Here is a 72089-nt window from a genome sequence, read left to right on the forward strand (position 1 = left end):
TTCCTTTCAGCACGGCTCTGCTGGGTTCAACTGGTTACTAACATTATCCCTAAGTCATAGGTCTCGGGTTCAATTCCCGCTAAGGTTGTTTTCGTTTTCTAATTATTTTTGCTACTTCCGCTACTCGGAAAATTCCGGAAAAATATCTAAAAATTCCAGAAAATCACAGAATAATTCTAATGCAAGTTTGAGAATTTTCGGGCGTTACAAAAAGAGACTGAATACATATAATTTTAGTTGAAACAATGATCACTCAAGTTATTTTTAAAATTAGCCGGTAGGAACCAAAATTAAACTAAGAAATTTATGCACCATGGACAAATAAAACATTCATTATTATTGGCAATCCTTAAATGTTCTCTTGTTTAGAATGTGATGATACATGTTAATTTGCACAAACAAAGAGTTTATCTAATATGAATATGACTCAAATAAAAAACTAATGTGGCAATTAACACTAAAAACTCATGAAAACTAGTTTTTACCAAACTTTGCTTTTATTTTGTAAAATAAATTCAAACCAAACTAAGTGTAGATTTAAATCATAAAACATCTTCAGTTAAACATGATCAATAATTAATTATATATTTTAAAAATAATTAATTATCTAACAATCTTTAAAAGTAGTTTTATGTATAATTTTTCTTATTTAAAAGACTTAAGCAAATTTATTTGGGAAAAAAAATCAAAAGAGCATTTCAAATTGTACAAATCATTAAAAGGGCGTCCTATCAGTTGTTATAATAGTCACCAAGTGATTGTCACAATATATAAAATTTATTATGTAATTGTTATAATGTGTAAAAGTTAATGTGCAGCTATTAGGAATTAGCATTTAAATTTTAAGGTTTAATTTGATTAAAGTGAAATAGTTGATTGCTTACATTGTAGTAGCTATCAAATAGTTCTGCATATTGTAGTATTTACCCGTAGCTACTATACAATTGTAACTAAATTTTAAATTTTAAAATAATGGATCTTAAATTTTAAATTCTAAACACTATTATATCAAAATATTTTTTACCAACTTAGTAAAAAATATTTTAATTTTATTAAAATCAATTTAAATTAATTAAAATCATTTTAAAATTAGTGGTAGATGTTACAACACTAGTTGTATTTGGTGTTATACATTAGAATAGTTATTAGGAAAAAAATATTTATATATCTATATAATGATATGATATTGTCCACTTTGGACTTAAATCTTTATGATTTTATTTTTAGTTTATACCTAAAAGGTCTCATTCTAATAGAAATATCTTTCTCTTATAAATCTATGATTTTTTCCATGTGTTTTCAATGTGCGACTTTATTTGTAAACTTGCAACCTCAACAATCCCCCCCAAACGAAGGATCACAGGGCTCCATCAAGTTGAAAGCCTTTAACGTTTGATTCTTGACTCAACAGGTCTTCCTCCTCCTTGGTCAACCAACCTATTAGGTCTTCCTCCCTCTCAGTCCACTCGACATACTAGAACTTTCTTGTCCCTCATTCTGACTGACTTACTAGGTCTTCCTTGTTGGTGCAATCGACCTAGGTTTGATCGGTACGATCATGGTTTTGATGTGTGTGTCAAAGAGTTTAAGTTAGGTTCACCCTTGTATTTGATATATGTATTTGAGTTGTGCAGGTCTGCAGGATACACATGCGACTCAAGTTGATGGCTTTGGGTCCGGTGAAGGATGGAGCATCCGAGGGACCGTGGACAAGGCAGCGAGGACAAGGGCCGAGGGAACCGACTTCGAGGCATACGCGAAGGATGACATTGGGGACAAGCCGTGGGCTTGAATGCATCCGAGGGACGAGAGCCAAAGGAAGTAAGCTTGAAGGCAAGAAGTTAAAGCTGCAAAGGAAGTGTCAAATGAGTCGTAAGGGTGAGGGTACGAGTGCATGAGAAATTGTACTCGGAGTAAAAACTAAATTTTAGGGTTTTACTGTAGCAGCATTGTAGCGTTACTGTAGCAATATTGTACTGTTACTGTAGCAGTACTGTAGCAGTCGACTGCATGTTTTATCAGTCGATTGGGCGCGAACAGAATGGTTCTGTTCGTTCGGTCAGTATGGATCAGTCAACTGCATGTTTTAGCAGTCGACTGTACCAGTCGACTGTATGTTTTAGCAGTCGACTGGTAATTGACCGTTGGCCAACCGTTGGTGCTACAAAGTAGTCGTTGGCTACCTCTAATGGTAACACCAGTCGACTGATGATTTTGTCAGTCGACTGGTGCCGAGATGAGTTGATATGATGATCAACTCTCTCCTCTTATTTATAGGAGGCTTTGGGGCTTGAAGGAGATTACTGATTATTGTTGAATCACTCCTTGTCATTGCCCAAAGCTTCCAAGCCTACTCTCTTCCTCCTAAACCTAAGTTCATCTTATAAGAGGAAGAGAACCTTGTGAGAGGTTGTACTCCACCGAGAAGGAGTAAGAGCTAGCCGGAGATTGCCGGGGATTGATCCACCGAAGGATCAAGGGCTCGTCCACCTCAAGGACACGCCGTGGAGTAGGAGCAAGCAATCTCCGGACCACGTAAATGATTTGTGTTAGCATTTGTGCTTTCTTGCTTGTTCTTATTGTTTTTGTTTAGTATATTCCGCTACGCACTAACACCTTGTAGAGAAGAAAGTAAATTGGGGGTGACCTAACTATCCAATCCCCCTTCTAGCCGGCCACCGGTCCCTTACAAGTGGTATCAGAGCAAGGACGCCCTTCAACGGACTAATCGCCGAGAAGAGCACTTCATCAAAATGGCCGGCTCAAACATTTATCCATCCAAATTCGAAGGGGACTTCTCTTGGTGGAAGAAGAGAATGGAGGTATTTTTCGAAACCGATTTTGACATAATGCTAATCATGGAAAATGGTTTTGAAGTGCCTAGGGATCAAGACAATAAGATACTTGAGAAAACAAGGTGGAGCAAGAAACAAAGGGAAGAACATTTAGCGAATTCTAAGGCCATACATCATCTACACAATGTTCTTCCCCAACAAGAAATAACAAGGGTTGGTACCTACTCAAGCGCCAAGGAGTTATGGGAAAAGCTAGTGGAGCTTTATGAAGGGACATCGGAAGCGAAATTGGCAAGAAGAGACCTCCTTCGAACTCAACTCAATAATATCAAGCTTGAGAAAGGAGAAAAGGTATCAATTTTATATTCTAGAATTAAGAAAATTATTAATGGACTAACAAGTGTAGGTGAGATACTTTCAAATTAAGACATGATGATGAAAGCCCTAAATGCCTTCCCAAGAACCACAACTTGGAGCTCCATTGTAGATTCATACTACATATCAAAGGACCTAGAGAAATCCTCTCTAGATGAACTCTTCTCAACAATGGAGCTTCACGAAACAAGAGTTGAAGGGTTAGATGGAGAAGCTCATAGATCAAGAGGAGTAGCCCTTGTGGCAAACAAGGGAAAGGGAAAGAAGAAGAAATCTTCATCTCCACCATCCTCCGACTCCGAAGAATCAAGCGCCTCAATGGATAGTGATCAAGAGGCGTATATGGTAAGAAAAATGAGAAGGGCATTTAAAAAGTTTTCTACTAACAAATCTCATGCTAGAAAAAGCTCAAGAAGCAAAAGTAGAACAAGGAGGGTAATTTGCTACAATTGCCAAGGAGAGGGACACATAAGAGATGATTGTCTTCTCTTGAAAAAGAAGGAAGGGAAGAAGAGGGAGGAGAAGAAGACAAAAGAAAAGGGGAAGAAGGCTCAAAACCTAAAAGCAACATGGGATGATCCTTCATCATCATCGGAGGAAGAAGAGCACCATGTAGTCAATTTTGCGCTAATGGGAATTGATGATATAGCCTCCACCTCATCAGAAAATGAAGAGGGAAAGAGCTCAAGTGAAGATGAAGAGGGGAGGTCAAACTTCGGATTCGGACTTCTCGGTAAGTGAGATACATAATCTTCCTCCCCATATTTTAATCAAAATTATTTCAAGTACAAATGATGATTTGTTTAAAACTAAAAGGAAAAATAAATCCTTGAAAAATGATATTTGCATGCTTGAAGAAAGATTAGAATCCATGTGCTTTAAGGACAACAATATGCATGATTCTTCTAATTCTTCAAATGATTCATGTTTAGAAGAAAAAAATAAGAAATTAAGGGAAAAGGTAGAATATCTTACCAATTCCCTTAGAAAATTTGAAATTGGCTCTAAAATCCTAAACACGATCATTGGGAGCCAAAGGGCAAGTTTTAAGAAAATGGGTTAGGATACAATGAACCCAACAATGAAAAGACCTACCATTGTCTACTTGCTAGGGGGCAATCAAAAACCAAGACCATAGATAGAAAATGGATCCCCAAGGAATATTTGGTTAACCCAATTAGAAAGAATTTCTATTGAGTGCCAAAAATCAATCCTCAAGGGTTAGAGGATTTTAGGTCAAGTCAACCATAAGAAATAATTATTCAAATATTTGAAAGATGGTTGATTTGAGACCTTAAGGGGGAGCACTTAGCCTTGATAGAAAGTCATGATTAAGGAGGGCTAAGTAGAGGTTACCATTATACCTTATTTCACAATGACTTGTATGATTTTCCAATCATAAATGTGAGATAATGAGGTGATACTAATAATTCACTTATGTTTATGGCATTTTGATGAGTTTTGTGATGTATCAATTTTTAGTGATCATAGGCCAACTATGGGGAAAGCAAATGTTTAATTAATTGATGAGTTATGTGATGTATTAATGGACATCTTGCCCATAGATCATAGTTGGACATTTCAAATATTTTGAAAATAATTCTATATTTTATTTACAGTGGATAGTTATTTTGAAACATATAAATTCAAAACTAGGATTTAAGTTGATACAAACTTGAGTATTTTTCAAGGTGTTTGAGTTTTTATTAAAACTTCAAAAATATGATAAATTTTCATGGAAACATATTTTTCCTTGTTAAAGAACATTATAAGAAATATGTGTTCAAAATTTCATGATTTTTTGAATTTTCTAGAATTTTCTATGCATTTTTTAAGTTGGCTGTAAAATGCTGAAATTCGGGTTGGTTTGTGCTAGTCGACTGGTAGCTGTTTTCCAGCACCTTCAAGAGCTGGTTTTGGGTATTTTTAAGTCCACATTGATACCATAGTATGTGTACATGTTTGGTACAATTTTTTATGGTATCAAAGGGGGAGAAATGTGAAGGTTTACGTTAGAAACCTAACTATGTGCAAAAACCTAACTATGTGCAAAACTTGAAAATTATGGTTGAGAGCATATGTTAAGGGGGAGTTTGGGTATTATGCTTCATGTTTACATATTGCTTCTAATTTTCATGTTGATATTTATGCCTAACTTAAACATATTGCCACACATCAAAAAGGGGGAGATTGTTGGTGCAATCGACCTAGGTTTGATCGGTACGATCATGGTTTTGATGCGTGTGTCAAAGAGTTTAAGTTAGGTTCACCCTTGTATTTGATATATGTATTTGAGTTGTGCAGGTTTGCAGGATACACATGCGACTCAAGTTGATGGCTTTGAGTCCGGTGAAGGATAGAGCATCCGAGGGACCGTGGACAAGGCAGCGAGGACAAGGGCCGAGGGAAGCGACTTCGAGGTATACGCGAAGGATGACATTGGGGATGAGCCGCGGCCTTGAATGCATCCGAGGGACGAGAGCCAAAGGAAGTAGGCTTGAAGGCAAGAAGATAAAGCTGCAAAGGAAGGGGGGTCAAATAAGTCGTAAGGGTGAGGGTACGAGTGCATGAGAAATTGTACTTGGAGTAAAAACTGAATTTTAGGGTTTTACTGTAGCAGTACTGTAGCAGTCGACTGCATGTTTTAGCAATCGACTGGTGCAGTCGACCGTGCAGTCGACTGGGCGTGAACAGAATGGTTCTGTTCATTCGGTCAGTATGGATCAGTCGACTGCATGTTTTAGCAGTAGACTGCACCAGTCGACTATATGTTTTAGCAGTCGACTGGTAATTGACCGTTGGCCAACCGTTGGTGCTGCAAAGTAGTCGTTGGCTACCTCTAACGGTAACACCAGTCGACTAATGGTTTTGTCAGTCGACTGGTGCCGAAATGAGTTGATATGATGATCAACTCTCTCCTCTTATTTATAGGAGGCTTTGGGGCTTGAAGGAGATTACTGATTATTGTTGAATCACTCTTTATCATTGCCCAAAGCTTCCAAGCCTACTCTCTTACTCCTAAACCTAAGTTCATCTTGTAAGAGGAAGAGAACCTTGTGAGAGGTTGTACTCCACCGAGAAGGAATAAGAGCTAGCCGGAGATTGCCGGGGATTGATCCACCGAAGGATCAAGGGCTCGTCCACCTCAAGGACACGCCGTGGAGTAGGAGCAAGCAATCTCCGAACCACGTAAAGGATTTGTGTTAGCGTTTGTGCTTTCTTGCTTGTTCTTATTGTTTTTGTTTAGTATATTCCCCTACGCACTAACACCTTGTAAAGAAGAAAGTAAATTGGGGGTGACCTAGCTATCCAACCCCCTTCTAGCCGGCCACCGGTCCCTTACATTCCTTACCTAGCTGCAACTAGAACTTCTCTGTCTGGTCGTCTATCAGAATTTCCTGCCTGGTATCTGGTCCTCTTGATCCGGACACAAGAGCTTCACTTCCTATGTTTGAGGTCAATATTCTACTCACATGACTCGATTAGACCATAACTATTGTGCACAGTTAGTGGCTAGACCTTCTGGTAATCCGAGCTCTGATACTAATTGTATGGTCCAAAAGAATTCACATATTGTCCACTTTAGACCTAAGCTCTTATAGTTTTATTTTTGGACTTTATCCAAAAGACCTCGTTCCAATGGAGTTATCTTTCCCTTACAAGCTCATGATATTTTTCATGTGTTTTCAATGTGAAGACTTTGTTTACAACCTTGCAACTCCAATATATAGAATAACTTCTACACATTATAACAACTAGCCATAACTGATACGATAGTATCGAAAATCTGATTGGTACTTGCATGAGTAAATGTTTCAATTCTCATGTGTTTTCAATGAGGAGACTTTGTTTATATCCTTACAACTCCAATAATAATTATAGAATAACTTCTACACATTATAACAACTAGCCATAACTGATACATAGTAATGAAAACTTAATTGGTACTTGCATGAGTAATTATTTCAATTCCCAATAAGTGTATAATATTTTATTGGATGTTTAATCTTCCTATGTAAAGGATTGCTACACTGGGATAAATTTTTCATGATTTACTTCCTTTTTTTAACAAGTAGAGGCCGGTTTAGAGGAGACAGTAAGGTGATAACTCCACCTTATGCTTCAATACAATAGCTAACGATGAAAATATGAAACAACATTATAGCAATTATTCCATAGTTTGTATACACTGTGAAAGTATTTAATAAGTATTACACAGGGTACTAGTTACTGATAATTGTTACACTAATACTGAAATGAGATATTATAAGAATAAATATTCTTTTGATTTTTTTATTTTTATTTTTAAAGAACGCTATTTAATATATTTTTAAAATGTGGAGCTGTTTAGGATTTGACATATCCATATTAATAATAATATTAATACTATATTATATATTATTTACACGGAGAGAGACTGATCTATCTGACTCTCTGCGCCGGGCGTGACTTCCCAATCGCCGGCATGCAAGGGCCATTGGAGTGCCGCCGCCGCAACCTCCCTCCGATCTACATTTTACTCTCTACCTCGATCTCAAGCTTACGCTGCTCCCAATGTCAATTTGCCCTCATCTCAGTAAAATGTAGCTAGCCTCGCTCATCGGATCTACCAAATCTCCTTGGATCCACCAAAGCACCACAACTATTGACGCGCATCCATCTGATCTCTCCGCCACCGAGCCCCAGCCGACCGCGCCCTATAAATGGCATGTAGCCATTCCAGGGAGCCAATGCATTGCAGCAGAGCTACTTCGAATCTGATCACCCCTTTTGGAATTGCAGTTAAGTATATATATGCGGTGCTACTGGTTGGCGGCCGCGGTGGCCGGGCTCAGCCTCTGGGCGAGCTGCTGCGTCGATGAAGCACGAGGCCAGCCCACCAGACAAGACGTCAATGGCCTCGCCCTCAACTACTACGCCAAGAACACCAACTGCACCAGGGCGGAGACGAACATCCGAAATTTGGTCCGGGCGGCGTGGGAGCTCGATCCGTCCATCACCGCCGCCCTCCTCCGCCTCGTCTACTCCGACTGCTTCGTGACGGTACAGCTAAACGAGCTTACGCACCTTAATTAATTGACTAGACCGATAGACCAATCGTGATCGTGAGGGTGAGCGCAGGGTTGTGACGGTTCGATTCTGCTGGACGGGGAGCGATCGGAGAAGATGGCCGATCAGAACCAAGGGCTCCGGGGATTCGAGCTCATCGACAATATCAAGCAGGAGATGGAGTCGAAGTGCCCTGGAATCGTCTCTTGCTCTGACATACTCCATCTGGCCGCCCGGGACGCGGTCTTCATGGCCGGAGGGTGGAATTATCCGGTTTTCACCGGGAGGAGAGACGGTACCACCTCCAACGTCTCCGACGTCGATCTGCCGCCGCCGACCATTTCGTGGGACGACGCCGTCGCATACTTCAGCTCTCGCAACCTCGACGTGCTCGACCTCGGCACTCTTCTCGGTACACGCATCCATACTCTGTACGTACACGATTGGTCACTGTAATTAAGCATTAAACGGCGGCGATCCATGGACAGGAGCTCACACGATGGGTGTGGCGCACTGCCATTACGTCCACTACAGAATCTACAACTACAACAACACCGGGCTGCCCGACGCCACGATGGACTGCCGGTTCGCTCGGCAGTTGGCGGCGACGTGCCCGTACAAGCTGAGGCGCAACCGGCCTGAGCCGACCGTGTTCCTCAACCCGACCACCGGTGCCAGCTACAACTTCTCCAACTCTTACTACGCGAATGTGTTGAGCAACGAGGGCGTGCTCGGGATAGACCAGCAGCTCACCACGTCGAGGGACGGCGTTCGCATCGCCGAAGAGTACGACCGCAGCTTCAAAGACTTCCGGCGCTTCTTCGCCAACTCGATGAACCGGATGGGGAGAATCGGCGTGCTGACGGGTAAGCTTGGCGAGATCAGGCCCAACTGCAGGTTCACCCGAGCCAATTTCCCACATTAGTTTGATTCAAGATCGACTGATCATGAGAATCAGCAGACTGATTAGTCGGCTTTAAGTTGGTAGAATTTGGCAGCGTAGGTCTGTGTTGCATCACTCCCAGCTGCCAAAACTTTCCTCTTTTGGTTTAGTTCCTCGACCACTCCGATTCAATAAATCCTCTGCAACATTCAAATGGGCATGCTAGCTATTTCATATTGCAAGTAGAGGAAAACAACATTGAGAATAAGCTTACATGTTCGTCGATCGATCGCTAAATACATATGCAAAAAAAAGTGTCATGCTTGGTTCTCACTTGGCTGAACCAGTGACTCTTTTGGTAGTCCCAGCGGTTCATCGGTATCGGATGGTTGTGATTCGTGTTTAGCGGCCGCTTGCACTACCCGGTCACGGACGGCAGTTGACGAAGGGGACAACGGTAGGCCAATTTTCTTTGGCTCTAACATTGAAGCAGTCCGAGAGAATGCTTGAGCTCCCAATTGCAAAGGGGATAGCAACAATCTGAAATGAAATGGATTGAAGCATTAATCTGACGAAGTCATTCGTAGGTTGATAATAATCAACTCTGAGAAACAGGCAGTCCACACTATTGTTTGATGATAGCCATGAACCCGTGATTATCGACATAAATATCAGGAGAGAGAAAGTATCGAGTTCACCTAACATCTTTCTTCAAGTCCTCTGAATTCTCATATGAAGCCACCCTCCGATAGAGACTCTACCAAATATGTAGAACAGGTTAGCAGATAATCAAAGTCAACAATTATCATTTTGTCCCAGATAATGCACAGTTAAGAAGGTTGTTAAGTTATAAAATGAAGAACTAGAAGAATACTTCTCCCAATTACATTAGTTGGATAATAAGAACGTTTGCCTCCATCATGCCTTAAAGAAGAAGTATACATAGAACAACCTTCAAGGTTTATTGCTCTGGTGGAGCATGGTTTGGCAACAAAAACTTCAGAAGTCCTTGTAAGGTTTGAAGCACTACCTAGAGCACGGTTTCGTAAACACATAATCTTGCTCTCCTTTAGTTCAGGAAGATCTAAAAGCAGTCAGTGTTTTATCTTACCTCTTTATCTAGAAATTGAATTCTTATTATTATCAGTATGGAATACATAACCAGTAATAATTTCCTAGGAAGCATTTCAGTCCATCTAAAGACTAGATATATTTTTTTAACATAGCGGCGATCTTTTAAGTCTTAAGTCTTAAGTTTGAATTTCACTATATAGTTGTTTTAACTTATTTTTTTCATCTTCATTTCCTTCTTTCCGCCTCCAATTCGTCATCAATATCATACATCAAAACGTCAACATGATATCAAAATAATATTGTTCCAGTCAAAGACCGAAATTCTAGCAAGAGTCGAGAGTGAATATACACGGACCTATAAATAAAAATTTCATGTTGCTCTTGCAAATGCAAGGCTTATATAATATGTCAGCACAAAATATAACATTAATTTTTGTTAGTGCACAACAAAAATAAGATAAATTTAAAAAGGCTATGATATGGTTTGCACTCTAAGTTCTACTCTATGGCCTACTAACTCATTAGGTGAATCAATCCTTAAAAATCCCCTATAAAGAAAAATGTTTCCTTACAAGAGGTAAAGAAATCTTGTACAGAAATATTTTTCTCTTTTACAAATGAATAGGAATTAAAGCACAAGAGAAAAATATAACAATAGTAAGTAAAAGAATAATCTTTCAAGAGTACAAAGGCCTTTCATGTCATCGAGAGCACCTTTGAGCATGAAAAAACTAAAGAATGAAGAATTAGAGTATAACTGCGTGTCCTTCAAGGTTGCTTTGCTCCCTTATTTATACTCCCAATCTGAATAATTTCAGTCAATTTAAATCTGTCATAGTTGACAAAAAAAAATAATGTTGAAATTTTATCCACAATACTTGTGTGTTTGTTCTTCACTTGACTCAATCCTTCTAGTCAACTCAATCGGATAACCTCGTAGCCTTTTCTAACAATTACTTTGTCTTTAGTCAACTAAACACATTTTCAATCGACTCAAATCCTCAACAATCAATTCAAATACTCAATAATTGACACAAATCCTCAACAATGGATTCAAACCTATCTCAGTCAACTCATCTGGATAACCTTGTAACCTTTTCATCTGATGATTATCTTCTGTCAACTCAATACCTTCTTAGTCAAAATGATAAGTACGTGACTTTTTAAATGATGACTTGGCTTAAGCCCACTCCATCCATTGCAGTCAACTCAAATCTTATTGCTATAAACCTTATCCTGTGAAAAACAATTCGAATCAACTCAAGACCATTTTGGTTGACTCAACTAAACCAGTCAACTAAAATATGAAGTTAGACAACTCCAGTCGATTGAATTTTAGTTTTTAAGCTGGGACAGACTTATTTTATTAGTGAGCAGAATGTTTCCAATCGACTATTAACTTGACTCAGCTATTTAGTTAACTGAACCAGCCTCTAACAAAACTGAATTTACTTCGCTTTGAGCTTATTATTTATCAACTTCGACCAAAACACCAATTTTTGGGTTGAGTACACATAAGTAAAATATCTACCCCAAAATAGAAGATTGCATTCACTCATAATCTCGCATTTCACATATGTCGTCAAATCTTCATGTCAACGATACTCCTCGCCCTTGAGTCCTTCTTAATAAGCCTCCGTTGAAGTGTTCAAGTTTCTAAGGGTGACCTGATATTTGGATCATAGTTTAAAAATTGTCATGTAACAGGTGAAATTTACCATTTTGCCCGCCACTTGGCACAGTTGCCGGAACCGACACCGGGAGATGCCACGGGGTCGCAGATGAACCGTGATCCTATGGCGAACTCCACGGGTTTGCAAAGGCCGCCATAAGCTTGCGATGACCTCTGCGGGTCACAGCGAACACGCCCGCCCACGACCCGCAGCGAACACGCCCGCCCACCCGTGGGCGGGCAAATGGCGATGCAGAAATTACTTAGGTTAAAACTTAAAACTTAGATTAATTATGTCAATCAAGTCTTAGTTATAAATAGGATAACCTAGCTTAATTAAACACTATAAAACTATTATTTATTTATCATATAGAAACGTCACGATTTCGATTTTTTTTTTCTTTTATAAAGTTATTTTTTGTTTTTAGTTTTTTTAATATTTAGATTAAATTTGTATTTTTTAATTAATATATTTTATATTTAAAATATCCGAGAGAGTATAGATATTTAAGTAAATTTGTAAACACTGATATAAAAAATTAGATACAACAGAAGGGGAATGATATTTATGCTATGTTTACTCCGAAGCATGGACGTAGAAAGGAAAAGAATTACCCATGGAAAATTATCCTCGAGAGAAGGGAAGAGAAAGGCGAAGGAAAGTAGATAAAAGAAAGGAAACAGAAAGAGGGAGGGAATGGAATCTACGGCCTGTGACCTCTCACTTCGAGTTCAAGCTTATGGACGCCAATAGTGTTGCCTCAGATCTGCTCCTTTTCACCGCACACATTGGTGAGCACACCAAGGCCCTCTCACTCTTCACTAGCCTGCACGCCGGTGAAAATACTATGGCCACAAAATACTCCCTCTCGTTTCCTTATCTTATCCGTGCATTTCACCTTTGCTCGACCTCAAGCTCGGCCTCGCTGTGGCTGCAACAGCAAGCAGAGAGCGAGAGAGGGGAACCGCTCTCTTCGGCTGCAACTCCGTTCGGGACCGTGCAAGAACCACTCTCTTTGGTTGCAACTTCGAGCGACAAGCTCCATGGATCTTTCCTGTCCGACGCTAGTTTCGCCCGTGGGCAGCAGCCGTAGGAGGTCTGTTAGGTGGCATCTTCAAGGGGGTTGACATTAGTGAGTGGTTAGCCAATTCCATTGTTGCAATCAACCAGTTGGATATTGGTTGTTGGCAGGATGAGAAGTACAAGGAAGATAATGAAATTGGAGAAATTCAACATCTCTGTTTTGAATCTTGTTGTAGAATTGAAGGTTCCACGTCGGTTGATCTCAATTCGCCTAGAATGTTGAGAAGTTCGGCGAGGATCAGAAAAGAGGCACAAACTCGATGTCACCAACTCTTCAAGCGAGGAGGAAGATGCAAACCATGGTAATGGATTTGAGAAAAGAAGACGAGTTACTTTCGTGATTCTCATAGTACTTGAAGGAGGTATCGTGCCTCTCTGACTCGGAGCTGAGGGAAAGGATGGCTGTCTTGAAGGAGCAAGAGGTGGCGATGACCGGATTAACTCTGGAATGGGGAAGCTTGCTCTATGCTGCAGGCGGATTGCTCTAGCAAAGAGTCCCGGAGAAGGCAAAGGGGATTTTGAGATGGCTCGCTCGCTCATTTCCATCCGCTTGCTTCTACCCATATTTGAGAGGATGAAAAATAGAGATAAAAACAATCAGTTGATAATTTTAAAATCCATCCGTCCTTTATTTTTGTACATGCAAACACGGGAAAGTATCTCAATTTTTGTGTCGTCCATGCTTTTCCTCATCCGCGCTTTGGAGAAAACATAGCATTAGGCTTTGTTTGGTAGGTAGGATAGGATTAATGGTGTTAGGGATTAATGGAGTGATAGGGAGTGTTTGGTAGGTGGGATAGGATTAATGGTGTAGGGTTTAATAGTGTGATAAATAATCATTGGCTCTCCCTTGTGATTATTTATCACACCATTAATCTATACACATTAATCCTATCCCACCTACCATACATAGCCTTACAGAATAACTAAAGCAAAAAAGAACACAAGAGCTCTTATCCAAATAAGATATATTAAAAATAAATAGAATAAGGTACTAACAAATGATGAGGAAATAAAAGAGTAATGGAAGAAGTATTTTCATCAACTTCTTAATGAAGGTTTCGATGACTAACTTAATTTAGGTAATTTAAGTAGGTCAAATGAGTATAGAAATATTTTTATCATAGAATTCAAACTTCAGAAGTAGAGCAAACTTTAAATGGGATACAAAATAGAAAAACAGTTGGACCAGATGATATTCCGATATATGTAAGGAAATGCCTTGGAAAATAATGTATTAAATGGCTCACAAAGTTATTCAACCTAATATTGAAAATAAAAAAAAAATCCGATCAATGGAGGATAAATAACAAAGGAGTAATATAAAATTATGCAAACTATATAAGTATTAAAGTAATGAATCATAGTATGAAACTTTAAGAAAAAAGTAATAGAAAAAAGATTAAGTAAGGAGACTACGGTGACTGAAAATCAATTTAGCTTTATACCTGGAAAGTCGACGATATAAGTTATATATCTTTTCAAGTAACTAATTTAAAAGTATCGAAAATAAAAGCAAGACTTGCACATGGAATTCGTCAACTTAGAAAAAGCTTATGATAGAGTCCCAAGGAAAATTATATGGAGAACTTTTTTTTAAAAAAAAAAGAGGTATTAGTATATAGCGTATATTGAACTAATTAAGGATATATACGAGGATGTAATGACAAGAGTGAAGATTTCAAGCAGCCAAAACATTTTCCATAAAGATAGGGTTACATCAAGGATCAGCTTTAAGTCCCTATCTTTTTACATTAATCATGGATAAACTATACATTCAAGATATAATATCGCGAATCATGTTGTTTGCAGATGATATTATTTGGGTAGATAAGACATACTCGAATCTTGCAAGATATACTAGAAGTGAAAGGTTTTACACTTAGTAAACTAAATACAAAATATATGAAGTTTAAGTTTAGCAATATTAGACAATGAGACAATTATTAAAATAAGATATGACGAGTTGTCTGTAGCTGAGAGTTTTAAATATTTAGGATCATTTTTGTAAAGAATGAAAGGATTGAGAGAGATGTCTTACATAAAATACAAGAGGGATGATTGAAATAAAGGAGAGCGTCAGGTGTTCTTTGTGATTGTAAAGCACCTCTAAGACTTAAAAGAAAGTTTTACAAAATAGCAGTTAGACCTGCTATGTTATATGAAACTGAACATTGGGTTATGATGCGAAGATATTGTTAGTGCAGTTAGCACCAATGGTTAAACTCAGGTTTTGATAAATGACAAATGAATTAAAATTTGATATTGTATTTTCTAACCTGCTTACCAAGTATGCATGACTGAAAGACTTGATGGAACCTGACACCATGCTGAAGTCCAGTTAGATCTGGAGGGCTTGATAACTCGCACGAAAGACCAGATAAATTGATATCTAGCAGGAAGTCTAGTTGGATCTGTGAGACCTAACAACTGGCTGAAATCCAGATGGGGCATCTAGCATGAAGTCCTGGTGGGTCGAGTCTCAAGTAAGTTTGCAATGGTAAGTAAGGTAAGCACTAGCGGAAAGTGATCCAATGAGGACGAGTCCTAGTGGGACTATAGGTGTTAGTCTAGCTTAGATCCATTTTTGAAGTCTGCTGAGACATGACTAAATCCTAGTCTTTGCAAGCCAGGATCTAATTAATAATGTTGTCTTATTTCTATTATGCTAACTCTGTTTTGTATGGTACATTTGTTATTTGGACTAACGGATTTTGCAGAAGTTAAAATGCATAACTCAACCTCGGATGATCAGTGCTAAAGGCGCCTTGGAGCTGCGGAGAGACGACTGTGTCGCTGTTTTCGATTTTTCGTTTCCACTTTTCTTTCTTAATCTATTTTATTCCACTACGCACTTGTACTTAGTTTTAAAAAGTCAAAGAGAAGCAGGTTTTAAAATACACGTGATTCACCCCCTCTTACATGCCTACGATCCTAACACATGAGCAGAAGATAAGTGTTGTAGAGATATGGATGTTAAGATTGATGTGGGATACACAAGAATGGGTAGGATAAAAAATGAATATATTAAAGAGTAAGTTGGAGTTGCACCTTAGACGACCAATAAATGATCTGATTAAGCGATATAAAATTATGACAAATGTTCATATCAAACGAGAAAGAGGAAGACAAAAAAAAAAAGACTTGATTACCAACAATAAAACAAGATAAAATTTATTTAAATATAAATGATAATATAGTATGCGATAGATCCCAATGACGTAGAAAGATCCATATAGCCAACCCCACCTACTGGGATAGGGCTTGGTTATCGATATCAAAACTATATTGGCACGACACGATACGGTATCAAAACCGTATCGCTCTGATTTGGGACCGAAATCTCGGCACAGATCAAAATTTTAAACCATGATTTGGATCTTTGAGCTATCAAAACAACATCTTCTTAAACATATACATCATAAGTTATCTGCTCCATAATCATCTATCAAGAGATTTTACTTTCGAGTCTTCTTCAACGACACCAAGCTCTATTTAACCATGACCATTTGAGCATCATGTCAGCATTAATTATTCTTATGCAACTACCAAGCACCTCTTGGACTTTTGCTAACATTTGCTATACATTTTTGGACTTCTACCAAGAACCTCTTCAACTTTCTCTTCTACCAAGTACATCTTGGACTTTTCCCTCTACAAAATATCTAGTAAACCTTGACCTAATTAAATTTTTCCATTTGTCAAGTATCTAATCAACCTTACCCTACTTGGACCTCTCCAACCTACACAGGTAATTTAGGATAAATTTTACCATTTGCACACTTGACGAACACATTAGAGTAACATAAATTGCCTACCTTATTGTGTCAATCACATCAAAACACCTAACAACTTGGTCAAACTCGATCATTTGGGCCATGATTGCACCAACAAAGTTTCTACACAAGGATCAAGGTTACCTTTTGATTGTGGGTAGGCATGCTTTATCACTAATAGAAGAGAAATTGTAGTAAAAGGTGATTACGCTGACCCTAGGCACCCCTTGCAGCCCGTCTCCAAGTTATGTAAAAGAGGTAAATCACGAGGTCAACTTCGACCACTAAGTGGCTAGGGGGTGGGAGGAGTTTATCACTAATATAAGAGCAAGATAGGTTGTGTCCTTGGAGCTAATTTAATTTCTTGAAAAAACAAAATGCAAATTGTTAGATAGAACAAAAGAAAAGGAGTGCATATAAGATAAGTTAATCTGAGTTGATAACAAATTTGAGACATGCTCCTATAAAACCTAGATATTGTCATAATAAAAAATGTGCATACAGCCTCAAGTATATTTTTGCATCTTTTGCGAAAAGAAAAAATAATAAAAATTGATCCACTTCTTCAAAATGAGTGCAATACAATAAATTCTCACATTTTTTATTACCTTTCAATAATCAATCAACAAATTTGCTAACCAAATCCATAAAAGCTCCTAATATACTAACAAGCTAGTTTTTTCATAATTATTTTTAGTGATCTTAAGGGGAGTTTTAGGAACCTAAATGTAAATATTAGATGCTTAATCATAAATACCTATTTACAAAATCAAATCATAATATGGCAATGATGTATGATGCATAAGTAGTGGGGACTACCTAGTTAACTAAATTCCTAATTAATTTACCTCTTAACATAACATAAAAGTTTCCTTATCAAGGCCTATATGCCTTTTCACCTTGTTCAATTATGTTTCAGAAGCGTGATTGGATCTCGAAATAAGTCACCCATGGAAATTTGATTCCATGAACCTATAATGGTCCAGATGGTATAGACTGTAGATATTATATAATTATTGTGCCTCTTTTAGTTAGCTTCAATTCTGTAATTCCACGCCAAAAATACCTTAAAACTAAATGGACAGCAATAATTGGCAACATATCCAGAAAAGATAGATTGGGGTCCGGGGGAAATTTAATCCATCAAAAAAAGTATCAACTAGATTCCATAAACAATTAGAACATGGGGTTGCATGTCAACCATTTGAAAACATTGGTACCTGGCCAAGGCCGATGATACCAATTATCTGTAGTGTCTTTTCCCACTCTGCAAAGTATATACTTAGCTGTAAGCATGAAACTGAGTCAACATGTATTGATGCCATAATGATCAGTGGATATTTCTTTTCAGATGGGGAGTATCAATCATGCAAGAATCATCACCTTACTAGACTAGATTTTTCAAAATGAATAATAGTTCAATCATGATTGTATGCATTGCCAGGACAAGGGCCTCAAAATTGCTTGTCAACCAACAAAACCTTTCTTTGTATGTTTGTTCATAGAGTATGATAACACTAACTCCAACAACTCTCATAACAGCAATATGATGTGTGCACTGTATTAAAATGGAAAAGGCTTGCTTAACAAAATGAGATAAACATAGTCACCAGACTTGAACTCATAACGCCTATTCCAGCTTGAGTCTATTTTTCAGTAATGCTGAAAGTATCTTGATGAATAACAAGAGAAGAACATGATCACCAGAAAGTATTCTCATTTCTTTCAAACAGCTTACCTGAGAAGGCATAGATGGCTGCAGAAACTCCCTGTTCAAAAACATATAAATTAGTTATCTGCCTGCTTGGATGAACAATAAAGCATTTGAAATATACCAAAAGCAACATATGAGTGGAATTGTCAATGATAATTTGCTTATATTAAGTATGCTGGGTCATTGAGCATGCAAACTATAATAATGCCAAAATTCTAAGCTTAGATAATAAGATACAAGGAATACTGAAATGAAGGCTTTATACCAAGAGATATCCTATTACAAGTGTTGGGGTAGGCTTGATATCCTCGATGATTGCCTCAGCATCCTGCACATATTTCACATGAAATATGTGAATACTTGCACATTTAATGGGGCTACCGCCAAGTTCATGAGTGATATCTCATTAATACTAATTTTGGGATTAAAGTATATGCCTGTAGAAGCTGTTGAAATTCAGAATTAAGGATGTTCAAAAATATTAGAGACAAGCATTGTTATTAACTTAGGAACCATTTATAAATAACAAAACCCATGGTTTAGTCAGTGACAAAACAAAAGCAAACATACGAGTAGGTCCTAGAGAATTTGTCATACCTCATTCAGTAGAGTTAATGCGGTCTGAGGCTTTAGCTCTTTAGTACGAAGACCATTCTTGACCCAAGATTCGAATCCACCTTGAACCATATAAGGATTCTATTTGGCAAATGGGTCAATTACAAAAGTTGATAACAACAGAAAGCCACAATTGTAGTTAAAGCATTGCTTAAGGCTTACCTTTACACCAAGTTTCTTCAATGATCTAGCAATGGCTTTAGAATGACCCCCATTAGCATCCATAACAATGACCTTTGACTCTTTCTACATTTGAATGAACTAAGATCACTAAAAATGCTTGATAGAAACAAAAGAATTACTTACTGTTAATGGTTATCACTAAAAGTCATGTACTTTAACATTCTTCAAGTTGCGGATGACAACAGCAGTTAAAGAATAATCAACATCTCTCCCACCCTTCAGCAGTTTCCTAACTGAGCCATCAATCTGAGGGTAAAATGGAAGCATACTATGGTAATGAGTAAGATTTACTCTCACCCATCGAAGAAAAGAAGTGGAAGAAGTTTCAACATACCTCAGGGCGAATTACACTAGTATATTTAGACCTAGCCCCTCTCCGTAAATCAGGAACACCATCTTTCTCCCTGAGTTCCTACATAAACCACATTAACCAGAAATATTTACTCCGTCCATGACTAAGATTATTTCTCTTATATATTCCATAAAATCAAATCAAAACTGTGCCCCTTTATCATTGCATGAGAAAATGACTTTAATCAAAAAACAAATGATCCATAAAGAAAAATACCACCCTGAAATGGACTCCATACAAAATAACCAGCATTGTAACACTACAACAGGAGCTAAATCCTATCTGAAATAACAGAACAAAGAAAAAGGCTCTTGAAATTTACAGTCGCTTGCCTCAGGCCGGACATCAATAAGCACAGCATCCTTCCCATCTCGTAAAAGCTCAAAAGTTGTTTCAGGTGTTAAGTCACCAGAGTATCCACCATATGTGAAAAACCAATAAGATGTGCTGCAAAAGGAATTTGCATGAATAAAAAATGATCAAGAATTTCTGAGAAGAAAAGGTTGAAATTACCCTATGGCAACTGAGCTGCCTAGGAGAACTAAAAACTGGACAATTGGATCATTAGGATCTAAACCAAAATTTCTCTCTAATCCTTCAATAACCACAAAAGCCTGCATCATACAACCAGTGGTTACACTGGTTAGAGTTATACATGAGCCCTCATGAAAACAAATAATGAGAGGTGGTTCAATCACTATCTAGCAACGCACCTTCTGAAAAGCAGCTCCAACAGGCTCTACAATTTGCTTAGCTTTCTCCTCTGACAAGCTTAGTACCTCCTTAATGTATGGAGGAAGCAACGACTTTGCGGTTCCATAAGAATATACAACAAACGATCCTGCATTTGCTAAAGAATCCTCCAGCACAATAACTGCTCGCCTCAAGATGTCAATAGCTACACTACCTGCTCCATTCACATTTTCCTTCAAATTATTACTAGCTTGATCTTTGGTGATGGACACAGAAGAAAGAAAGTTACTCAATGTGCTATCAATTGATTTTGTAAAGCTTCCAACTGTATCAGAAGCAGATATCTTAAGTGTGCTGATAGTGCTCTGGACAGCATCTTCTGCTCTTTTTAATGATGAGTCGACAGATTGATTGATTCCAATTATAATATCCTCAACGTTTTCTTTAATATCTGAGAATCCCTTATTAGCCACTTCTATCTCCAAAACTGGCAATGAATTACTTGCCCTAGCATCCGAATAAATGGAGCTCGAAGAAGCAACATCCATTAATCCACCTGAGCTTTGAGTAAGAGATTCAGGAAGATTTGGAAATTCACCATTACTAAGGGGTGTAATAGATGGTACCTCTGAGTACGGTGTATTCGTTGGTAAGGCAGTGATACTAGTACTGCTTAAATTATTGGCAAGAGCTCCTTCATGTTTGTTTGGGAAAACTTCAGGCTCAAGTAAGTTTCCACCAACTGGATACAAACCGTAACTCTCAGAGTAATTACTGCTGTCTGGCAAATTGTCAAAGTACTCATTCTGGAACCCACTCACTATATCATCAGATGCTTCAGGGTATGGAGAGAGAATGGAGGTATCCAAGGATCCCTGAGGTCTTTCCACAACTAAAGAATCCATAGATTTAGGATGCACTCTGAATGTCCTATCACTTCCATAAATACAATCTTGGAAATATAAAGATGGCCTATTGTTGTTGATGATGCACCTATCATCTATAACCTTCTGAAGAGGATAAAAAACCTTTGCACTAGCATGGAGAGATACCTGCATAAATGTGCTCTCAGCTCCCAAACAAAATTGTTGGTCTTTGGAAATTAGTTAGCAAGTACAATATCAATAAAATATACAAGCTCATAAAGAAATCTTAAATGAAAATTAATAATCATAGACTAAGACCAGCATCTGTGATGAGAAACTCATTATTGCCACAACTTATTCTTTCATTTGGTTTGGTTTCTACAAAGATTCATAAAACATTATGGAACCAAATTGCCATGTAATCAAGCTACACTTGCAATTTGATTGGATCATGACAATGTGAAATGAGACAATATTGTTGTTTTAAGGAGAGCACTAACAGTAGTAAAATTATACCAAAACAGCTAACTAACAGTAGTAAAATTATACCAAAACAGCTAAATAAAAGAGAGGTCGACTGTCTTGACAAGGAAACTAGAGCACTAGAGAGGGAAGAGGAGAGAGCAGATTGCTTGAGAGCCTTTGTATTTATACACTTTGAAGCAGTGCATGAAGCAAAGACTGGAACCAGGTCGCTTGCAAACGTGAGGCCCACGAGCGGGGGATTTGCACCCCTCCTGCGCGCGATGTTCGCATGCGTCGCGCCCGGTTTATGGATTTCCGACTCGAACCCCCCGAAACCACCTGATTTGGGCTCGGCCCGCGCATGCGTGTAGGTCCCCTTAACTTTGCTAAGCAAGGATGGAAGGGCTCCATATATAAGGCCTTCCAACCTTTCTTTGCTTAGCAATGTGGGACTAAATGCATACATCTATGCATTACAATAAGCAAAGAAATAGTTTGAATTAAACTCAAAACTCAACAAATATAACAAGTGCTACGGAATCATTGGAAGAATGAAGTTTCATTGAAACATGAGACAAATTAAGCATTGTGTTTTTTAAGGCAAAAATTGAAAGGTGAAACAAAATGCCTCTCAGGAATATTCTTATGTTGAGAAAATCAACTCTTTAATGAAGTACTTTAAACGAACAAATTTAGCACTTACATTTCCTCTGGTAATAAATGTATCCAACAACAGATTGATCAAACAAATGTCAGAAAGAAATGTCAATGATCCCACTTTATGTGAACAAAAGTAGCATTTACTGAAACCACATTGTGAGGAAAGAATGATGACACAGGAAGAACAACAGAGATTAAAGATGGTTCTCAATTAACCAAAACAGAAACAAAAGCGTCCCAATCAGACTCCGAAGAAACACAGGGATGCACGAAACTATATTATTTTAGGGGCCTCCAATTAATTGAGCCATGCAATGCAAACAACATGATGATTTGTGGCGACTAGAATTGAACCAATTGTGAAGGACAGGTGAAACTGACGAACGCATGGTAAACTAATTTAAAAAAAAAATGGTTTTTTTACGAGGCTATCGATCAGGTGGAATACCTGCGAATAAGATGAACAAGTAGCGGCAGCAGAGCAGATGGACAGCATGACAATTGTGTTTTCGGTTGCCCTTTCTTTCCTTTGCTAGAAGTTGTGGAAGTGCAGAATACAATAGACGCTGCAGGTTGATTTGGGTAGCGAGGGAGAGGAGTGACAGTGACGCGGGCGATCTGTGGCTTGGAGCAAGCGGCGGAGGATTAGAAGGAAGCGCATTCTGTGACGGTGCGTCGTTGCGGGATTATCCGATCGATCGAGTGGACTGATGGAGGCTCTGCTTGCTGTTCACTCTTCACTGACCCCTTGGCAATCAGGGTCCCGACTAAAGGTGCAATCTAATCGAGTCTATTCACTAGATTTGAACTTGGTTCAAAAGATCTTCGGCAATTTACCAAAAGGTGCACTTAAAAATCTGAATTTACCAAAAGGCGTACACTACTTTAGTATTTACCAAAGAGCGCACTTTTTTAAAAGCATTTCCTATTTTACCCTCCTGATAATTTGACTTTTCCTATTATTTTTCTTTTCTTAATTATATTTCTCTCACTTCTCTCTCTCCTCTGTCGGCAGAATATAGAAATAGTATTAGTCAATCTTTAATCACATTTTAATACATTTGAAGAAGCCAAACAAAATAATGGACATCATATTTGAACTCCTTGCAATTTTAGAAATCCACAGAAACTGAAATGGGTGCAATCGGAGCTTTCTAGGTCGATCAGTGGGTTTCTGTCGAAACCCACTGATCGACCTAGAAAGCTCCGATTGTACCCATTTCAGTTCCTGTGGATTTCTAAAATTGCAAGGAGTCCAAATATGGTGTCCATTATTTTTTTTGGCTTTTTATAGATGTTAACAAGTAAAATCAAAGAATCGGCATAAAAGCCCACGTTGGGCCTGATATGGAATCATATCAGGCCCAATGTGGGTTTTTTTGCCGATTCTTTGATTTTACTTGTTAACATCTATAAAAAGCCAAAATAAATAATGGACACCATATTTGAACTCCTTGCAATTTTAGAAATCCATAGAAATTGAAATGGGTGCAATCGGAGATCTCTAGGTCCATCAGTGGGTTTTGACCGAAACCCACTAATCGATATAGAAAGCTCCGATTGCACCCATTTTAGTTTCTATGAATTTCTAAAATTACAAGGAGTGAAAATATGGTGTCCATTATTATTTTGAAAAACCCTAAATCTCTCTTTCTTTTTTTTTTCCTTTTTTTTTGTTTAGGCTTGATATGAAGAGATATCATGCCCACGTTGGGCCTGATATCTCTTCATATCAGGCCCAATGTGGGCCTGATATCTCCCCATATCAGGCCCAATGTGGGCCTGATATTGGGAGATATCAGGCCTAGATACAACAAAAAATAAAAAAAAAATAATAATAATAAAGAGAAATTTAGGATTTTCAAAACCTCTGGTCCACCACTAAGAGTGCCAAAAATAATAATGGATATCATATTTTCACTCCTTGTAATTTTAGAAATTCATAGAAACTGAAATGGGTGCAATCGGAGCTCTCTAGGTCCATCAGTGGGTTTTGATCAAAACCCACTAATGGACCTAGAGAGCTCCGATTGCACCCATTTCAGTTCCTATGGATTTATGATGTTGCAAGGAGTCAAAATATGGTGTTTATTATTTATTTTGGCTTTTTATATATGTTTATACATAAAATCAAAGAATCGACAAAAACAACCCATGTTGGGCCTGATATGGTCATATCAGGCCCACGTTGGGCCTGATATGGTCATATCAGGCCCACGTTGGGCCTGATATGGAATCATATCAGGCCTAACGTGGGCCTGATATGGAATGATATCAGGACCACGTTGGGTCTGATATGACTCCATATCAGGCCCAACATGGGTTGTTTTTGCCGATTCTTTGATTTTATGTATAAACATCTATAAAAAGCCAAAATAAATAATGAACACCATATTTGAACTCCTTGCAACATCAGAAATCCAAAGGAACTGAAATGGGTGCAATCGGAGCTCTCTAGGTCCATCAGTGGGTTTTGACCAAAACTCACTGATGGACCTAGAGAGCTCCGATTGCACCCATTTCAGTTCCTTTAGATTTCTGATGTTGCAAGGAGTTCAAATATGGTGTTCATTATTTATTTTGGCTTTTTATAGATGTTTGTACATAAAATCAAAGAATCATCAAAAAAACTCATGTTGAACCTGATATGGAATTATTTTAATACATATGTTGCATTTCTTTGATTTGTATGTATCCTTGAATCAGTAATAGTTACATTCATAATACTGAATACATAAACTTATAGTAACTCCATTTGAGATAGTGATAATGAATGTTGTGCTGGACTGAAGGGAGATCAATTGGGATAGGGACACAGCTCCAACCCTGACCAATTGAACAAGTTATTCACAACCTCAGAGTCCAACCGAGCTTGATTTAGTCATGCAAAATTCCATTCATCATGCAGTTTTCACTACGAAGGAGCATTCCCATTCATCACCTACTGATCCATTTGTTGCAACTCAACATTCCGAATTAATACTTTTTGCAAGGAAACACACGAGAAATGGAATTGTGCAACCGAAATAGAGAGGAATAATTTATTGATCTAGGCATAGATTCAGGCAAAGAATGTATTAGAGAATCACTGAGAGTCCTGTTGGACCTGATATGCTTTCATATCAGGTCCAAGTTGGGCCTGATATGGAATCATATCAGGCCCAACATGGGCTATTTTTGCCGATTCTTTGATTTTATGTATAAACATCTATAAAAAGCAAAATAAATAATAAACACCATATTTGAACTCCTTGCAACATCAGAAATCCATAGCAACTGAAATGGTGTAATCGGAGCTCTCAGTCCATCGGTGGGTTTGGTGACTCATCGATGGACTGAAAGCTCGATCGCACCCATTCATTCTGATTCGATGTTCTGAAAGTTCAAATATGGTGTTCATTATTTATAGATGTATATAAAATCAAAGAATCGGCAAAAACAACCCATGTTGGGCCTGATATGGAGTCATATCAGGCCCAACGTGGGCCTGATATCATTCCATATCAGGCCCAACATGGGTTGTTTTTGCCGATTCTTTGATTTTATGTATAAACATCTATAAAAAGCTAAAATAAATAATAAACACCATATTTTCACTCCTTGCAACATCATAAATCCATAGGAACTGAAATGGGTGCAATCGGAGCTCTCTAGGTCCATCAGTGGGTTTTGATCAAAACCCACTGATGGACCTAGAGAGCTCCGATTGCACCCATTTCAGTTTCTATGAATTTCTAAAATTACAAGGAGTGAAAATATGATGTCCATTATTATTTTTGGCACTCTTAGTGGTGGACCAGAGGTTTTGAAAATCCTAAATCTCTCTTTATTTCTTTTTTTTTATTTTTTTATTTTTTGTTGTATCTAGGCCTGATATCTCCCATATCAGGCCCACATTGGGCCTGATATGGGGAGATATCAGGCCCACATTGGGCCTGATATGAAGAGATATCAGGCCCAACGTGGGCATGATATCTCTTCATATCAAGCCTAAACAAAAAAAAAAGGAAAAAAAAAAGAAAGAGAGATTTAGGGTTTTTCAAAACCTCTGGTCCACCACTAGAGTGCCAAAAATAATAATGGACACCATATTTTCACTCCTTGTAATTTTAGAAATTCATAGAAACTAAAATGGGTGCAATCGGAGCTCTCTATATCGATCAGTGGGTTTCGGTCAAAACCCACTTATGGACCTAGAGATCTCCGATTGCACTCATTTCAATTTCTATGGATTTCTAAAATTGCAAGGAGTTCAAATATGGTGTCCATTATTTATTTTGGCTTTTTATAGATGTTAACAAGTAAAATCAAAGAATCGGCAAAAATAGCCCATGTTGGGCCCGATATGATTCGATATCGGGCCCAATGTGGGCCCAACGTGGACTTTACGTTGATTCTTTGATTTTGCTTGTTAACATCTATAAAGTCAAAAATAATGGACACCATATTTGGACTCCTGCGATTTTAGAAATCACAGAAGAAATGAGTCGATGGGCTCTCAGTCCATCGGTGGGTTTGTGAAACCCACCGATCGACTAAAGCTCCGATTGCACCCATTTCAGTTCCTGTGGATTTCTAAAATTGCAAGGAGTCCAAATATGGTGTCCATTATTTTTTTTGGCTTATTCAAATGTATTAAAATGTGATTAAAGATTGACTAATACTATTCCTATATTCTGCCGACAGAGGAGAGAGAGAAGTGAGAGAAATATAATGAAGAAAAGAAAAACAATAGGAAAAGTCAAATTATCAGGAGGGTAAAATAGGAAATGCTTTTAAAAAAGTGCGCTCTTTGGTAAATACCAAAGTAGTGTACACCTTTTGGTAAATTCAGATTTTTAAGTGCGTCTTTTGATAAATTGCCGAAAGATCTTGATTCATATTTAAAATTATCAAATTTGAATAGAAAGCACGTGAACATATTCGATAATTTTTTAAAATTAAATTTGAATGTAAATTTATAATATTTTATTTAATTATTTATGTATGCACAGAATTCCAATCAAACTTTAATTATTTTTATATAATTTTAATTTATATATATTCAAATTAAAATCTAAATAATTCAATCTAATTTAAATTAAGTTATTTTGAACTATCGTTCAAATATCTTCTAATTAAAATTCAAACCATTGAATTTAAATTTTATTTTGAATCAAACTTAAAGGTTATTTATATTTTTAAATTTTGAATTGAATTTGAATATCATATATATTTTTGAACTCAAATTTAAATATTAATATTTTAATATTATTTGACTCGATTTCATTGGCGTTGACCATCATTATTTATAGTGAAACATTAGTTCAAATATTATTATTTTTCACATCAACGTCCAAATAAAATATTTGTTCCCAAATAGCTTATTATTTTTTTTTAAAAAAAAACAAACAACAGAATCTAGATAAAATTGAACACCGGCTAAAGGCTTTTGATATGACTAGAGTTATAAATGACTCAAACCAAGTTGAGCTTTAAAAAAAAATTGTTCGGTCTAGAAAGCTCCTACAAATACAATTCCGTAGAAAGGTCTCCAATCAAGCTTTTGTTTCAAAATTATTTGGCGAAGTAAGAATTCTTTAAGCTTGGATTAGTTTTTTTTATTGTTTTTAAAATTTAAAACTTGCTTAAAGATTGATTTCAACTTAGTTTGTTTAAATGTTATCGATAGGGGTGTAAATGAGTTAAACTGCTCGTGAGCTATTCGAGTCTCGATTTGAAAAAAAAATTTCGTTCGAGTTCGTTCCATTAAGTTAACGAGCCGAGCTTGATCCTGATTTCGAGCTCGAAAACATTATCGAGTCGAGCTAGAGCTTAATAGTATTTGGTTCGTGAGCTCGCAAACATGTTCATTTAGAGGCTCGCGGACGTATTCGTTAAAAGGCTCGCGAATATATTTGTTAAGAGGTTCGTTTACCTTACTATATATATATAGCTCGAACTACGCTCATTAAATTTTTAAACGAGCTTTTTTCAATCCGAGCTTGAGCTAAACTCGAGCTATTTAATTTTATTACGAGCCGAACTCGATCTTAAGAACTAAAGCCAAACTCAAATAGTTAATCACGGACTCACCAACTTTAGAAAAATGATAACAAATTGAGATTCATTAAGATATGCACTTAATGTCTTCCCGAAGACCTCAGACTAGACATCGATAGTAGATTCCTATTATATCTCTAAGGATTTTGAGGTAAGTATATTAAAAAATTTATTATCTATCTTAGAATTAAACGAAACTTTATGTGCAGGACTAAGAAAAGAAAAGGAGCTAAATGAAAATCTGGCGCTGAAAGCCCAAGAAAGATGAACTGGATTCTAACACATTCTTCGATGAAGATGAAAAAGCATATATGATAAGAAAATTCTCAAAAAAAATTAAATCTAACAATTTTGATAAATCACAGGACAAGAAACTTCTACAAGATAAAAGAAAAATAAGATGCTATAATTGTAATGAAGAAAAACATATAAAAGATAAATGTCCTAAATCAAAGTGCAATAATTGTTAGCAAGCATGAAAATTCAACAAGAAGTTAGTAAGGAAAAAGACCAAATGAGTCATGCATAATTAAACATTCATCAATAGTGAAGTTCAAAAGGTGTTGACAGATAAGAAAAGTCCAACAATGAGTTGGAAGGGGAAAAAATTAAGTCAAGTTAGTTATGAAAAACTATTCACTTGCAATGGAGAAGTTCAATATGTGTTGGTAGTGAAAGTCAAATAAGTCATGAGGACTGGATGCTTAGCAGATGATATAAGTTCAAGTAAATCATAGAGGAGTGTTGGACGTTGCATCAATTGTAATGTTAGGAAGGACGTTGCATCAGTTGCAACGTTAGGAAGATGAAGGAGTATCTTTTCATCTTCATCTTCTTCCCATCAAGCCATCAGTTTATAACCGATGCTTGCTTCCTATATAAATTGACGTCCAAGAACAATCAAAAGAGAGATGTGTGACGGTGATCAGTGTATGTGTAGTAGAGCGACGGTGGGCAAAGGGAACATCTGTCGAGAGGGATTTGGCTTGTGAAACTTGAAGGGTTTTTCGGTTTCATTCGTGATCTCACTTCCGACAACAGTAGCATCATTGCCTGTGGCTTCTTCGATTTCTTCTCGAGAGATCGCTGTAAGATGTTACACATTTTATTTCCTGTTTGTTTCATGATATTAGGAACAACAATGGTATCAAAGCATTAGTTCTAAGTGCATGAAAAATTCTTGGAATTTTCTCTGTTCTACCTGCGATTTTGGTACAAAAGCACATACTAACACAAGTCATTTTTTACCTGGTTCGGAGCCTTCGACGACTCCTACTCCAAGGCTCACATTCGTTGAGTGCTTTTATTAGACAATCACTATCAGTTCGAAAATAAGTTACAAAGATTTGAGTATAAGAACTAAAATGTAAATGTTACTGACAAACAGAAAGGAAATTGAAGAAGTCTTTGTTCTTCGAACTTCAGAATAGCCTTTTAGTGTCGTTAGAGCCTTTTTGGAGCAACACACGAATATGAAAGTCATAGCAAATGTTGTTCTAAAGTTGTTGGTTGAAGACTTTTATATAGGCTCATTCTGGGCGCTTGGAATTCATCCAGGTGCTTGGACCGTTACTGACGTGACAATCTCTCATTGAAACTTAATCTTTCAAGTTTATCGACCTCCGTGCGCTTGGATAGTTGATGTGGGTTCGGACAGTCGTCATGCTCCAACTTAATTTCTGGATGACTTTCTTGGTGCGAGCGCTTGGACCACTCGGGTGCCTGGACCAACTCTAGGCACTCTGACCGCCCGAACCGCCCGGGTGCCTGGCCAGACACTCAATCGGCAAAGCTGGTTTGAGCGCTCGGACCAACTCTGGGTGCCCAAAGTTCAGGCACCCGGATCCCTCCCGAGCGTCCGGGCACTCTTTTTTCAGCCTCTTCTTTCTTAAAAAAAAAAGTTAGTCTAGACAAGAAAAAAATATATTTATCCTACAAAATAAAGTTAGCACAACATAGTAAAATAGTAATAATAATTATATCCGGTCTCCCCGAGAACAGAATCTAGTCAAGGTCTCATCTTAGATTTTTCAAATGGACTTAAGCTGCACCGATGCCTACTGTTCCTTCAATCGGGAACGTATCCTCACTGAATCTCTTCTCCAGTTGCTTATTGTCGGGTTCCATGAATCCAACCAAACTTCCCACCATATATTGGGTCTCGTGAACCTATCTAGACTTTGTTCCAGCTATCGAGTTTCGTGGACCTAGCTAGATTTCAGCCTGGTGTCAGGTCCTTCAGACCTGTCAATTTCTGCACACTTGGTAAAATAATTAGATCACAAACACTTTAACTTTAATCCACTTGTTATTCATCATAGCCTGAGTTAGATTATTAATACAAATTGCACCAACACATTTATGATTTGAAACAGGCATCCTATCAATGGTACCACAAATTTGATTAAGTGGTTTTTCTCATTTGGATTTAAAGAAAATCCTATTGATTGGTGCATATATGTTATGTTCAGTTTAAGCAAGTTTGTTATACTTATCATGTATATGGATGACATATTGTATGCAAGAAATAATAAAGGTTTTCTACATAAAACTAAGTCATTTCTATCCATTAATTTTTGAAATAAAAGATATTGGTGAAGCATCCTTTATTTTAGGTATATAGGTATGTCGTGATCATTCAAGATATATTCTTGGACTTTCATAGAAGGCTTATATTGAAAAGGTTCTTGGTATATCTTGAACTTTCATAGAAGGCTTATATTGAAAAGGTTCTTGGTATATCTTGAACTTTCATAGAAGGCTTATATTGAAAAGGTTCTTCTAAGGTATGACATGTAAAACTGTGCACCTGGTGATATACTTGTGTCTAGAGGTGAGAAATTTAGTTTGCAGTGTCCACACCTTGAATTTGAAATAAATTAAGAAGATAAAATAATTCCCTTATGCGTCAGTTGTCGGAAGTCTCATGTATGCACAAGTTTTTACGTGTCCGAATATAGTATTTATAGTGGAGATGTTAGAAAAATAAGAAAGTAATCTAGGATCGTCGCACTGAAAAGCAGTGAAAAGAGCGATACGATATTTGTAAAGGATTAAAGGACACATGCTCACATCTCAAAGATCAAAACACTTGAAGGTGATTGGATATTCAGACTTTGATTTTGCTGGATTATTGAATAGCATGATGTCTACTTCAAGCTATATTTTCATGCTTGCTAGAGGGACTATTTCTAGAAGAGTGTCAAATAGACACTAGTAGTCACTTCTACTATGGAGACAAAGTCAATAGCATGTTATAAAATATCCAATCATGAGATTTGGTTGCGGAACTTCACCATAGCGTTAGAAGTCGTTGATGACATTAACAGATCATTGAGGATCAACCATGATAATAAAGCCACAGAACATTATGCCAAAACAACTACAATTCGTCGAAGTCAAAACACATCGACATCAAGTTTTTAGCTGTTAAAGAAAGTTCAGAGTCGTCAAGTATAGATAGAACATGCTAGTACATATTTCATGTTGACAGATCCACTCACCAAGGGCTTGATGTCTAAGATGTTTTATGCATGTTGTGGATATGAGAGTATTTCTTATGGAAGAAGTACTATATATTTATTAATAAAGATAAATATTTTGTTTTAATTATTTTATGTATTAAAGTTCAAAATATTCATGAGATTTTTTATTTGTTTGATACTCTAAAATAAAAGATCATGATTTATTGATGCTTTTTAATATATAGTATTTATAAATATTATATAAATTAGTAATAAAGTTTGATCATAATTTAAATGTACTATTGTAGTTTAATTTTAACACTCATGATTTCGTTGGGATGATTCGTTGTAATTGTCCTTTAGATTACAAGCACAAAGATCAATTGAAAGACGTGAATTGTAAGTGTTTTATTTTATGTATTGCAATTATTCATACATTTTTATAACAATAGTATGAAGTTTTTGCTTCAAATTCGCGTTCATGATAAAATAAAACAATCTTGATGTGTTTTATCAACGAATGTATCATTATGTTCTTTAAAGGGGTGATTCGTTCGCCTCCAGTGCTCCTATCAACTCGTCCTAAGGTCAATACGAAGAAGATAAATTACGGATAACTACTGATTATTAGTGCAGGTGGCAAGGCATGAGGAGGAGGTATGTTCTGACATGTTAAATTTTGACCCTAAAATTTCATATGATAATATTCAATATCTTAACCATCGCACCACACCAAGAAGACACTTTTATATTTTTAAAAGGAGATTGCATGAGTTCTGTAATTTATCAATTGAGATAAATAAGACTTTATTTATCAATCTTGTACACGATATAAAATAAAAATAATAAACGATTTGCATGAATTTGAACTGTTCATGAATAATCAAGTTTAAATTTGATCAAGATTGAAGAGAGGTTCAGAATATTATTGATTTATTATGATAATAAACTAGTTGATTGGATGACAACACTTATTATTATTATTATTATTATTATTATTATTATTATTATTATTATTATTTAATTGATGTTACATGATAAATAATATGATTTTTTCAGTAATAATATTGATGCATTTTTTTTTTTAAATTTCAAGGAAATGAAAGTTGTATTATGTGTGCATCATGATTTTCTCGGCAGTTTTAATTATTCATGTTCATGTCAGAACTGAAGTCACTTTTTCAAACATAATGTTAATTATATTTAAAATGAGTCGGAGGGTGGCTGTGTGAGAAACAAAGGCCACATTGACGGTGTGTGTACACGTTGCATCGTCGACGCAGCAGATAGTTTGGTACTGGTCTGTAGATGTGTCATCTACGCCTGCGATGAGTGTGCAGGTTATGAGCGTGACTTGTTATGGGGTGACATGGCCATTGACGACATTCAATCAGTACGTGCATCATGTGTGTAAGCGCATGACGGGTCATGTGAGCGCGTAAATGTCGTAGGTCGGTTTAGATTAATTTTTTGAATTGTTTAGATATTTTATATTGATTTTTTTGTATGAAAATTAAATTTAAATAAGGGAAGAGTTCAAAAAAAAAATTGTGCAATTTTTTTTCTATACCTATTGATTGCTCGTATGTTTTTAATGTGTTGGTTCGATGCTTACTTTGAATTGAATTGAATTGAGCTAGTTTAGTTATTGATTTGTCAGTTTTGTATTAATTTTGTTGATTTTAATTCCAAATGACATGTATTATATATACTATGATTCATCATGATATGTAACGAAATTAGCTAAGGGAGATTATCCAAGATTTATTATACAAGTCTTCTCATGAAGTCAAATAACACAATAGAACAATTGATAGGTCGTTCTAGAGATGTGAGCTACAAAATTTTCCTATCCTAGATAATTACCGAATTTAGGCCTCAATTTGATCATTGTTGAGAGATCTCAACAAAATAGCACACCACATATAGGACGATATGAATGTTGCCACTAATATGAATGGCGTGTCACATATGTGGAATTGATCAGAGAACTACTTTGTCATTTAGACCAGGTAGATGACAATGCATCACATCATCAAGAGGATTCCGATGAGATTGAGAAGGATCCAGAGGAGAATCTGAATGAGAAATCTATAGAATGTTTCGATGTCAACCTGCCTGAGGTCATTACCCGTGCTGAACCTAGAGAGATAGGGATCGTGTTAGTTACTGCTATACTAGTATTAGTCATAGTGGGAGGAGTGATAACATATTTATTTTCTTAGAATTGTTTATAGATTTATGTTGCTATCATTATGTTTATCTGTACTAGATTTGAACTTCATACTTTATGTACTTTATATTTTTTTTTGAATGTACGAATTCGATAGATATTGTGGTTTAATAGCATGTTTATTATAAAGGATTTGTTTATTTATTATAAATTTGATGAGTTGTATGTAATATGATTAAACAATGTTAGTTAAATTTGACCATACAAATAATAAGTGGAAACACATTTACCATTTGACTTTATAAACTAAATCACATTAGCATTTAATTAATCATGAATTGCATATATATATATATATAGATTATGGATTACATTGGATTACTAAATAATGTATTTGTATGTTAGATGGTAGCTTCTAAGAATATTATAGCTAACCTTAATAAAGGAGAGAAATTAAATATGGATAACTACAAGATATGTTACCTCAAATATGTACTTAACGAATATAAAATTCTTGAGGTTGTCAATCAGGTTATAGAAAAACCTTTTAATAGTTCTATAACATAATATAGACGTGATCTTGATGTCTATAAGTCATGGAAGGACTCTACTACTAAGAGAATTTTAATCAGTTATATTGATGATGACCTAGTTTGTGAGTATGAACAGTTACCAATGTCTCATGCTATCTGGGTTGCCCTTAGAGAGAAATATAGTGGAGTGAGGCTAAGCAAGCTTCGACAACTGACTATTAAGTTTGACAGCTACATGAAATGCAGAATGTTTCCATGGCCCAACACTTGAAGAAAATGACAAATATAATTTGGGAGTTAAAGGTTGTTGGTCATGAGTTGATTAATAAACATCAGGTTCAGACAGTAATATGTGTTGGATCGTGAATTTGCTAGAGGAGGGTGAATAGCAATTTAAAACGTTCGTAGAGAGTATACAGCGGAAAAAAAATAAAAGCAATGCTAACAAGAATCGTTTTACTTGGTTCGGAGCTTTCGTCGACTCCTACTCCAAGGCCCACACTTGTCGAGTGCTTTCGTTGGACAATCCACTAGCAATTCGAAAAAGTTATTACAAAATGAAAGTATAGGAATGCTAAAACATGAAATACCGACAAATATTAAGGAAAAGAAGAAACAACGTGTTGTCGGAGAAGCTTCGCAACATTGTAGGAGCACAGCACAGCAGAGCAAGCGTTGGATGACGTTGTAGTTGTATTCTGAACCTCTGGAGAAGGCCTCCTTATATAAGAAGCTTCGGGCACCCGGATCCCTTCCGGATGCCTGGACTATGACGTAACCCAGCCAACCAGAGCGCTCTATGTTGCGATGTCATTTTGGGATAAAATATGCATTCCGGGCGCTCAGACCTCTATTTTCCAACTACCTGCAAGAAAATATTAGTCCGTGGCAAAATGTAAATTATACTACCCTGCAAAATAAAGTGTTAGCACAGTTACATAAGGAATGAGTAGTAATTAGATTCCATCTCACCGAGACCGAAATACAGTCAAGATCTCAACTAAGAGTTCCGAAATGGTTCTAAGTTGGATTGACATCTAAGTTCCCTTCCCAGGAACGCATCCTCACAGTCACTCCCCTCAGTGACTTACCTTAACTTACCTACCAGACGTCCGGTCAGCCCTTCAACCCGTCTGGACTTCGTGCCAGCTATCAGGTCAGCCCGTCGACCTAGCTGGACTTCGTGTTAGACATTCGGTCAGCCCATCAACCTGTCTAGACTTCGTGCCAGCTATCCGGTCGGCCTGTCGACCTAGTTGGGCTTCGTGCCAAACATCTGGTCAGCCCATCAACCTGTCTGGTCTTCATGCCAGCTATCCGGTCGGTCCATCGACCTAGCTGGGCTTCTCCTACACACTCAGTCAAAGTGTTAGATCACAATGAAATTAACTTAACCTACTTTGTCATTCATCAAAACTTGAGTTAGATCGTTAGTGCTAACCGCACCAACAATCTCTCCTTTTTTGATGCAATGACAACATGGTTAAGTTAGTGAAAAAATATACAATAAATAAGCACATACAAGCATTGATGTTAGTCTTGTTTTATTTTTGGTAATTTTTTGTTGCTAACTAACTTAAAGCACCTAACCCTCTCCCTTTGATATTCATCAAAAAAGAACATAGGATAGATAAAAATAAGTGGTTAAGAAAATAACACAATAGAGAATCTGAACTAAAAACAGATTGACTTGGGGGGGGGGGGGGGGTTAAAAATTTTCTCTTAAGTTTGTCAAATAACTAAGTTTTGAAAAATAGCTAACTTAGTTGAAAATCAACTTAACTTTCAAAATAAGCTTGCAAATGGAAAAATTAAAAAATAATTTTCAAGCATAAGTTGTATAGAGGCTAATTTTCAAAAAGTAAGATAAACAAAGCCAATTTTATAAAATTTTAAAGCTAAGTTTGTAACATCCAAAAAGCTATTTTTTAAATTTATAGTAATTTTCAAGTATTAAGTTATGAAAGAGTTAGTTTTTTAAAAATAAGTTTATATAAATAAATTTGTATAAGATTCATCTTTGGATTATATAAGGTAAGTTTACAAACTCTGATTTTCAAAGTCAACAAAATCTAATTTCTAATTTTCAAAACTAAGTTTGTAAAATTCAATTTTCAAAAACTTAGTTTATAAAAGTTAAAAATTTTCAAAACTAATTTTACAAAATATTTTCAATAAAGGAAAACTAAATAAAAGAAATTTGAATTAATTCTCCCCCTGAACCTGACATAAAAAAATGTCTAACTAATTAGTTACTTACTGACTATCAAAGGATAACAACTTTCACTTGGTTAGTCAGGTTAAGTCAATTATTTGACTAAACTGAATAACTTAACATGATTGATATGTGTCTTGTATTTAACACTCAGACTTGTGTTGATGCACTGAAATAAGCATCTTAAGTCTAAGCAATCTACCTATGCATCTCACCCCTTTCTAAGTTCAGAAATATACAAACAAGTTAGCTCTAATGTGTTGGTGAGCTGCTCAAACCTTAGATTTATAGGAGCATGCTTTCTCAGGGATTGATATATTCTAAGGCTAAAGCTAAATTTTAAAAATTCTAAAAATGGAAAATTTTGAAAACATAAAAGTTTTATCCTAGAATTTAAAAAGAACATTTTTGAAAACAATTTAAAAAAATTCTAGTCTATTAAACACATTCCTAATTTCTGACATAGACTGCTAAACTCACTTTCAGGGAGGGGTTTGGTGAATATGTCAACTAGATTAGACTTGGACTCAATGTATTTGAGTTCAATGTCTCCTTTAGTGACATGATCTCTGATAAAGTGGTACCTAATTTCAATGTATTTGCTTCTTGAATGATGCACAGGATTTTTTGTTAAGTTAATTGAGCTAATATTATCAATTAATACTTTTACATTTGTAAGGTTTAAATTAAAATCGTTTAAGGTGTGCATCATCCATAGTAGTTGTGTGACACACTCTCCTATAGCTATATACTCTGACTCAGTTGTAGATAGAGCAACACAGTGTTGCTTTCTACTAAACCAGCTAACAAGCGATGGACCTAGTAATTGACATCCACCACTTGTGCTTTTGCGGTCTAATTTACACCCAGCGTAATCTGAGTCAGAATAGCCTATTAATTCAAAATTATTAATTCTAGGATACCAAGTTCCTACATTTAATGTTCCTTTAAGATATCTAAAGATTCTTTTGACTTGAGTCAAATGAGATTCTTTAGCATAGGTTTGGTATCTAGCACACATACTAACTGTAAATAAAATATTGGGCCAACTTGCAGTTAAGTACAGTTGGCTACCTATGACACTCCTATAGTACTTTAAGTCAATTGGTTTTCCATTAGGTTCGTCATCTAGAATTGTGTTAACTACCATAGGTGTCTTTATTTCTTTAGTATTTTCCATCCCAAACCTTTTTAGTAAATCTTTGGTGTATTTTTGTTAATAAATGTAATTACCCTCATTTGTTTCTTTGATTTGTAGTCCTAAAAAGTAAGTTAATTTACCTACTAGACTCATTTCAAATTCTTGTTCCATTAGATTTGTAAATTCTTCTAGGAATTCTGAATTGGTTGAACCAAATATTATGTCATCTACATAGATTTGGACTATAAAAATATCCTCTTTTATTGATTTAACAAATAGGGTTGGGTCGATTTGACCTTGGTTGAACCCTTTTGATATTAAGAAAGAGGTTAACCTTTCATACCATGCCCTAGGTTCTTGCTTAAGTCTGTATAAGGCTTTCTTTAGCTTAAAAACATAGTCAGGGTGGTCTAGACTTCAAATCTAGGTGGCTTTCCTACATAGACTTCTTCTTTTATTAGTCCATTTAGAATGACGGATTTGACATCCATTTGATACAGCCTGAACCCTTTATGAGTTGCATAACTGAGTAACATTCTAATGGACTCTAATCTAGCTACTAGGGCATAAGTTTCATCATAGTCAAGTCCCTCTACTTGACTAAACCCCTTAGCAACTAGCCTAGCTTTGTTTCTAGTAATTTTCCCAGTTTCGCTTAATTTATTTCTAAACATCCATTTTGTTTCCATTATCTTCTTATTTTTGGGTGGTGGTACTAAGTTCCAAACTTCATTTCTTTCAAATTGAGCTAGTTCCTCTTGCATAGCTATGACCCAGTTTGGGTCAAGTAAAGATTCAGCTATGGTTTTAGGTTCGATCTTTGAAATCAGAGATATTTGACTTAGGTTTCTAAAGGATGACCTAGTCTGAACCCTTAGGTCTGGATCACCAATTATTTTGTCAATTGGATGATTTAGGTTGACTCTTATAGTTCTAGGAGGTTGATTCTCTTGAGGTTCGTATTCCTCTTCATGATTTAAATATTAATTGGGGCCTTCTTGATTACTATTGCCTTGAATAAACTCAATTTGCTGAAATTGGGTTTGTTCTAGGTTTTGTTTGGATTCCTCAAATTTTATATTGGTGGTTTGTTTAATTCTTAGTGTAATCTTATTGTATATTCTGTAACCCCTACTATTCAGTTAATATCCTACAAAAATTCTATTTTCTATTTTAGAAATGAATTTTCCTAAGTGTTCTCTTGTGTTTAGTATAAAGGCTGGACACCCAAATACTTTAAAGTATTTTATATTGGGTTGTTTATTATAATAAATTTTGAAGAAGGTTTTGTTATGTGTTTTATTTAGTGTTCTATTTTGCACATAACAGGCTGTACTAATAGCTTCTGCCCAAAAGTACTTAGGTAGATTATATTCATTTAGCATTGTCCTAGAGGCTTCAAGTAGAGTTCTAGAATAGTCGTCTATTATTACTAGACAATATAAACTTCCATTTATTGATTTGACCCCATGAGAATCAAATAAGTCTAAGTGTAGAAGTTCTAGTATTGAGTTGGTCTGAGATTGATTAGTTGGTTTGTGAATAGATTTTGTTTGTTTTCCTTGTTGACAAACATTACATATTGTTGAATCTAAGTTAGGTAATTTTGGTAATCCTCTAACTAGTCCTTTTAATTTTCTTATATTTCTGAAATTTATGTGTGACATTCTTCTATGCCATAACCAAGTTTCTTCTTTTTATGTTAAATAACACTTAATTGAAGAAGTGGTTAAGTTAATTGCATAGATGTTGTCTTTTCTAAACCCTTTTAGACTTATCATAGGGTTATCTAAGTGCTAGATTAAGTATTCCGAAGATAAGAACCTAACCTTATATCTAGTGTCACACAATTGACTAATACTAAGAAAATTATACTTGAAGTTTTCAACAAGTAATACATTTGTAATAATAAAGTTAATTTTAAGTTCAATGTTACCTATGCCAATTACCTTGAGTTTGTCGTTATTTCCAAAAGCAACTGTTCCTAAGCTTTTGTAGGTAAGTTGGGTGAATTTGGTGTGATCTCTAGTCATATGTTTAGAGCAACCACTGTCCAAGATCCACTTGGTTTCCAACAATAGGTAGGAGTTAGGATTAGTCTGAATTTAATTTTAACTTTACTTAAAATGATTCTTAAGGATAATTTTTGATTTCTTGTATTAGAGTAACCTCCTGAGGATAATTTTTTGAGTTAAAATAATTTTTAAGTTAAGATAATAATTTTTTAAGTTAAAATAATTTTTTTTAAGTTAAAATAATTTTAAAATAATTTTTAAAGTAATTTTTAAGTTAAGATAATAATTTTTAAAGTAATATTTAAGTTAAAATAATTTTTTAAGTTAAAATAATTTTTAAAGTAATTTTTAAGTTAAGATAATAATTTTTTAAATTAAAATAATTTTTAAAGTAATTTTTAAGTTAAAATAGTAATTTTTTAGTTAAAATAATTTTTAAAATAATGTTTAAAAAATTATATATATATATATATATATATATATATATATATAATTTTTAAAAAATTAAGATAATTGCTAAATTAAATTTTAAGTTAAATTAATTTTAAGCGAATTTTAAAGTTAATCTGAAATTTAATTTAATTAAATTAATTTTAATTTAATTTGATTTAATTTAATTTTATGATCTTAGTCATAAAATTTTGTGAGATGAGTTAAATTCAATTTTTAGGGTTTGGTTTAACTTTTGTTAAATTCAAGTTTAGCTTTGGGCTCAACAAATAGGCATTCTTTGGATAAACTTCTGGGCTATGATGAGTCACTTGGACATCATTAAAGGAACCATGCCTTCGAGGTTTTCCAAATAGTCCTATCCACTAAACTTAATACAAAACCTTGGTTTAATTGGTTAGGATCTGTAAAAGGTAGCTTCGGTTAGTTCAACTAAGTCAAATGCACCAGGTCAAAGCCATATCTTCCTAGACATGCATAGATAAAATTTTCCTAACGTACTATCATCCAAAACTTCACCAGTACCGTTGGTCAAGTTAAACTGTTATCCCTTGAAACTAGTCCTAATTACCCTACCGGGTAGGTTAGTTTTTTTGTTACCCTGTCGGGTAGGTTAGTTTTGGAGGTGCTAGCTATTCTGGAGCCCCCCCTGAATTATTGGCTTGTTGTTTCAAGTTTTAGTTCTAGGTTTATGTCTGTTACTTTTATAATTATATTTAACTTGATGATAGTCTAGTTTTTTATGAGTTTTAAAATATTTTGATTTTAATTTAGTTAGTCTAGGTTTGTGTTTTGAGTTTTGATTTGGTTTATCAGATTTTATATGGTATATTTTATCTTTGAGTATGTAATATTGGTTAATTCCTACTTGCGTGGTTAAACACGCTTTTGGAACCCATGCTTTAGTTTGTTGTTTTTGTTGGGTTATTAGTGATTTAAACGTTTTATTTAAACTTGACTTGTAACCAAGTCCAGTTTTATTGTAGATGGTTTTTTGTCTGTTTAAAATAAGATCTAAATTTTTTGATCTTGTTGTAAATTTTTCTAAAAGTCCTTTTAATTTATTAATTTCTATTTTTAGTGTTGAATTTTCCTCCTCAAGTGTCAGGTCTTGAGTTGAATTAGAATTTGTGATTTGTTCCTTGAGGTTCTAGTTTTCCTCAAGGAGCAATTTATTTTTATTTTCAATTGCATTTAATTTTTTTATCTAAACAAGCAATAATTTTAAAAAAATTATTTAAGCTACGGTATACCTCCTCGGGCCCTTCGGAAATGAGTACAGACTTGTGGCTCGATTCGGGTTCGGACCCGTCTTCCGATTCGTTCTCCGATTCTTCTTCGCAAGCCATCAACACGAGGTGGCTTTGATGCTTCTGATCTTCGGCCTCTAATTCTTCTGAAGACGAGTCATCCCAGGTTGCTTTGAGAGCCTTCTTCTTGGTTGTTTTCGACTTGTCGCTCTTCAATTTCGGACACTCGTTCTTGTAGTGGTCTTTCTTATTGCACCCGAAGCAAGTCACGTTCCTTGGTTCAGTCGGGGAGTTGATCTTCTGCAGGTCTCTTTTGCTGAAGTTCTTCTTCCTCCTGATGAACATCTTCCTTACCAGGTTCACCAGGTACTCTTCATCTTCAGAATCTTGGTCGGACTCATCTTCAGGTTCAAGATTGGTTTTTGTCCTTTCCTTGGAGGAACCTACAAACAAAGCGATACCTTTCTCAGTTCTATCGTTAGTCCGCTTGTGTAATTCAAGTTCACAAAATAACTCATCTAATTTTAATTTAGAAAGGTTCTTTGAAATCGTGTAGGGATCCACAATGGATGCCCACAATGTATTTCGCGGAAACACATTTAAGGCATATCTGATTAAGTCGCGATTCTCCATCTGGTGGCCTATCGCGTGAAGTCCATTGAGGATGTCTTTGATCCTCACATGAAGTTGACTTACTGTTTCTCCTTCCTACATTTTAATATTAAACTATTTATTTAAAAGAAGGTCACGCTTAGTTACCTTGGCGTCGCCCGTTCCTTCATGTATTTCGACCAGCTTGTCCCATAACTCCTTCGCATTTTGGTGCGGTCCCACTCAGTTCATCTCTTCCCTCGTCAGCCCGCATTGTAGTGTGTTGAGAGCTTTGAAGTCTATTGAGGATTTCTTTTTCATATCCGGAGTCCACTATTCCGAGTCCAGTGGATTTCCGGAGTTGTCGACCGACACCTTATAGCCTTTGGTGACGCTGAACTATTGGTCGAAGTCGATTTTCAAGTAGACCTCCATTCGCTTCTTCCAATAGGGAAAGTTGTCCCCGTTGAATAGCGGAGGACAGACTATGCTGAAGCCTTCGATTTGAGACATTTTTTACCTTACACACACAAAAAAAAATATAAGAAGTCTCAAGACTTGGCCTTGGATTAGTAGTGCGGTATTTAAATAAAAAGTATTTGAATTAGTCTTGCACCAATTCAGATTAATTACTACGAGAAAATTTTTAAAAAGGTAACGATACCAGTTTGGATTATAACATAAAACTGAAAATCAAAAAAATGAAAAAGAATTTCATCCTCTTGTCTGATTGGTGGTTGCACCAAATCAGAGTGGTACCTTCTCTGATACCACTTATTGGATCATGAATTCGCTAGAAGGGGGATGAATAGCGATTTAAAACGTTAGTAGAGAGTACGCAGTGGAAAAGAATAAAAGCAATGCTAACAAGAACCATTTTACTTGGTTCGGAGCCTACGTCGACTCCTACTCCAAGGCCCGCACTCGTCGAGTTCTTTTGTTTGACAATCCACTAGCAATTCGAACAAGTTATTACAAAATGAAAGTACAGGAATGCTAAAACATGAAATACCGACAATAATTAAGGAAAAGAAGAAACAGTGCGTTGTCGGAGAAGCTTCGTAGCGTCACAGGAGTACAACACAGCAGAGCAAGCGTTGGATGACGTTGTAGTTGTATTCTGAAGCTCTGGAGAAGGCCTCCTTATATAGGAAGCTCCGGGCGCCCGGATCCCTTCCAAGCATCTGGACTGTGACGTAGCCCAGCCAACCAGAGCGCTCCATATTGCGACGTCGTTTCAGGATAAAATTTACATTCCGGGCGCCCAGACTTCTATTTTCCAGGTACCTACAAGAAAACGTTAGTCCGAGGCGAAATGCAAATTATACTACCCTTCAAAACAAAGTGTTAGCACAGTTACATAAGGAACGAATAGTAATTGTTGGATCATGAGTTTCGCTAGGGGGGTGAATAGCGATAAAAAATTTTTGATAGAGTACGCAGCGAAAAATAATAAAGCGAATAAAAGAGTGACACAAGTGGTTTTACTTGGTTCGGAGCCTATGTCGACTCTACTCCAAGGCCCGCACACAAGGGTGCTTTTGATGGGCAATTCACTAGCAATTCGAAAGTTTGATTACAAATTAAGTACAAGAATACTAATGACAAAATAAAACAATACTGATAAAGAAAGAAACTAGAGGAACAGCGCGTTGTCGGAGCTTCGCAACGTCACAGGAGCACAAGAGATCAGATTGTGAGTTGATTCTCTGACTCCAGCCTTGACCCTCCTTATATATGAGGTTCGGGGCACCTGGAACCTTCAGGGCACCCTGGTTGTGATGTAGCCGAGCCAATCAGTGATCTCCACGTGGCGAAATGACGTTGGGGATAAATGTTTGCCTCAGGGCGCCCGGGTACCTCCCGGGCGCTTGAACCTCCGGGCGCTAGGAACCATCCCGGGCGCCCGGACCCTAGTTTTCCAACATCTTCCTTCCTACAAAAAACGTTAGTCCGGAGGCAAATATATAATACATATGTCTTGCAAAACAAAGTGTTAGCACAGTTTAAGTTCAACAAGTGGAGTATTAATTAGATTCTGTCTCCTCAAGACCGGAATCTAGTCAAGATCTCGACTTAGGGTTCTGAAATGATTCTAAATCGGATTAGCGCCTAAGTTCCCTTCCCGGGAACACGTCCTCATAGTCTGTAATGCCCAAAAATTCTCAAACTTATTTTAGAAATATTCTATAATTTTTCTGGAATTTTAGAGTATTTTTATGGAATTTTTAGAGTAGCTGAAGTAGCAAAAATAAATAGGACCGTAAAATAGCCTACACGGGAATTGAACCCGAGATCTATTGGGTCCTATGACTTATGGTGAACCATGGTAACCAAGTGAACCCAGCAGGGCCGTGCTGAAAGGAAAGGGAAACAATTATATTTGTGTTTAAGTTGGGTCGAATTACCCACATAATATAAATATGGGAAAATAATTAAGTGAGGGTGATATTTTTGGTTTCCACCGTGAACTTCCTCTCCTCACCCTAGTTCCGCCGACCCCTCTTCCTTTTTCTCTCCTTCTCTCGGCGCACCAAGCCAAGGGTTCTAGGAGCACCTCTCGGCAGCACAAAAGCACGAGGACGCTTCCCTCCGCGAGAAGAACGCATAGTCGTGAGAAGATCATCGAAAGGATCGTCTCCTCCGAAGATCTAGCGATTAGAACAGTAAGAAAATCCGAACAGGAGGTAAGAAACCCCTCACCTGTAGTATAAGTAGCTTCCGTGTGAATTCCATGTTTTAGTTTAGTAGTATGTAGACTTTTGGCACAAGGATGCGAATTAGTGCATACTAAGTGTTCGATTAAATTATTTAGCACAAAAAAAATGCAACTTAGGCATTTTAATAGCTCAGTAAATGCAATAGAAGCATTTAAATAGTTTAGTTAGTCTTGCTACAGCTTATATGGGACTACGGTCCAATGGGTGGGCACCCACAGTCGCCTCTAGGTTCAGATAACCTAGTAAAAGCAAGATAAATTAACTAGTTATGATCCAGTATTTTACTTTCAGTAGGGGCACTGTACAGGATTATATATCCATTGGGCTGGGCTCCCATAGTCGGTCCCTAGGTATAGATAACCTAGTAAACCTTGCTAAATTCATGATTTGCAACCCCGGGTTTAGTTAAGGATGCGCGCATAACATGTACAGTTGCCGGGCCCATTAGTAGTATGATTATGTATTTTGATCTATTATGATGATAGTTTTTCCAAACTCACAATCAGTCATGTGATTATATTTTAAAATCAGTTCTAGTTCAGCTTAGTTTAACTTAGTTATGATTCAGTTTAGCCTCTTCTTGTTGACACTTCAGTTATTGCCATGATTGGTTCTTGGTTTCTATGTTTTGTATGATAGTATGCCATGCTTAGCATTCTCCATTATGATTTCAAATAGCATGTTTTTAAAAGCATATTGCATCGAATGCATGTTTTAGTGAGGTAGATGGTTTCTTACTAAGCGAAAGCTTATAGATACTTTCTTTTCCTTATACTGCAGATAAAGGTAAAGGAAAGATGGACTAGCAGAGGCTGGAGGACAATGCTACGAAGATGTGTGTGGGCAGGAACTTGGAAAGAAGATCTTAGGGAACTCTAGCAAGCTTTGTTTAAACATTAGTACTTTTTAGTGTTTTAGCAATTTGCACTTTAGTATGTTGATCGCTATGAATTAGTTAACCATGCACTCTATTATGCTTAGAACATTGTTCTTTATGATGTTAGAATGTTAGTTGTGGTTGTTAGAGTGTTTCCTAGCCATCTTAGAATATGTAATGTGATTGAGGCACGAAATAATGCTGAAATCAGGGGTTCTGGTTCGAAATCAGAAACCCAGATCGATCTACAGATCGATCAGAATTGGGTTGTGCCACTGGATCGGTCAGCTGACCGATCCAGTCGCGAACAGAGAGTTAGCCGAGAGTACAGAAGCTCACTGATCAGTCAGCCGACCGATCAGTGTACTCCTGGATCGGTCGGTAGACCGATCCAGCCGCATACAGAAGCAAGATAGCTTGTGGATCGGTCAGCCAACCGATCCAGGGTTTTTCTCCGTGCCGGTATCAAGCTGGATCGATCACTGGATCGATCCGACAGCCCAATCGATTCATGGATCGATTGAAATGCCCGATTACAGCTAGCAGGACATCCGAGAGGCATAGATTATCTTCCCTAGCATGTGTACAACTCCTAGGTACACCTAGAATATTAAGTTCATATTTTACAATAATCAGTTTAGTAAAATTTTAATCAATCCAGATTTCTGCAATAGTAATTTAGCACAGCATAATGTAGCGATCGGCCTCACAGCCTAGTCAGTAAAAGGCGGGTCGTTAAAGAGTGGTATCAGAGCAGTTTCCATACTTCCTACACACATATCAGCATTGTACCTGCAGCTTCCAAGTAAGAATACCTCTCACTTTGTATGTTTATTGCTTTTCTGTTATGGATAACTAAAGCATGCTTGATTATGATAGTAGTTAACATGATAACAATAGTTTCTCTATTATGCTTGTGTTAGTCATGTATGTCCTGCATGTCTTTAGAAATGGCACGAGGCCCTGACTAGAAGGGCACCGACTGAGCTGCCCAAAGACGAGGCAGGGCGATTCGGTGCCTCCCGGACCTATACACTAGTGACTCGATTCTGACTAAATTTGAGCGACGAAATATCCACCTTAAAGGCTAGTCGTGAGAACACCCCCACCGTCACCCAGCCTAACTTAGTGACACGGTGGTCTTAGGTTCCATCGATCCGACCCTACGACACCCAGGTCCCAGCCGCGAGAGAAGCCTATCGATCCGGTGGCGAGAGTCAAGCGAGAATTTCTCAAAAGAATGAACCATGGGATGCTCGGGCATGGTTCAAAACCCTGGAGAGGAGCTTCTGGACTGGCCGGAACATGAGAATGTGAAGTGCGCCTCCTTCGTCTGACGGAGATGCACGTATGTGGTGGGAGAGAATCGAGCGGCGCCAAGTGCAGATGACATGGGTGACTTTGAGAAGGAATTCTTTGAGGAGTTCTTTCACATGCGGTCACCAACCGTCACTCTGACGAGTTCACCGAGTTCGTCGGGGCAACCTATCGAGTTGAGGAAGCCGTGAAGAAATTCAATAGGTTGGCTCGCTCATGCCCAATTAGTCAAGACAGAAGGGAACGAATCGTTGATGCTCAAGATGCCGAGGCGGAAATAGCAATGAATGTGGTTGGTGGCGTTCATAGGCCACAAACCACGGAAGAATTAGCGGCGGTTTAATCCGAGCATTACGTAATAGCATCAAGCGTGCGAGCAAGTCCTCTCGGCTAAAGGTCAAGGAGGCTCGGGCACTCGAAACAAAGAGGGCCACGCCCCATGACTCTAATCGAAAGGGAACTCCGGCAAACCGAGGAGTTACCCAAAGGAGGGCCACCATAAATGCGGCCCGGTTATCCAAAGTGTGCTACTTGTGGGAAATTCCATCACGGTTTGTCGAAGGGCACACGAGGATGCTGAATGCGGACGGGAAGGTCATATGGCCAGTAGTGTCAAACAAGACCGCTTCCTCGGCCCGATTCGATTATGGAGGCCAGCTAGCTCGATTACATCGGATGCAGCTTTAGATGGTCCACATATCAGCCAGGCGATTAGAAGCCCCTCCAATTTCGACCAATGCGAGGATCTACTCACTCACGGAGAGGGCATAAATGCCTCGGCGGTTATTCAGAGTTAGATTAATATTTTACAAAGTACAACTGTTTTATTCGATCGGGCAACCCATTCATACATATCCGGGTATTTGCTTGAGAAGTTTGCACCTCGGAGGTACTCGAGCGATTCCTCACGACGTTACCCTCGGGAGAAATCATACGCAGGCTCGAGCGATGGGTCACTATAGCGCATGAGAGCTCTTTTGCATCGATAGTGATTAATATGACCACTCACGGCGTCATCTTTGGGATGGACTTCTTGATCAAATCGGTGCCTCCATCGAGTCCGTAAATGAAAGTCATATTCCAACGGCGGAAGCCAGTTCAGTCGTTGGAGAACCCGGGAGAAAGGCCAAGAAGTTTCTCTCACTATGAAGGCACAGATGGTTGATGGATTCGGGATGTACGGGGTTCTTAGCACACGTAGTCAGCACCAGTTAGGACAAGGACCAACAGCTAGCAGAGGTCCGAGTCGTATGTGACTACCAGCCTTCCCCGAAGAGTTACCAGGCCTAGCACCAGACAGGGAGATCGAATTTGAGATAGAGCTCATTCTCGGTACAAATCCTATCTCCAAAGCATCTTACCGCATGACTCTAGCAGAATCGAAGGAACTTCATGAGCAACTATGCTTGACAAGGGTTTCATCCGTCCTAGTCACTCACCATGGGAGCACTGTATTGTTCGTGAAGAAGAAAGGCGGAGCATGCGTGTATAGACTACGCACCTGAACAAGTCACAATCAAGGTATCCTCTTCCCGAATAGATGACTGTTTGATCGCCTAAAGGGAGCAGAGTGTTCTCTAAAATAGACCTCGGATCAGGTTATCAGGTGAAGGTCAAAGAAGGGGATATACCCAAGACAGCATTCAGGACCAGATACGGACATTACGAGTTCGTGGTCATGCCCTTTGGCGTGACAAATGCTCCAGCTACCTTCATGGATCTCATGAACAGAGTATTCAGGGAATATTTAGATAAGTTCGTTATCGTGTTCATCGATGACATTCTTATCTATTCCAGAACTCAGGAAGAACACGCAGAGCACCTGAAAATAGTATTGCAGACCCTTCAGCAGAATCAGCTATACGCCAAGTTCACAAAATGTGAATTTTGGTTAGATCAGGTGTCCTTCCTGGGTCACATCATCTCAAAGGATGGGATCATGTTAGACCCGAGTAAGATAGAAGCTGTGAGCACCTAGAAAAGACACAAGAATGCCAGTGAGATCAGAAGCTTTCTGGGATTAGCAGGTTACTACAGGAAATTCGTAGAGGACTTCTCCATGATAGCCTCCCCATTGATAGCTCTTGGATAGAGGACTGTGAAAACAGTTTCAGCGAGCTGAAAAGGTGATTGACCAGTGCACCTATTCTGACTCTACCAGAGAACGCAGATAGCTTTGATATATATAGTGATGCCTCGAAGTTGGGACTAGGAGCAGTGCTGATGCAAGATGGCAAGGTGATCACCTATGCCTCCAGACAACTCAAGGATTATAAGAAGAACTATCCTACTCATGACCTTGAGCTTGCAGCAGTAGTGTTCGCTCTCAAGATTTGGAGACATTACTTGTATGGAGCTCAAGAGTGTATCTGATCATGAGTCAGTACTCTTCACTCGAAGGATTTGAATATCGGACAGTAGCAGATGGCTAGAATCGGTCAAAGACTCGACATAGATATCCTCTACCACCCAGAAGCGAATAGGGTAGCAGACGCCCTCAGGAAGTCCAGCGCTACCCTATTATCTCTAGCAGCCATGTCACCGCCTCGAAGGAGATCTCAGATTTTGGTCTCGAGCTCATAGTCGGACAGCTCTCTACTATGACATTAGAGTCTACCTTGCTCGGTGACATCCAGATACCTAGGGCGGGATCACGAAATTGAGAGAATCAAGCAAGGTTTAGCGTAATCGAAGGTGGAGAGTTCGAATATCGAGATAGCGGGTGTTGTATTTTGGTGACAGGCTATGTGTTTCGGATCGGGAGGAACTGAAGAAAATCCTAGACGAGGCTCACAAGACTCCTATCGATGCATCCGGCTCCACCAAAATGTACAGACATGAAGAAACTTTTTGGTGGCACGGATGAAGAGACATCGCTCGATATGTCAACACCGCCTAACTTGTCGAGCATCAGCGACCAGGGGGAGTTTTGCAGCCTATACAGATACCAGAATGGAAGTGGGAAGACATTTCTATGGATTTTATAGTGGGATTACGGAACCACGAATGGTTTAATACCATCGGGTAATAGTCGATGATTGACTAAATCGCCCACTTCTTAGCTATCGTGATATCCTACTCCATGGAACAGCTAGCTCTCAGTTGTATCTCAAGGAGATCGTTAGATTACATGGAGTCCACGAACCATTATTTGAGAGACGGCGAGTTCACGTCACACTTACGGGAGTGTACGAGCTTTGGGCACGGTTAAAATTTGCACGACCTTCCATCCGCATGTATTGGATGGGCGATGGGGCGAGTAAATCAGTACTCGAGGATATGCCGAGCATGTACCCTAGATTTCAAGGAAGTTGGTGCAAATATCTGAGTGTAGCAATTTGCATACAACAATAGCTATCGGCCACTATCGGTATGGCACCTTATGAGGCTCTTTATGGGCGGAGGTAGATCTCCAATCTGCTTGGTATGAGTGGTGAGCAGAAGAGCTAGAACTTCAGATCTAGTGGCAGATACCACATCAGCTATACAGATCCGCCAGAGGATAGAGATAGCTCAGGCCTTGAAAAGCTATCTTGATATACCATGACCTTTGGAGTTTTCGGTTGGGGATTGATGTTCCTTAGAGTAGCTCCCATGAAGAGAGTACGTTTTGGGAAGAAGGGCAAGCTAAGTCCCGATATGTGGGACCATACCTTATAGAAGAAGAGTGGGCAAGGTAGCATATGAGCTAGAGCTACCCCAAATGTCATTGTTATCAATGTATTTCATGTCTCTATGCTGAAGAAGCATATCCTAGATGCCACCCAGGTGATTGAGCCCCAGTCGGTACAGATCCGCGAAGACCTCAGCTATGACAGTTGACCTATTCAGATAATAGACCGAGCAGTTAAAAATTGCGGAACAAGGAAGTACCATTAGTCAAAGTCATTTGGCACAGTCACACAGCAGAAGAGGCAACATGGGAGACAGAAGCCAGCATGAGACAGAAGTACCCAGAATTATTCTAAGTTCGAGGACGAACTTTTTATAAGGTATGGGGGATTGTAACGCCCGAAAATTCTCAAACTTATTTTAGAAATATTCTATAATTTTTCTGGAATTTTAGAGTATTTTTATGGAATTTTTAGAGTAGCTGAAGTAGCAAAAATAAATAGGACCGTAAAATAGCCTACACGGGAATTAAACCTGAGATCTATTGGGTCCTATGACTTATGGTGAACCATGGTAACCAAGTGAACCCAGCAGGGTCGTGCTGAAAGGAAAGGGAAACAATTATATTTGTGTTTAAGTTGGGTCGAATTACCCACATAATATAAATATGGGAAAATAATTAAGTGAGGGTGATATTTTTGGTTTCCACCGTGAACTTCCTCTCCTCACCCTAGTTCCGCCGACCCCTCTTCCTTTTTCTCTCCTTCTCTCGGCGCACCAAGCCAAGGGTTTTAGGAGCACCTCTCGGCAACACAAAAGCACGAGGACGCTTCCCTCCGCGAGAAGAACGCATAGTCGCGAGAAGATCATCGAAAGGATCGTCTCCTCCGAAGATCTAGCGATTAGAACCGTAAGAAAATCCGAACAGGAGGTAAGAAACCCCTCACCTGCAGTATAAGTAGCTTCCGTGTGAATTCCATATTTTAGTTTAGTAGTATGTAGACTTTCGGCACAAGGATGCGAATTAGTGCATACTAAGTGTTCGATTAAATTATTTAGCACAGAAAAATGTAACTTAGGCATTTTAATAGCTCAGTAAATGCAATAGAAGCATTTAAATAGTTTAGTTAGTCTTGCTACAGCTTATATGGGACTACGGTCCAATGGGTGGGCACCCACAATCGCCTCTAGGTTCAGATAACCTAGTAAAAGCAAGATAAATTAACTAGTTATGATCTAGTATTTTACTTTCAGTAGGGGCACTGTACAGGATTAGATATCCATTGGGCTGGGCTCCCATAGTCGGTCCCTAGGTTTAGATAACCTAGTAAACCTTGCTAAATTCGGGATTTGCAACCCCGGGTTTAGTTAAGGATGCGCGCATAACATGTACAGTTGCCGGACCCATTAGTAGTATGATTATGTATTTTGATCTATTATGATGATAGTTTTTCCAAACTCACAATCAGTCATGTGATTATATTTTAAAATCAGTTCTAGTTCAGCTTAGTTTAACTTAGTTATGATTCAGTTTAGCCTCTTCTTGTTGACACTTCAGTTATTGCCATGATTGGTTCTTGGTTTCTATGTTTTGTATGATAGTATGCCATGCTTAGCATTCTCCATTATGATTTCAAATAGCATGTTGTTAAAAGCATATTGCATCGAATGCATGTTTTAGTGAGGTAGATGGTTTCTTACTAAGCGAAAGCTTATAGATACTTTCTTTTCCTTATACTGCAGATAAAGGTAAAGGAAAGATGAACTAGCGGAGGCTGGAGGACAATGCTACCAAGATGTGTGTGGGCAGGAACTGTAAGATACCGAAAAATTTAATAATAAATATTATGGGACGAAAAATCATATTGGATTTTCAGGAATTTTTAGAAATTTTTCGGGATTTAAACGGAGGTCGTATGACCCGTTTTGAGGGGACGAATTTGGGGTATAGTGAAAGCCTGTTCAGGATACCCAATAAAGTAGGGAGTTGATTGAGATACTAACTTAGGGCTTAATTAAATCTAACCTAAGTATTTAATCAAAAACCTAACCTCTAAACTCCCGGTTTCCTTTCCCTTATTCCCGATTCTTCTCCCTTCTCCCTCACGCGCTGCCTCTTCGGCGATTCCTCTCCCGGCGACGTCGAGCCACCGCACAGTGGGCATTCCGATCGCGTTGACGCATCTCAGCCCAACGCCGGCCGAGTCTCCTTTCTTCCTCCCTCCCCCTCACGGTTCATCCCAAAACCCGCAACGCCGACCCTGTGCTGCTCCGATTCGCCGATCGCCGGATGTCCATGAGCAGCCGATGCTGGCCACCGATCCCTGAGGCCTAGCTTCGGGTCCGCAACTTTCTTGATCCAAGACGTCACCTTGGCACGACTTGATCTTGGACAAGAGCAAGGATCAGAGCCCTAGCTCCTGTTCCTTACCGCACCCGCCGGATTTGTCGTGCTACTTCCAGCCATGGGAAGGTATGTGGTGGCGTTGATGCTTGTTTGTCTTTTCTTCCTCCAACTGATCCTTACTTTGGGCAGTGACAGGGGTACTCTGAGGCTTCATCGCAAGATTGTAGGCAATGGCGTTTCTTGTTTTTGGCCATTCATGTTCGTGATGCCTAACAGGTGTTTGCCGAAATGCCTAAGTCTTCTTATCACCTCTGTTTGTGCCGGCAACTTCATTGGCGACCACCTGTTGCTGTGAGTAGCTGCCGGCCACTGCCCATTTCAATTCTTGAAGCTGTGAAGGTTTCGGGTGAAGAGTATGGGGGTTCTGTTGAGGTGAGTGTGTATTGTGGGTTAGGTTTTATGCAACTCCTTTGTTGTATATTCCATTTTCTGGATTGATACTTAGAAGAGTTGGTGTATGGTTGATTGTTGTAGCTTCCGGACAGTATTTAGCTTGATGGAGAGCTACTGGAATGAACTGCCCTATCTCAAGGTGAGTGTATCTCGATGATGCACTTTTGATTCTTAGTAGTATGTACGCAATTTGGTTTTTTTAGATGGATTGTAGGGATTGATTCAAGGTGAGTTGGATTTATTGAGGACTTGTAGATTATGTATGGAATGGTTGTTTGGATAAATTTATGACTGGTTGATGTGGTGATTTGGGATTGATTGTGGAAGAATTATGCATGTTGGATTTATGATGTTTGGTGGTTGATCAAATGGATTAAATGTTTAGAATTTGGAGTTTGGTTGATGAGTATTTGATTGTATGAAGTCATGGATTAAATGATGGATTATATAGGTTGGATGGATATCATGATTTCATGTTTATCATTGGGATCATTAGATTGATTATTAGATGTGGGGTATTTAGTTTATGATTAGAAGGATTTATGATGAGTTTAGATTGGTGTTTGATGGATGATGAATTATGTGAATTGAATTGAATTAATTCATGAAGAGATATGATTAGTGTGAAGATTGTGGATTATGGTTGGATTTAGAAAGAGTGGAGTTTAAGGATGGACCTATCATCTACTTTGATTTAGATCGTGGGATGGAAACTAAACAGGGTTACCTAATCGACGTAGGATTAGGTTTTGGGTTTAGTTTGTTGTTGATTATGTGATTAGCTACACATTATATATATATACCATGTGATTCGCAGGACTTGGATTCGGGACGAACGTCTCGACGCGGGATTACTTGGCATGATCTACAGATAAAGGCGGGTATTTCTTCCTTGGCTCTGTAGATTTTTATTGAGCTTAGTGCATGGTTGTTATGTAATGGTTTAGGATGCTTTACCTTATATCATGTTTGTTGGATTCTTTCCTACTTGATACTTATGTTTGACCCTTATGATGATCTGTTTTATTCATATACAGTCTCAACTCTTGATATCTACTCTGCTATGTTCACACGTGTAGAGTATGTATTGTAGGGATTGTCGGGTTGGTTGTGTTATCATGCTGATTGTGTGTATGACCGAGATTGTACGTAGGGTGATATGTGTTTTAGGAGACATCATGTTGACCGTACATTTGCATGTTGTATGTGTACACGTGTTTGGTTACGTACTTTTGGAGGAGTTGTGTTGATTGTAGGTTTATTTGATATACACGTGTCTGATATGTTTACTGGAGGTTACACGTTGATTGTACCTATGTTCTGTGTACATGTATCTAGGGGGATTGTTGGAGGTTCTTGGTTGATTATACATGTGTAGTTGTATACATATGTTTGGTGGGATACGTGGAGGTATTGTTATGATTATACTCATGTTGTGGAGTACGTATGTGGATTTGGGATTTGTTGCATAGATGATGATGGTGTCTGTATCATGATTATATATATATATATCATGTTTATCATTCATTGCATCTGATGACCATTGTCTCCCTTGTGGTTGAGAGAGTCATCGGTTTGGTTTAGCGCCGCACACTCGGCCACTCATGGGTAGTGGTGGCTGGAGCAGTTGCCGCTCGTCCTGTCGTGCCACCCGGTCACGAGGTTTAGTGAGATCCGGCGTTGTGAGCAGTCAGGGACCTTGATGCTATGTAGATAGATAGCTACTAGTGGATTGTCCGCCTCAACCACTATATAGTGGGCTCGAGGGTAGTACAGTTGTCACGGACCCAAGCCTCTTGGCCATACTGGGGTTGTGGTATCTGGAGAGGTGTCGGGGTGACCATGGAGCATGCATACGCAGTTATTATTCCTGCATTTGATGCGTGGTGCATCTGCATTTGCATACATGCCTAGTAGATACTAGTTGCATGTGATTGTCGTTGTTGCACTTGATTGAGATATGGTTGTTGCATTTGGTTGCCATGCTGCATACATGTCATTTATTTTACATGTATATGCAGTTGTATTTATATTGCACAGTGTCATGGGTACATCTGTTGCGATTCGGTGAGTGTCTTGATCATTGTACCATGGTCGATTTCAGAGTATGTATCTGTCACTATGTCGGTTGAGGTTTGTACAGTTTGTATGTCAGGTTATTATGTCAGATATGTCTAGGTGCACTGATTATGATAGTATGATCATGTTCTTTATTCCCTACTGAGACTGTATACTTTTGATCTCCATACTTGCTTATTTACCATGCACTATCTTTTCTATTACCCACTGAGTTCCCTATACTCACCACCGCATGTATACATTTATGTTTTCAGGTAGCAGGTAGATGGTTGTGTGTCGCTTGGAGTATCCTGTCTGCCGGGTCCTACGTCACATCCGAAGACCGTGCTGGTTTTCTTTTGCAGGTCTTTTATTATTTTTGGCATTGTATTTATGTATAGCCATGTGGCTATCTTATGGTTTTGGTGTTGTATTTGTGTTTAAGCCGTGCCGGCATGCATTGTATTTATTTGTGTTGTGTGGGCTTTCCGTTTTCGTTTTTCCGCTGTGTTGGTTTTTAGTACAGCCGTGTGAGCTGTTTTATATATAACTGCGTGGTTGTGATTGTTTCATTCCAGCCGTGTGGGCTGTTATTATAACTGCGTGGTTGTGTATATAAATATTCCAGCCGCATGTGGCTGATGTATTTTGTTTGTAGTGATGCTTCAGATTGTCACCCGTACAGGGGAGATGTTGCCGGATTTTTGTCTGGCAGAGACTCCTTTGGGGGCGTGACAGGAACTTGGAAAGAAGATCTTAGGGAACTCTAGCAAGCTTTGTTTAAACATTAGTACTTTTTAGTGTTTTAGCAATTTGCACTTTAGTATGTTGATCGCTATGAATTAGTTAACCATGCACTCTATTATGCTTAGAACATTGTTCTTTATGATGTTAGAATGTTAGTTGTGGTTGTTAGAGTGTTTCCTAGCCATCTTAGAATATGTAATGTGATTGAGGTACAAAATAGTGCTGAAATCAGGGGTTCTGGTTCGAAATCAGAAACCCATATCGATCTACAGATCGATCAGAATTGGGTTGTGCATCGGTCGGTGACCGATCCGATCGTAACAGAGTTAGCGAGCGAAGCTCAGCGATCGGTCACCGATCGGTGTACTCTGATCGGTCGGTGAGCCGATCCAGCATACTAAGCAAGATAGCTTGTGGATCGGTCGACCAACCGATCCAGAGGCTCTGGTATCGATCACTGGATCGATCCGACAGCCCAATCGATTCATGGATCGATTGAAATGCCTGATTACAGCTAGCAGGACATCCGAGAGGCATAGATTATCTTCCCTAGCATGTGTACAACTCCTAGGTACACCTAGAATATTAAGTTCAGATTTTACAGTAATCAGTTTAGTAAAATTTTAATCAATCCAGATTTCTGCAATAGTAATTTAGCACAGCATAATGTAGCGATCGGCCTCACAGCCTAGTCAGTAGAAGGCGGGTCGTTGCATAGTCACTCCCCTCCAGTGACTTACTTTCACTTACCTGCCAGACGTCCAGTCAGCCCTTCGACCCGTTTGGACTTTGTGCCAACTATCTTATCAGCCCATCGACCTAGCTGGATTTCGTGGCAAACGTTCGGTCAGCCCGTCGACCCATTTGAACTTCGTACCAACTATCCGGCCGGCTTGTCGACCTAGCTGGTTTCGTGCCAGACATCAGGTCAGCCCGTCGACCTGTCTGGACTTCTCCTGCACACTCGATTAGAGTGTTAGAAAATAACAAAATTAACTTAACCTACTTTGTCATTCATTAAAACTTGAGTTAGACAGTTAGTGCTAACTGCACCAACAATCTCCCCCTTTTTGATGCAATGACATCTTGGTTAAGTTAGTGATAAATATGCATGTAAGAAACCAAGCATAAGGTACTTGACCTGGTTGTTTAAGTTAGCTTTTAAGTTTTGTTGTTGCTTTTGTTTGTTTAACTAACTTAACCACCTAACCCTCCCCCTTTGACATTCATCAAAATAACATAGAACAGCAAGTTAATAAAAATGCAAGGTAAAAAAAAAATAGAAATGTAAGTCAGATTATCTTGGGGAAGTATAACATAGAAAATGATTTAACTTTCAAAACTAAATAAGATTTTATTTTTTCAAGACTTAGTTTGTAAAATCCAACTTTTAACACTAACTTTTGAAATTAAGTAAAATCTATTTTCAATTTTAAGTTTGTAACTTTCAATTTTCAAAAAATATATATATTTTAAAATTATAATTTTCAAAACGAATTATATATAAAAAAAATCTAAGTTACAAAACTTATTTTTCAAAGTCAACTTTTCAAATATAAGCTTAGAAGGTCTAAATAACAAAACTAAGTAGAAAACATGATTTTCAAAATTAAGTTTAAAAAGTTTAAAGTTCGAAAACAAAAATAATTTTTTAATTCTAAGTTTAAAACAATCCAATTAAGGAAATTTTAGTTTCAAAATCAATTTCCAAAATCAAGTTTGAGTTTGTAAAAACTTAAAAAATATAAGATCTGATTTTGTAACCTTTTAGATAAATTTTCAAAAATATGTTTTGAAATTCAAATATGATTTTCAAAAATTGAGGACTCCAATTTTCAAAACCAATATATATATATATATATAAATATATATATATATTTAAAACTAGGTTTGGAAGGTTTAAATCAGAAATTTGAAAAGTTGGTTAAAAATAATTTTAACTTTCAAAACTAATTTTGAAAACTAATTTTAAAATTTTGAACACTTAGTTTTGACTTGATTAAAAAGAGGTATTTTGCAAAAATTAATTTTAAAATAAGTATATAAAAATAGTTAACCTCCCCCTGAACCTGACATTACAAAATCAGTCTAACCAGTTAGCTACTCACTGACTATTTAGAGGATAGCAACTTTCACTTGGTTAGTCAAGTTAAGTCTAAGCATCAGGTAATGTTTGACTAAACTGAATGACTTAACCTGATTAATATCTGTTTAGTATTTAACGCCCAGACTTATATCGATGCACTAACATAAGCATCTTAAGTCCAGGCAATTTGCCTATACATCTCATCTCTTTCTATGTTTGGCAATCACAAACAAGGGAATCCTAGGATGTTGGTGAGATGCTCAAGTACTATCCCTAGGGGAGCATGCTTTCTAAGGGATTATTCTAGTCTAAGGCTAAAACTAATTTTGAAATACTAAAAGTAGGGAATTTTGAAAACATTTTACCTTAGAATTTGAAAATAGCCATTTTTGAAAATAATTTTAACATTTCTAATCTATTAGACACATCCCTAATTTTCTACGTTGATTGCTAAACTCACTTTCAGGGAGGGGTTTAGTAAATATGTTAGCTAAATTAAATTTTGACTCAATGTACTTGAGTTCAATGTCTCCTTTAGTGACATGATCCCTGATAAAGTGATGCCTAATTTCAATGTGTTTGATTCTGGAATGATGCACTAGATTTTTTGTTAAATTGACTGAACTAATATTGTCAATTAATACTTTTACATTTGTAAGGTTTAAGTTGAAATCTTTTAAAGTGTGCATCATCCATAATAGTTGTGCAACACATTCTCCTATGGCTATGTATTCTGACTCAGTTGTAGATAAAGCAACACAGTGTTGCTTTCTACTAAACCAGCTAACAAGTGATGGACCTAGTAGTTGACATCCACTACTTGTGCTTTTGCGGTCTAATTTACACCCAACATAATCTAAGTCAGAATACCCTATTAATTCAAAATTATTAGTTCTAGGATACCAAATACCTATATTTGTTGTTCCTTTGAGGTATCTAAAGATTCTTTTGACTTGAGTCAAATGTGATTCTTTAGCACAGGTTTGGTATCTAGCACACATACTAACTGCAAATAAGATGTCGGGTCGACTTGCAGTTAAGTATAGTAGGCTGCCTATGACACTCCTATAGTATTTTAGGTCAACTAGTTTTCCATTTGCATCTTCATCTAGGATTGTGTTTACTGCCATAGGTGTTTTTATTTCTTTAGTGTTTTCTATTCCAAATTTTTTAAGTAATTCTTTAGTATATTTTTGTTGATAAATATAGTTACCTTCATTTATTTATTTGATTTGTAATACTAAAAAGTAGGTTAACTTGCCTACTATACTCATTTCAAATTCCTGTTCCATTAACTTTGTGAATTCATCTAAAAATTCTAAATTAGTTGACCCAAAAATTATATCATCTACATAAATTTGGGCTATAAATATACCCTCTTTTATTAATTTAACGAATAGGGTTGGGTCAATTTGACCCTGGTTAAACCCTTTGGATATAAGGTAAGAGGTTAACCTTTCATACCATGCCCTAGGTGCTTGTTTAAGTCCATATAAGGCTTTCTTTAATTTAAATACATACTCAGGGTGTTCTAGACTTTCAAACCCAGGTGGTTGTCCTACATAGACTTTTTCTTTTATTAATCCATTTAGGAAGGCTGATTTGACGTCTATTTGATATAGTCTAAATCCTTTATGGGCTGCATAGCTTAGTAACATTTTAATGGACTCTAGTCTAGCTACTGGGGCATAAGTTTCATCATAGTCAAGTCCTTCAACTTGACTAAACCCCTTGGCGACTAGCCTAGCCTTATTTCTAGTAATTTCCCCAGTTTCACTAAGTTTATTTCTAAAACCCCATTTTGTTTCTATTACCTTTTTATTTTTTGGGTGGTGGTACTAAGTCCCAGACTTCATTCCGCTCAAATTGAACTAGTTTCTCCTACATAGCTATGACCCAGTCTAGATTAAGAAAGGATTCAACTATGGTTTTAGGTTCGAGTTTTGAAATTAAAGAAATTTGACTTAGGTTCCTAAAGGATGACCTAGTCTGAACCCGTAGATCTGGATCACCAATTATCTGGTCAGTTGGATGATTTGGGTTGACTCTTATGGTTCTAGGAGGTTGATTTTCTTGAGTTCTTTCTTCTTCTTCATGATTTAAGTCTTGATTGTTTCCTTCTTGATTACTATTTCTTTGAATGAACTCAATTGGCTGAAGTTGCATTTGATCTAAGTTTGGTTTAGTTTCCTCAAATTTTACATTGGTGGTTTCTTCAATTCTTAATGTAACCTTATTATATATTTTGTATCCCCTACTGTTGAGTGAGTATCCCATAAAAATCCCATTTTCTACATTAGAGGTAAATTTTTCTAAATGTTCCCTTGTGTTTAAGATGAAAGTTGGGCACCCAAATACTTTAAAATATTTTATATTTGGTTGTTTGTTATAATAAACTTCGAAAAAGGTTTTATTATGTACTTTATTTAGAGTTGTTCTATTTTGCACGTAGCAGGCTGTACTAACAGCTTCTGCCCAGAAATATTTGGGAAGATTATATTCATTTAACATAGTTCTGGAGGCTTCAAGTAAAGTTCTATTTTTTCTTTCTACAATCCCATTTTGTTGAGAGGTTTTAGGGCATGAAAATTCGTGATGATACCCATTTTCAAGACATAATTTATTAAAGTTATGATTTTTAAATTCTCCCCCATTATCACTTCTAATTCTTTTAATTTTAAGATTTTTTCATTTTCAACTTGTTTACAAAAATTTGTAAAAATTTCAAAGGTTTCATCCTTATTTTTTAAGAATTTTACCCAAGTGAACCTAGAGTAGTCATCTATTATTACTAGACAATATAAACTACTGTTTATAGACTTGACTCCATGGGAGTCAAACAGGTCTAGACGTAAAAGTTCTAGTATTGAATTAGTCTGAGATTGGTTAATTGGTTTGTGGGTAGATTTTGTTTGTTTGCCTTGTTGACAAGCATTACATATGGTTGAGTCTAAGTTAGGTAGTTTTGGTAAGCCTCTAACTAATCATTTTAATTTACTTATATTTCTGAAATTGGTGTGTGACATTCTTCTATGCCATAACCATGTTTCTTCTTTTTATGTTAAATAACACTTAATTGAAGAAGTGGTTAGGTTAATTGCATAGATGCTATCTTTTCTAAACCCTTTTAGACTTATTTTAGGATTATCTAGTGCTTAATTAGACATTCTGAAGATAAGAACCTAACCTTATACCTAGTGTCACACAATTGACTGATACTTAGGAGATTATACTTGAAATTTTCGACAAGTAAGATATTTATAATAATGAAGTCAGATTTTAGCTCAATGTTACCTATACCAATTACCTTGAGTTTACCATTGTTTCCAAAGGCAACTGTCCCTAAGCTTTTGTAAGTAAGTTGGGTGAATTTGGTGTGATCTCCAGTCATATGTTTGGAGCAACCACAATCCAAAATCCACTTAGTTTCTTACAATAGGTAGGAACTAGAATTAGTCTAAGTTCAGGTTGAGAAAATCTTAACGTTAGTTTTAACATAAACCTTAAGTTAATTAAAAAAATTAATTAATTTTAAAGTTTTTTAAAAAGAGTTTTTAAAATAATTTTTTAAAAAGATTTTTAAAATTTTTAAAAGAGTTTTTAAAATAATTTTTAAAGTTAATTTAATTTAGTTTAATTTTAATTTTATTTAGTTTAATTTAATTTAATTTTAATTTTATTTAGTTTAATTTTAATTTTATTTAGTTTAATTTAATTTAATTTTAATTTTATTTAGTTTAATTTAGTTTAATTTAATTTAATTATAATTTTAATTGAGTCCTTAGTCATCTCACCCGATCTACGTTTTCAATCAGGGAATCCTATAATTTTGTGAGATGAATTAGGTTCAATTTTAGGGTTTGGTTTAATTTTGTGTTAGATTCAGGTTTAGTTTTGGGTCCAACAAATAGACATTCTCTGGATAAACTTCTGGGCTATGGTGAGTCACTTGGACATCATTAGAGTAACCATGCCTTCAAGGTTTTCCAAATAGTCCTATCCACTGGACTCAGTACAAAACCTTGGTCTAACTGGTTATGATCTATAAAGGGTAGCTTCGGTCAGTTCCACTAAACCAAATGCAGCAGGTCGAAGCCATATCTTCCTAGACATGCATAGACTAAGCTTCCCTAACGTACTACCATCCAAAACTTCACCAGTACCATAGGTCAAGTTAAATTTGGTCCCTTTCTATTTGGTCCTTATTACCCTGCCGGGTTGGTTTGGGTTACCCTATCGGATACGTTAGTTTTGAAGGTGCTAGCTATTCTGGAGTCTCCTCCTGAATTATTGACCATTTAATTTTTGGTTCTTGGTTTATGTCTGTTCTTTTTGTAGTTATATTTAACTTCATGATATTCTAAGTTTTGTGTAACGACTGCCTTTCTGAGTGCCCTAACTTAGGGCATGGACGTTACTTTTTTTTTCCATCTTCGTCTTCCTATGGGAAGATTGGGAGGTCTACTCCTTACTTGTTCCTATTGGGAGGTCCACTCCATACTTTTTCTGAGTGATAGGGCTCTATTTCGAGCCAACACATGTCCTTAATGGAGTCTGGAGATTTTAGAGTGCCTCGGCTGTGTGGCACACACGATCGGGTAGCCTTACCCGAGAAGGGAAAGGGCATGACCGTGTGTGGCACATGGTCGTGCAACCTTTCTAAAGACTAAGCCTTGCATGGTCGTGTGTGGCACACGACCGTGCAACCTTTACCGAGGCTAAGCCTCGCATGGCCGTGTGTAGCACACGACCGTGCAACCTGGGTCGAGAGGGAGAGAGTTGGGGTTGTGTGACTCCACACGGCCGTGTTAAGGGTCGTGTGGGGGTCACACCCTGCACCCCAAAAGGCTCAATCTCTCTTTTTTACTCATCCTTGGCTACTACACAATCCCCTCACTTGAGGGAGAGTAATTTTTTTGACATACTAATTACTACCAAACTGACAATTCATCTTAAGAAATTCTTAGTGGCATTACTTGCATAGTCAAGAGGTAGGAAAGTACACACTAAAACCCGGTTTACCACATTTCTTTGCACTAACAAGTTCCAGGATCTTCCTCCACGATTCCGTCACACACACACCACCAAACACTGCCCCTGCCGCCTACTCTTACTCGAGCTTTCCTTTACCTTTATCTGCAGTATAAGAAAATGCAAACTATAAGCCAAATGCTTAGTAAGTACCGTCTACTCACAAAATAATGCATTAAGAAGAGTACATGTTTTTCAAACTGCTTGCGGAAACACAAAACATGCATTTAACAATCAATCATGCTAAAACTCATATCTCGGGAATATGTATATGACATGCATTTTTAAATCAGTTGATCATGCAAAACATCCACTTAAAACCATACTCATAACATCAACATGCAAGGGAAAACATAAAACTTGCTATGCTATAGAGATCAAACACTACACTCTCTAATGCTAGTTCTCAACTCAACTATGTTTTCACTTAACCAAATCAATAAGCTTTGAAAACTTTATATTACATACTAGTGAAAATAATAGTCAACTTGATTTGGGCCCGGCATTGTACCACTTTGCCCGCATCCTTAATAAAGTCCGAGGTAGCTAGTCCCGAACCTATTAAGGTACTACTAGGTGATCTAGGGGCCTAGGGGTGCTTTGGGAGCCCACCCATGGACCTTGTGTCCAGTACATGCCAATTAAAAGTAAAATACTTTCATTTACTTATTTCTTTCTTATAATTGCACTTGTTTATCATTTTGACAAACACCTTATGTGCACATAATCCCCCACACTTATAGGGAAGCATCTTAGGGCACTTGATTATGCTTCTTAGTCCCAAAAACTTAATGGGAAGCAAATCAAAGTACTCACATGCTCTTAATTCCCGAAACTTAGGGGGGGCATCTCACATATCATAACATGTATCTTCATAACATGTATAAAACATATCATAGCATGTATTTTCTTTAGCTTGCAGAAATTATACTAAAACTACCACAAGGAAGTTTTTGCATGCATAATCGTAACAACTCATACTGCAGGTGAGTAGTACTTACTTCCTTTCGCTAGAACCTACTATTCTAGATGTAGAGAAGACAACCTCCCTTGTACACTTCAATCTCCAGGATACCTTTCCCCACGCGAACTACCTCCTTGCGGGAGACCTTCCCTTTGAATTCTCCCCTTGAAAATCTTTACATCTTGAAGCCCTAGGGTTCTTGGCCGAACTTGCAAGGAGGGATAGGAAGAATTCGGCTAGAGAGGAAAAGAGGGAGATGAAATCTAGATTTTGATCTCATCCATCCCCTTTTATACAATGTGGAAGTTGAAGCATCTCTTTACCAAAAAAAATCTACTTATAATCAATTATTTCCTATTGCCAATGTGATGCTTTACCACCAACATAATAGCAACTTCAACTAATATTAAATAACAGGTCTTGGGTTCAATCCTGCCCAAGGTCATTTTAAAATCTATTATTTTTATTTTTTTTCTCTTCTTCTATTTCTTCTTACTCTTTTGAAATAGAGAAAATATAAGGGTGTTATAATCCCCCATACCTTATAAAAAGTTCGTCCTCGAACTTAGAACAATTGCGGATACTTCTGTCTCATATCGTCCTCACGTTCCCATATTGCCTCTTCATATTGTTGACTTTGCCACAACACTTTTACTAACGGTATCTCTTTGTTCCTCAGCTTTTTAACTTCTCGATCTATTATCTGAATAGATCGACTTTCATAACTGAGATCCTCTTGAGCTTATACCGTCTATGGTTCAATCACTTGATTTACATCAGGAACATGCTTCTTCAGCATTGAAACATGAAATTCATTATGAATAGCTGACATTTCCTGAGGTAGTTCCAACTCATAAGCTACCTTGCCAACTCTTTTGGTGATCAAGTATGACCCCACATATCGTGGGCTTAACTTTCCTTTCTTCCCAAACCGCATCACTCCTTTCATAGGAGCTACTTTGAGGAATACTGAATCCCCAACCTCAAATTCTAGCGGTCTACGATGCACATCCGCATAGCTCTTTTGCCAACTCTAAGCAGTTTCAATTCTCTGGCGAATGTTCAGAATAGCTTTGGTGGTGTCTTCCATAAGGTCTGTTTGAAGTCCCATTTCTTTCTTTTCACCACCTTCATACCAATAGATAGGAGATCTACACCTCCTCACATATAAAGCCTCATAAGGTGTCATTCCGATAGTAGCTTGATAGCTATTATTGTATGTGAATTCTGCTAAGCATAGGTATCGACACCAGCTTCCCTTGAAATCTAAGGTACAAGCCCGTAGCATATCCTCCAAAATTTGGTTCACCCGTTTTGTTTGCCCATCAGTTTGAGGATGAAATGCAGTGCTGAATCGTAGCTTAGTGTCAAGAGCTCTCTAAACACACTCCCAGAAGTGTGAAGTAAAATGACCATCTCTATCAGAAATTATGATTTTGGGAACTCCATGCAATCTGATAACTTCTTTCACATACAGTTGTGCTAACTGCTCAATAGAGTAGGATGTTCTGATTGCTAGGAAATGAGCAGACTTGGTCAATCCGTCTACTATTACCCAGATAGCATCATAACCGTTCATAGTTCTGGGTAATCCTATTATAAAGTCCATAGATATATCTTCCCACTTCTACTTCAGAATCTGGATCGGCTGTAGAACTCCGCCTGGTCTTTGATGTTCTGCTTTAACCCTTTGATACGTCAGACAGGTACTGGCATATCTAGCAACCTCTCTCTTCATTCCAGACCACCAGAAGCGTTCCTTTAAATCTTGGTACATCTTGGTGGAACCAGGATGCATTGCATAGGGTGTTCCATGGGCTTCTTCTAGAATTTTCTTTCACAGTTCTTTTTTATTAGGGACACAGAGACGATTACCATAATATAGTATCCCACGGTCTGATATTCGAAACTTCCCATTTTCTCCTTCTTGTATTCCTTGCTTGATCTTCTGAATATTAGGATCTTCATCCTGCTCTTTTTGTATATCGTCAAGCAAGGTTAACACTAGTGTCAAAGTGGAGAGCTGCCTAGTAATAATTTCTAGCCTAAAGTTTACTACTTCCTTCTGTAGGGGTTGGGACATAGCAGATAAGGATAATAAAGTTGTGCAAGATTTTCTACTTAGCGCATCTGCCACTTTGTTCGCCTTCCCTGGGTGGTAAAGGATTTCACAGTCATAATCTTTGACTAACTCAAGTCATCTCTGTTGTCTCATGTTCAGGTCTTTCTGAGTGAAGAAATACTTCCAACTCTAGTGATCTGTGTAAATCTTGCACTGAGCTCCGTATAAGTAATGCCTCCAGACTTTGAGAGCGAAGACTACTGCTGCTAACTCAAGGTCATGAGTGGGATAGTTCTTCTCATAATCTTTGAGTTGTCTTGAGGCGTAGGCAATGACTCTTCCATTCTGCATCAGTACAGCTCCGAGTCCCAATTTAGAAGCATCGCTATACATATCGAAGCTCTCGCCATTTTCTGGAAGAGTCAGGATTAGAGCACTGGTCAGTCTTCTTTTTAGTTCGATGAAAGTCTTCTCACAATCCTCTATCCACTCAAATTTTCTATTCTTTCTGGTAAGTGTTGTCAATGGAGAGGCAATCCTTGAGAAGTTCTTAACAAATTTCCTATAATAGCCTGCTAATCCAAGGAAACTTCTAATTTTACTGGCATTCCTGGGTCTATTCCAGTTACTCACAGCTTCTATTTTTGTCGGGTCTACCATGACCCCATCTTTGGAAATAATGTGACCCAGAAAGGACACTTGATCAAACCAGAACTCGCACTTAGAGAACTTTACGTACAACTGGCTCCGCTTAAGAATTTATAACACTGTCCTCAGATGTTCTGCATGTTCTTCATGGGTTCTGGAGTAGATAAGGATGTCATCTATGAAGATGATCACAAACTTATCCAAATACTCTTTGAACACTCTGTTCATTAGGTCCATAAACGTAGCCGGAGCGTTCGTCACTCCAAAAGGCATGACTACGAACTCGTAGTGTCCATATCTCGTCCGAAATGCTGTCTTCGGTATATCATCAGCCTTCACTTTCACTTGATGATATCCGAACCGCAAGTCTATCTTGGAAAAGACTGTGACCCCCTTTAATTGATCAAATAGGTCATCAATTCTCGGCAAGGGATACCGATTCTTGATTGTCACCTTATTCAGCGCTCGGTAGTCCACGCACATTCGCATAGACCCGCCCTTCTTCTTTACGAACAACATCGGAGCTCCCCATGGTGAGTGACTAGGGCGAATGAAGCCCTTGTTCAGTAGCTCTTGTAATTGTCCCTGAAGTTCTTTCAATTCTGCCAGAGCCATTCGGTAGGGTGCCTTTGAGATTGGATGGGTACCAAGAATGAGTTCAATCTCAAATTCAATTTCCCTATCCAGAGCTAACCCTGGAAACTCTTCCGGAAACACTCCTGGATAGTCACATACAACTCTAACTTCCTCTAGCTCATGATCTCTTTCTTGCTGGGTATTAACCACATGAGCTAGAAATCTAGTACAGCCATCGTCTAACATTTTCTGGGCCTTCATGGCCGATAAAAATTTCTGGGTTCTCTTCTTTGAATCTCCGATGAACTTAAACTTAGACTCTGCCTCAGGTTGGAATAGAACCCTTCGCTTATGGCACTCGATGGAAGCACCATACTTGCTCAGGAAGTCCATCCCAAAAATAACATCATAATCAGACATGTTTAGCAAGAGCAGATCACTGTACAGTTCTCTGTCTGAAATTTTGTCTGGCACAGCTCGCAACCAATGTGTAGATGTCATTATCTCTCCTGAGGGTAGTGTCATCAAGAATTGTCTGCTTAGGACCTCCGGGGGTATACCTATTCTTTCAGCAAATACTATGGAGACAAACGAATGGGTTGTCCCAGTATCAAATAGCATAGTTGCATATTGATTAAAAATGCATATCTGACCTGTGACAACGGTGGAGGCGTTTGCTACATCCTCTCTGGTAAGGGAGAAAACTCAAGCGTTTGTAGAACTTGGTGGAGCTTCCGGTCTACCTTGGCTAATGCGAGGACCCTCCAACGCGGCCTACATCTGGTGTAGTTGTGCCTGCTTGCTTCCATATTGCATAGGTTGTGCAAGAGGAAGGTTGATCTTAGTCGCGCAATTCTTGGCCATATGCCCCTCTTGACCATATGTATAACAACCACTCGTTCCCTTGCGACAGATCCCAGGATGCATCTTCTACAGGTGGAACATGTGGCATACTTAGGTTGCTTGTTTACGGATCCTCCCTTCTTATTACTCCACTGCTTCCTCTTGGAGTTCCCTTTCCAGGTCAACCCATGACTCTGGGGTTTCTGAGTGCCAGAACTCCCTTGACCTTTGTTCTCTACTAGTGCTGGCTTCTGTTGCTTAATACTGTTCAGATAATGCTCCGTAATCAGAGCACTACTAATCAGCTCCTCTGCAGTCTGTGGTCTATTAATTCTGCCAACTATATTCAGAGCTATTTTTGGCCTCAGCATCTTGAGCATTAGTCTTATCCTTTCTCTTTCAGTGCTGACCAGCTCGGGACATAGGCGAGCCAACCAGCCAACCTATTGAATTTCTTCACGGCTTCATCTACTGATAAACTTCCTTGTCGGAATTCCGTGAACTCATTGTAATGTTTGTTCGTGGCTCACATATGAAAGAATTCTTCAAAGAACTCATTCTTGAAGTCAGACCAGGTCATTTGATCTACTTTTCATTTTGCCTTGGCCCGTTCCCCCCACATTCTTACATCATCAGTAAAACAGAAGGAAGCACATTTTATCTTTTCTACTTCTGGCTAGTCCAATAGCTCCATTATGCTCTCCAGGGTCTTGAACCATGCCTGAGCATCCCATGGTTCATTGGTGCCAGAGAAGTTCTCTGGTTTCAATTTTTGCCACTGGATGAGGTATGCTTCTTGTCTCACCACCTTTGCTGGGGCTACAGGTGTAACGGATGGTACTTCAGCTATAGTAGGTGTTACCATATTGACTTCCGGTGGAACCACAGGGGAAGCTTGCTGGTTAGCAGTTAGGGCAGCAATAACCTGCTGCTGCTCAACCACTTGTCTCTGAAGCTGAGCTACTACTTCTAACAGGTTGGGTTATGGTGCAGACTCATTTTCCCCTGGCTGGGGTTCATTAACCCTCAGCTGTCTAGCTGGTCATCCTCTAGCTATTCTACATATCATAAGACAAAACCAGTGAAAACATACGGCAGCCACTCCTCCTTCCTACTTATTATAATTACTACTTTCATCTATAAGCATGCTGAATATTAACAAAAATTTTTTTCTAATCATAACAAAAATAAAATGCATAAAAAATGTGAGCAGATACTTTCTTACTTGAAAGCTGCAGGATCAATGCTTGATGTGTGTGTGGCGGAAGAGTGGAACTGGCTCTGATACCAAACTGTAACGACCGCCATTCTGAGTGCCCTAACTTAGGGCATGGACGTTACTTTTTTTTTCATCTTCGTCTTCCTATGGGAGGATTGGGAGGTCTACTCCTTACTTGTTTCTATTGGGAGGTCCACTCCATACTTGTTGTGAGTGATAGGGCGCTATTGCGAGCCAACACAAGTCCTTAATGGAGTTTGGAGCTTTTAGAGTGCCTCAGCCGTGTGGCACACACGGTCAGGTAGTCTTACCCGAGAAGGGAAAGGACATGGTCGTGTGTGGCACATGGTCGTGCAACCTTTCTAGAGGCTAAGCCTTGCATGGACGTGTGTGGCACACGACCGTGCAACCTTTCCCAAGGCTAAGCCTCTCATGGCCATGTGTAGCACATGGCCGTGCAACCTGGGCCGAGAGGGAGAGAGTTAGGGTCGTGTGACTCCACACGGTCATGTTACGGGTCGTGTGGGGGTCACACCCTGCACCCCAAAAGGCTCAATCTCTCCTTTTTACTCATCCTTGGCTACTACATAATCCCCTCACTTAAGGGAGAGTTTTTTTTTTGACATACTAATTACTACCAAACTGACAATTCATCTTAAGAAATTCTTAGTGGCATTACTTGCATAGTCAAGAGGTAGGAAAGTACACACTAAAACCCGGTTTACCACATTTCTTTGCACTAACAAGTTCCAGGATCTTCCTCCACGATTCCGTCACACACACACCACCAAACACTGCCCCTGCCGCCTACTCTTACTCGAGCTTTCCTTTACGTTTATCTGCAGTATAAGAAAATGCAAACTATAAGCCAAATGCTTAGTAAGTACCGTCTACTCACAAAATAATGCATTAAGAAGAGTACATGTTTTTCAAACTACTTGCGGAAACACAAAACATGCATTTAACAATCAATCATGCTAAAACTCATATCTCGGGAATATGTATATGACATGCATTTTTAAATCAGTTGATCATGCAAAACATCCACTTAAAACCATACTCATAACATCAACATGCAAGGGAAAACATAAAACTTGCTATGCTATAGAGATCAAATACTACACTCTCTAATGCTAGTTCTCAACTCAACTATGTTTTCACTTAACCAAATCAATAAGCTTTGAAAACTTTATATTACATACTAGTGAAAATAATAGTCAACTTGATTTGGGCCCGGCATTGTACCACTTTGCCTGCATCCTTAATAAAGTCCGAGGTAGCTAGTCCCGAACCTATTAAGGTACTACTAGGTGATCTAGGGGCCTAGGGGCGCTTTGGGAGTCCACCCATGAACCTTGTGTCCAGTACATGCCAATTAAAAGTAAAATACTTTCATTTACTTATTTCTTTCTTATAATTGCACTTGTTTGTCATTTTGACAAACACTTTATGTGCACTTAATCCCCCACACTTATAGGGAAGCATCTTAGGGCACTTGATTATGCTTCTTAGTCCCAAAAACTTAATGGGAAGCAAATCAAAGTACTCACATACTCTTAATTCCCGAAACTTAGGGTGGGGGGGGGGGGCATCTCACATATCATAACATGTATCTTCATAACATGTATAAAACATATCATAGCATGTATTTTCTTTAGCATGCAGAAATTATACTAAAACTACCACAAGGAAGTTTTCACATGCATAATCGTAACAACTCATACTACAGGTGAGTAGTACTTACTTCCTTTCGCTAGATCCTACTATTCTAGATCTAGATTAGACAACCTCCCTTGTACGCTTCAATCTCCAGGATACCTTTCCCCGCGCGAACTACCTCCTTGCGGGAGACCTTCCCTTTGGATTCTCCCCTTGAAAATCTTTACAACTTGAAGCCCTAGGGTTCTTGGCCGAACTTGCAAGGAGGGATAGGAAGAATTCAGCTAGAGAGGAAAAGAGGGAGATGAAATATAGGTTTTGATCTCATCCATCCCCTTTTATACTAAGTGAAAGTTGAAGCATCTCTTTACCAAACAAATCTACTTATAATCAATTATTTCCTATTGTCAATGTGATGCTTTACCACCAACCTAATGGCAACTTCAACTAATTTTAAATAACAGGTCTTGGGTTCAATCCTGCCCAAGGTCATTTTTAAATCTATTATTTTTATTTCTTTTCTCTTCTATTTTCTTCTTACTTTTTTGAAATAGAGAAAATTTAAGGGTGTTACATTTTGGTGGGTTTTAAAATGTTTAGTTTTTGAGTTTATTGATTTAGATTTGTATTTATCTTTTTGATTTGAATTATCTGATTTTATATAGTATATTTTTTCTTTAGGTATGTAGTATTGGTTAAGTCCTACTTGCGTGGTTAAGCACGCTTTCGGAACCCAAGCT

General features: G+C 37.8%; 2 protein-coding genes across 3 annotated transcripts; one reads left to right on the plus strand and one right to left on the minus strand.

Moving 5' to 3' along the window:
• Window positions 1-7678: 7678 nt before the first annotated feature.
• Window positions 7679-9144, plus strand: LOC122026714 (probable peroxidase 61). Its single transcript, XM_042585441.1, has 3 exons — window positions 7679-8213; window positions 8292-8631; window positions 8708-9144. Exons 1-3 carry the CDS (start codon window positions 7965-7967, stop codon window positions 9142-9144), a joined length of 1026 nt encoding a protein of 341 aa, XP_042441375.1. The 5' UTR covers window positions 7679-7964.
• LOC122026198 lies at window positions 8656-22980 on the minus strand. Of its 2 annotated transcripts, XM_042584847.1 has the most exons (14): window positions 22705-22980; window positions 20286-21317; window positions 20086-20186; window positions 19905-20019; window positions 19555-19632; window positions 19374-19466; window positions 19200-19283; window positions 19020-19118; window positions 18688-18750; window positions 18447-18477; window positions 17929-17975; window positions 9801-9859; window positions 9377-9642; window positions 8656-9302 (listed from the first exon to the last, which is right to left on the minus strand). In XM_042584847.1, exons 1-13 carry the CDS (start codon window positions 22750-22752, stop codon window positions 9420-9422), a joined length of 2073 nt encoding a protein of 690 aa, XP_042440781.1. In that variant the 5' UTR covers window positions 22753-22980; the 3' UTR covers window positions 8656-9302; window positions 9377-9419. The 2 variants fall into 2 exon arrangements, with proteins under 2 accessions (XP_042440781.1, XP_042440780.1); XM_042584846.1 differs by lacking the exon at window positions 8656-9302 and having other exon boundaries at window positions 9304-9642.
• Window positions 22981-72089: the final 49109 nt, after the last annotated feature.

Source organism: Zingiber officinale, chromosome 10A (assembly GCF_018446385.1).
Source record: "Zingiber officinale cultivar Zhangliang chromosome 10A, Zo_v1.1, whole genome shotgun sequence".
Taxonomy (NCBI): Eukaryota; Viridiplantae; Streptophyta; class Magnoliopsida; order Zingiberales; family Zingiberaceae; genus Zingiber; species Zingiber officinale.

Bases quoted from the DNA above. Each gene is read 5' to 3' on its own strand.
- LOC122026714 (XM_042585441.1), top strand. From the start codon at position 7,965: ATGCGGTGCTACTGGTTGGCGGCCGCGGTGGCCGGGCTCAGCCTCTGG. The intron at 8,214-8,291 runs GTACAGCTAAAC...GGGTGAGCGCAG, and splicing joins ACTCCGACTGCTTCGTGACG to GGTTGTGACGGTTCGATTCT. The intron at 8,632-8,707 runs GTACACGCATCC...ATCCATGGACAG, and splicing joins CGACCTCGGCACTCTTCTCG to GAGCTCACACGATGGGTGTG.
- LOC122026198 (XM_042584847.1), bottom strand. From the start codon at position 22,752: ATGCTGTCCATCTGCTCTGCTGCCGCTACTTGTTCATCTTATTCGCAG. The intron at 21,318-22,704 runs GTATTCCACCTG...ACATTTATGCAG, and splicing joins CTTGTTCATCTTATTCGCAG to GTATCTCTCCATGCTAGTGC. The intron at 19,467-19,554 runs GTATGTTGAAAC...TTTTACCCTCAG, and splicing joins CTAGTGTAATTCGCCCTGAG to ATTGATGGCTCAGTTAGGAA.